The following is a 72,089-nucleotide window of genomic DNA, read 5'->3' on the forward strand; positions in this document are numbered from 1 at the left end:
ATAATTTATTAGTATGGTGTAGGGCCTCCTTTTGCGGCCAATACATTGGATGTTGGATGTGGTTCGTAATTCTTGGTGGTATGCTGGTATGCTGATATTACCCTGGATACCGTGGCTCTTGATACATCACAAAGACTTGCTGTCTTGGTCACAGATGCACCAGCAAGACGTGCACCAACAATTTGTCCTCTTTTGAACTCTGGTATGTCACCCATAATGTTGTGTGCATTTCAATATTTTGAGCAAAACTGTGCTCTTACCCTGCTAATTGAACCTTCACACTCTGCTCTTACTGGTGCAATGTGCAATCAATGAAGACTGGCTACCAGACTGGTCCAATTTAGCCATGAAACCTCCCACACTAAAATGACAGGTGTTTCAGTTTCATTGTCCAACCCCTGTATATGTACCATTTAAAGCTTAGTTTCTACATGTGAGTCCAGATGCATTAAACATAGTTTTTTATCAGAATTGGAAAGAAATTTCTTAAACATTTCCTCATATTTGCTTGCAGTAGATATTAATAAACTGGTACTTCCTGTCATTACCTGTCAGTATTTTCATTATCATGACTTAAGTTGCATTCATAGGTTTTTATGTCTTTTGCAAGGAGTATGTTGCCTTGCACAACTATTTGCCCTTGCTAAAATGTTCCCCACCCTAATACTTCCAACTTCCAAAGTGATTTTTTTAGGAGCATGAAACTGTAAATGGAAGAACTGACATATATTTGGAAAAGCTGGCAAAAACCTTTTTAAATACAAAATGAAAATTGGTGTGTGTCACTGACTTCTCCACATTAACTCACAGTTGGTTTGGTAAAGTCATCCTAATCTAAGGTGTCGGGTGATCTCACTATTTTCATACATTTTGTCAAAAGTCCCAGAGTTTGCAGCACCACTACGTAAGGGGAACCACCATCACAGCGGAGGCCTGGGAGCTATCCAACTTTGTCAGGGTGTGCTATAGGGAGAGTTTTGGCCCGAGGCTACATCTCTGTCCTGACAGCTTTTTACAAGCATCATGAGTGCCTGAAACATCATTGTCTGTGCTTATGTCTGCCAAAACTTGAATACAGACACACTGAAACGATTTGTGGCACAGATGTTACTATAGTATTACCTCATTACAAGAGGAGGAGGAAACAGATGGCACAATGAAAAGAAGAAGAGGTATTTAACTATTGAATAACTAGTTTTAATGTATGGCCTTTTCGAGTGCTCAGCACAAATATGTAAACTCAACATATGTGTCAGAAAATCTTTAGCATCCATTCAGAAACATTTTCTAGGAGAGAATATACTCAACTAGCACCTAACCTCTGTTTCTGTGGAAATGATTGTATCGTATGCATCCACATTTTCCACAGAAACCAGTTTTATAAAACCTGGACTGGCCCTTAAATAGGTTCAATCATATGCTTTTGTTTATATCTGAAAGGGTTTTCTTGTTTCTACATTTGACAACTTAGAACTAGAAAGAAAATGTGCTACCCAGTGTTCTAGACGAAGTCCGCAGTCATGATAGTTGTCTGTCTTCTCAATCTTAGATAAAGTATTGTTTTTATTGCAATTGTTAAAAGACCACAATGTTCTGGTGAAATGCATGGGTAACATTTTCAATAGAAGCTGAAGTAAAATCATTAGAGACAAACTATGACCTATTTGGATTTAGAGGGCTCAACAAGTGTCTATCAGTAAAAATATCAGGAAACAGGTGTCTCAGCTGCACCTCATTCAAACATTCACAGTTTAGTCATAAACTGTACCTGCTAGTAATTAAATTAATCTGTTTTAGGTGTGATTATGTGCCACAAACATGAGTCACGGGGCCAAAAGTGAATTTGTTAACCCAGAGCAAAGAGACAACTGCAAGCAATTACAGTTCTGTAAAGGGTGTTCCTGGTGATAACTAGAGCAGGTAGGATTAACAGGCAGTGATCTTAACTCAATCACACACTCCCACATGCTCACACAGAAACACTCATGTGCAGCAGGAAGGCATTAAAAGCATATAAACAGCGCAAAAGCAGGCCACACTCAGTTACCACATGCTATGCAGCGCTAAAGCTGTGCACTTACAACTTGCACATGTAACAATAGATTCAGACTTCACAATTTAAATAGCACAAGCCCAGGCAAATATTGGACCACTTCTAGGATTTGTCTGTTGAAGAAGAATGTGACTAATGATGCAGAAAATAAGTTTGTACAATATCCATCTATTGTATGAATATGGGGTCTGAAAATTGTACCAGACCTACTGATGATAAACAAAAAATAATAATAAAATCCCAGCTGTAATTGATTATGTCTAAACACATGCTGGGACTTCTGTTTGACATCAGACAGAAGTAAGTCACTTTCATATTTCAGAAAGATATGTCGAAGAACCTGACAGGAAAATAGCAAAAAATTACCAACAATATAGTATGTAAAATGTAGATGATTTAAAATGGACATATCACACAAAATTCACGTTTCTAGCCTTTAAATACACATGTTGTGTAGTTGGAGTCTGTAGGAGTGCAAAAAGTTGAAAAGTTTAGACTCTCCAGGTGTGCAGAGATATCATTATATTCTGTTGGGTCATATTTTTCAGTCCGTTCAGTTTTCTCTATCATCTCTGATGTTTTTCTATCTGTTATGTCTCAGTATTTGCTGCGGAACAGCTAAATAAGGTCATGGACTTCCGGCTGATCAATTTTGCGTAACCTCCATATTTATTTCTCGCTGCAATTTTGTAGTCCAAGCTCAAGTATGCCGATGCTGCAAGTGAATAAGTTCAATTTGGTTGTTGGGTGTATTAACCAATGCCAACCACACAAATTATTACACCATCCCCCAGAACCTCTTCGAAGTGCCTGGTTAATCTTTATTTTTCATGGAAATGTTCCCACATCAGTGGGTAAATTCCTACTTCCCCCACCTTAAGGACGAGTGCTTTAGCAACCTCCACCAGTAACAAGAAGGATTTGATTAAGCAGTCAGTTTCTTCTGTCTATGGAAACGATGGACACAGCAAAGCGGTAAGCAGCAAATTATGCTAAAATGACAACAAACTTTATTTAAGACATTAATTTATTGTGTGTTGATATGATGTCCTAGCCATTGTTCTGATGCTTATCATGTTGAGTGTATCGGCTTCCGTCCTCCCTGCCGAAGAGGAGACGTCAGGAATTGCAGTGTCACATGTCTTCCCACGTGCCAGTCCAGGCAGCGAAACTACCACCATAGCTACTACTCAGAGTAGCCACATTGTTTCTTTGTTCATGCCCAACACCTTGGCCAGACCAGGCCAACTTTACTACACAAACCAGTGCCATTTGGACATCCCATCCTCATTCTTCAGAACGGTTCACGTAACATTAGTTTAGGGTGAAACAATCTAAATATTGTTAATTTCATGATGGTTTACACTTGTTTGGGTCACATTAGCTGAGCTATTTGCTCAACTAATGTGAACAGGCCTCTCAGCCTTTGGGATAGTTTTTTGTTCTGTGTTGTGTTTAAAGGTTATTTAATGTGTGGTTTTAAACACAGATTGCTAAATATGCATCTTAATTTTCTTTGTATTATGGTATTTTAAGTACATGGGGACTAAAAGGGTTGGCAAAAAGTTTTCCTTTGTTAGCTAAAACCAAACATCCAACTCGTCGCCATCTTGTGAGAGTCCACTGACTTTCCCTGTCACCATTTGAGTAGTTATTACACCATGTGTTGGCTAGTTAAAAAGTTAAGATCAACTGCCAAAAGATTTATTTCCGACCCACCAAATAATAGTTTCTTAAATATTATTTCATTATGATAAAGATGGCAAATAAAACAACATTAAAAATCAATCAAAAGGGTCGATTTCAAATTAAGCAAATCATTCTTTAAAATATAATGTTATTAAAATAATGTTTTATCTACTCTCTGGAGGAGGAGTTCAAGTATCTTTGGGTCTTGTTCACAAATGAGGGAAAAATGGAGCGGGAGATCGATAGACGGATTGGTGCTGCGTCAACAGTGATGGGGGCGCTGTACCGGTCTGTCGTGGTGAAGAGAGAACTGAGTCAAAAAGCGAAGCTCTCGATTCACTGGTCGATCTACGTTCCTACCCTCATCTATGGTCATGAGCTTTGGGTAATGACCGAAAGAACGAGATCACGGATACAAGCGGCCGAAATGAGTCTCCTCTGCAGAGTGTCTGGGTTCTCCCTTAGAGATAGGGTGAGAAGCTCGGTCATTCGGGAGGGACTCAGAGTAGAGCCATTGCTTCTCCACGTCGAGAAGAGCGAGTTGAGGTGGCTCGGGCATCTGGTGCCTCCTGGACTCCTTCCTGGTGAGGTGTTCCGGACACGTCCCTGGGAAGACCCAGCACACGCTGGAGGGATTGTGTTTCTCTGCTGGCCTGGGAACGCCGTGGGATTCCCACGGACAAGCTGGTCGAAGTGGCTGGGGAGAGGGAAGTTGGGGTCTCTCTGCTTAGGCTGCTGCCCCCGCGACCCGACCCCGGATATGCAGAAGACAATGGATGGATGGAATAATTGATGGATGGGTTTTTTCTACTCTTTGGATTTTGCATTGTGATTTGTTGTTTGAAGGCATACCAATTATTGTTCTTAATTAGTTGGAAAACTAATTTAACCTCATTTCCAAGTTCCTTAAAATAAACCTTGGTTCTTAAACACAATTTCACTGTGATCTGTCATTTCATTGAATCAGTTTTATTGGTTCCCTTGTTCCTTTATTTGTACATAGTTTATTAGTTCTTGCTAATCATTTCAGTATAAAAAAAAAAAAAAAAACTAACTGCTTATTTTTCAAATCTAAATACAAACCTAATGATTTTGGAACATTCCAACACATGCATCAGATGCTGAGTGGTATGAACAGATTGCAAGTTGCTGCATTTATAGTCTTCATATATTTATTTTCCCATCTGATCCATTTTTATCTCCAAATATATATATGATCACATTCAGAAATGTGTTACATGGTCTGTGAAGCAACAGCTGTGAGACCACTGGACAACTGAGACACCAATCTCTACATGGACAAACTGACAAGACAGTTTGTTTCAGTGGACATGAAACCAAAACAATAGTTGATTCATTTTCCTGATCATCATTTTAATCTGGCAGCAAACGGCCACCGTGCCACTTTTATTCTGCTTCATGCACTGCTGTCTTGGTGTTTATGGTCATTGTTTATCCTCTAGTAATCAATATGCCTTCACAACTTACCAGCCCATCTAGTAAACTGATGAGCAGCACTTATCTTGAATCTAGAAAAAAAAACACAAAAATGCGATCTCGATTTGAGAGATCATGAAATTTCGAGCTGCTGGTTTTCATGAAGTTGGTTTTGAGTTTGGGGTTTGTTTGGCATTAGACCAAATGGTTGTGTGTGATGAGTATATTTATGGTCATAAGATCTACCACAACATTTCTTATTGTCTAAACTCTAGGAGAATTGTTCCGAGGGCCTTGGTGACTGAGCCATCGTTCGCTACTGATATTCTGCCCTCATTACTTTGATACCTTTAAATAAAATGCAGTGCCACCAGTTCAGTGGAAGAGTTCCCAAAGACTTGTCCAAAACTGGTAGAGGCATCCACTTGCAACAAAAGGTGGTTCTACAAAGTAGATTGAGAGGCAGAGCTGTCATTAGGATCCTGGAATATTGGGAGTGGAACCCATCCCAAGAATATTTACATTTTATTACAACAGCAGCATCACTTTGGAATATTTTAGTGTTAAAATAATATTGAATCTGTTGTACCAGTTGTCTGCATACTGGCTGGGTTTTTCAATAAACAAGTTAAACAAAAAATGTTAACAACTCTTTTACTTATAAAGAAAAAAGAAAAAACATAATTTTTCCCTTCATCTCATCCCAGGCAGAGATGAAGTTGGAGTTCTTTTTTTTTTTACACAAAATAACGGAAACAAAGAGAGTCAAACTGCATAAAGACAGTCTACCGTAGCTGAAACTAGAGGATAGAGGCAGATTTTTTATTAGGATGCCTGCCCACCAGTTTTAGTGTCTATATGAAGCACAATGATCATCTGTTGCACTCTTGAGGTTTTGAAAGTCTTTTTTTATTGTTAGTCACTGGAGTAAAACACTGAATGTATTAGAAACATTTTATGACAACTGAGATGATTTTCAAACAGGTTGTTGGCCATTTTGTCTTACAAAGGTTGCACTTAAATTCAATAAAAATATGCTCACTGAGTGTTAATTTCTGTTCATCTCCCTAAAGTCTCTGTTTAGATCTGCTTAGATCTTATTAAAGTGTGATGCTCCTCAGCCTCTGTTTCTCCCATCTTCAAATAGAAAACAATGAATTAAGAAAACTATTAAACTCCACAATACTTTTCTTAGGTATTGGTCAAATAATACATCCCTAAATTTGATCATCATAATAATTATGTTGACTTCAAAATTTCCCCAAAACTTTCATTCCAAATGAGCTTTTTATCCTTTTTATGATGATTGCTGGCTTAACATGTTTAGCCACATCTCATATTGTCTAGATAGGCCACACCTATTATCATCATCATAACTTCTTTTGTCAGTGGGTCAGACTTTATGGCAATTTTTTTTTAAGAAAAGGATTCAAAGTTGTGTTTTACTTGTTTTTATATGTTGTTCATTTGTCTAGTTTTTATTTTCTTTTGTGCTTCTTCAGCACCTATCTCTAACCTATGAATAACATCATGTAATGTAGATGATCAACTGAAGATGCCAGGTCTTGTGTTGGGTTTTTGCTGAAATTTCTCTTCCATTTCCATTTTAGCTGCTATATGAGAAGAAACGTTGACAGTATTTTTGTAAATAATATGAACATATATATGTATGTCTGTCTAATTAAATTTGTGATTAGAATGTGACCAAATGTAACAAAGTGTGAGATTGTTAATCCTGGACGTCTGTCAACCAAATATTTCTCTGCAGGATTCAGATGAAGACAAAGGAAGAATTTGACATGATTTCTGGACAAATATACTTTGAGAAATACATAGGTGCTAGTTTATACTGTAGCTGCAAACCCATTTAATTAAACTCTTTAATTTGTGAGTTTTGTTGCGACTCTAGAATCACATCATTGGGCCACGAACAATGAATTTCCTCTCACTGTGACGCCACAGTCATTTCAGCTTATAGGCTGTTTCAGTGCCTTGCTGACTTCCTCTTAGCTCATGTGGCTTCCTGGCGAACTGCCAGCTAACCGACCCCCCCATCACCACCAATACTCCCCCCAATGCTTCCAAGCCTAGAAGACCATAACGCTGCCTGTCCCGTGTGAGACAGGAAGCTGGGCCCTCCTGGACAGTGACCTCACCACAGGAAGAGAGGAGGGTGTGTGTATGTGTGTGTAATTGTAGTTTCTTCAGATAAGACCTAAAGCATTTTGCTGCTTCAGCTGCTGCACAAAAAAAAGCTTCGTACACGACGCTTCCTTTTCTCAGAGCACTTTTTAATGTGTACATGTCCAGCATGGCTTGTTAACACACTCAACTAGAATTGAACACAACACAAATGTAAAAAAAATCTCACTTTCTAACAACAACAAAAAAAAAAAACACATCCAAAATATTCATTGGAATGTTATAAACAAAAAAGTAAAAAAAAAAAAAAAAATTCCCTTCATCTCATCCCAGGTAGAGATGAAGCTGAAGTTTTTCTTTACACAAAATAACTGAAACAAAGAGAGCCAAACTGCATAAAGCCAGTCTCTACTGTAGCTGCAACTAGAGAATAGAGGCAGTTTTTTATTAGGACGCCTGCCCACCAGTTTTAGTGTCTGTATGAAGCACAATGATCGCTCATGTTTCACTCTCAAGGTCTGAAAGTCATTTAGTAGCCTTCTTTTCTGTTCCATTCCCATGGAGAGTGGTTCGAGTTAGTTGAGTGGCGATATAAAATGAGTGGTTTCCAAGTGGATGGGCTCAACGAGCAAGCTGAGGGGCTTTTTGGGAAAACAGGAGCATCTGGACAAACTGCAGTCCTTTAAGCCCAATTAATCGTAGGCCAGAAAAGCTTACTAATGTGAAAATGAAATAGAACATAGTGAGGCAACATGTTCTTTAAATCCTTTTCAGTCCATTCTGTAATGATCTGTTCATCCGTGGAAGTGTGGCGACAGGGTGAAGCTGAAAGATGAAAACAAGTAACGTGGAAAGCAGACAAGACAGAGATGCACTGAGAAATTGGCTGGTTACCAGAAATAATCCATTTTTAGCTTCACCGACCATGACCGGTGACTGGCTAGTTGACATCTCCAAAACTAGACCTTTTTTGCGATCAGTGAATGCACCATGTACAAGGTCAAACTAACAACAAACAACACTCTTTAATGGGGAAGTTGCTACCAATGGAGGAAGACTCAAGGACAGCTTTTTTCAGTATTGGTAAAGTGTTTAAAAATAAAGGTGGAGGAAGCATAAAAGGTCAATGAAAACATTTAAAAGAAAACCATTTGAAATGTTGAGACATGTCTGCACTTCATAAGGCTGCTACTGAAAGTTAGACTAGCAGGAAAGCTGAACGCACTACAGAGAAGTTTCTGTACTTGAAATTTTTAAACATTCAACCTCTCTAAGATGTGGAACATGCTGGATTTAGAAATCATGGCAACATTTTGGACATTTTATGGTCTACATTTTGCTAAGGAGCATATATAAGCTGCTCCTTACCGTTACTAATGCTAACAGGACTTAAGGTGTGTCTTGACTATGAGAACTGGAATTTATTTTCCTGGAACTCTCATTTACCCAGGCCTTTTTGTGAGCGTTTCTACTGTAAAACAGGTCTATTCCATCAACAGACGCTAAGCAATAACTCCTCCCACTGCAGGTCACGGAGTGTGGGAAGAATGCTTACATTGTTGACCTAATGGCCCTGATTTTTAACTATAAAACTATAATTGATATACTATGCTCTGTCAAATCGGAAACACTTTATAACTTTTTAGATTCACTACAATCTCTATGGAACAGTATAGCTGTTACCAGTTGGGATTCTACTGATGTGGATTTCCATCTTTTCGCATTTGGATCGATAGGATAGAAAATAGGAGAAACAATGCTGGGTGGTATTAAAAGCCAGTGTTATAGCCATAGATTTCACTGTGTTTACACTGTGAAGCTGTATTCTAATCACTTCAAAATCAGAGAAAGTTTGTATTCAGATATTTAGTATATAAAGCCAGAGAAATGTGTCCTTAAAGCGCATATGTGGCATATGCTGCGGCGCTTCGTTTCTTAAGAAGCTGTTAATGGTTCCTGGAAAAGGTTCCTGTAGTAAAAACAAACCTTTACTTTCCGAATTGCTTATATAAAATGCTAAAGACAACTAAACAAGTCGACACTATAATCATTCTTTGTTTTTTTTCAAAAAAGGGTTTACAGTCACTGTTCTCTCACACACTGTGTGACATCGCCTCTGCTGCTGATTCAAATAACTACTGACTGCTCCCGGCAGAAGAGCTAGAAAAAAATTTATGAATGTTGGCAAACGTTAATGTATTCTTAAAAGGAAATGCAGTTTGTTAAAATCGACAGGTCATAGCTGCGCAAAAATCGGAGATCACACACAAATCTCCGATAGATGCTTCGGTTTTAATGAATTTTAAACAGAATTGTTAATTAAAAGAAAAGAAAAAAAATGACCAAAGAGAAAAGGTAGATGGTCTATGCTGAAAGCCCAACCATCAGGGCTCCGCCAGAAACGCTCTGCATGCAATGTTTACAGAGACACATCCTGAGACACATGAAAGCTCGGCATGTCTTAACCTTGCCTACACTAACATCTGAGGCTGCTGCTTCATCAAAACGAGTGCAGTGAACAGAATCCTTGCTGCTTCCTGGTCTGAGCTTTAAAAACGTAGCAGAGATAACGGGTACAGTATTTGTTTAAGCAAACTCTTTCACAGCTGATCTAAAAACAGGTTGGAACTCAGCCTGGACTAGTTTCCTAATGGGAAGGACGGGTGAGGTTGGGGGAGACAATAATGTGTTTGTCTGAGTATGTATCAAGAAGAAGGAAAGAAAGTGGAGGGAGGGGAAAGAGAGGAAGAGAGCAGCCCTTTGTTGTTGTTATGACCCCCCCCCCCCAGCTTTGAGGGCTGGGCTGGGCAAGCAGAGGAGAGGGGATGGAGAGGGAGAGTGGGAGATTTACTATCAGAAAACAGAGCTCACTGATGGAGAGTAGGGCTGACTTACTAAACACTTCAACTCACACATGCTCACATCAATCACCTCTGACAGATTTTTTTCAATTCTCTCATGCTTGGTGTCCTGAGACAATAGGCAGGACTGAACTCAAGAGACGCTGTTAAAACTGCCTGGACGAAGCAAACTCCGAGACACATCAGCTCTTTCAGCTTTCTGTTAGGTTTAAAAATGGTTGTCTGGAGGTCACGGGGAAGGCAGATTGATGAACTCTTTCTTCTACTCAGTACCTAATACAGTGAGTGTGCAATTTTTGAGCCTGTCCAGACGCTGGTATGTCTGAGCACTCACAGATGTGCCAGCCGGACCAATGGGAGCAGAGGACAGGAGAGGACGGTGCTTTTAAAGCTGATTAGCTGCGTCCGCCAACCCCTCCTTCCGACAACACTCTAATGATAAGATGAGCGATGGACACAAGACACTATTTCCAAGCAACCAGCATTGACTTGCCTTAGATCAATCTCCAGATTCCTGTCAGGTTGAGTATCCTGTTAACTGTTTAGGTATCCCACCTATCCTCACCTAGTGGGAGGCTGGTCAGTGTAGTGGGGCTCACTTTCAACACCCTGACTCTGTATACTATGCTTTCAAAGGTATACATTCCTTTTGATCCTTTCCAAATTTGTTGTGTTACAGCCTAAAACATCGATGTATTAGGCATTTGATGCAATAGACCAACAGAGTAGTGCATATTGTGAAGTGATGGGAAAAGGAAAGATGTTTTCAGCAATCTTTGCAAACAAAAATTTGAAAAGTTTCCCCCTTTACTGATACCCCTAAATAAATTCCAAGTGGCCATCAGAAGTCACTTAATTGCTAAACAGAGTCCACCTCTGTGGTTAGGCGTAAATTTGGAGCACTGTCCCAACTATCTTCTAAAAATGAAAGTGTATGGCACAGCTGTAAACACCATACACGAAGCAGCCAAGAGACCCAGGGTAGTTCTGGAGGAGCAGAGGTCAGAAGCTCAGGTGGGAGCATCTGCTGCCATCGTAACTATTAGTTGTGCACTTCAGAAATATGGCCATTACAGAATAGTGGTGAGAAGTAAGGCTTTGTTGAAATAAAACCATGAGAAGTTCAATTAATGTTTACCTGAAGCCATATAGGGGACACAGCAAACATCTGGAAAAGGGTGCTCTGTGATTGAACTTTTTGGCCAACATGTAAAGCACTGAACATCGCTCACAGCTTTATACTACTTTGATGCTTATCTTCAGCGGGGACAAGGAAGATGGTCAAAGTATAAGGATAGAACTTAATACAGAGCAGAACTAGAAGAAAACACTTTAGAAACAAAATTAAAAAACATTTAAGATCAGGATGTAGGTGTTTATTTTATTTTTTTTGTCAAAACAAATGGGCAAAAATTTTAGTCTCCAGAGGTCTCCAGCTTTACCTGCAGCAAATGTGGTTCTGCTAAGCACTGAGCCAGGAATGCATGCCACACTTTTCAGATGTATACTTGTGAAAATAATGCACTTTCCCTTCACTTCACTGTTCTGCACCACTTTGTGTTGGTTTGTTTCATGAAATCCCAACAAAAGACACTGAAGTTTGTGGTTGAAGTGTGACAAACTGTAATATGCAATTCTCTCTGCAAGAAGTGCCTTTACATAAGCAACTAAAGGCTAAAAGCTTTCTCTCACTGACTGGAAGTTAGTTTTCTCCTTCATCAGGACGTTGTTAAGATTTCAGACAAATTTGGCTGACATACAGATCCTCCCTCTTCTCTTTGTCTTCTTCTTCCCACCCCTCCTTATTCCTGAGATCTACCCTTTGGAAGCTCAGGGAGGCAAAGTCAACGTCCTTCTCTCTGTCCCCTCCCCCCTCCTTTGTTTCAGCTGTAGGACAGTCAGGCACTCCCCAGTCACATCTAAGCAACCTGACCCCCACCCGTTACTCCCCCAAACTCCTTTCTTAGATAAGCCTTTCTTCCTTTCCACTCAAGCTTCACCTAACTCAGTTTGACTTACTTTTAGGTGTTAAATCATGGTAAGAAGAAGGAAAAATGTAGTTCAGAGGACCTCATCTCAAATGTATCCCCTGTACTACAGTGTGACAGTGGAGACACCACCACCAAACTGTAAACCAGATTTCCCAACCAAATCGGTCAGTTTTTAGTAAGTCACTATTCCTTGTAAAACAGAACAAAGCAAAATGTTTTATTTTGTTTACTGTCTCCCTATCAAAGTACTCTAAATATATCTAAAAATCTAGAGAGACTAGAGCTGTGCAGAGAAAAAAAAGCAATTCCACAGTTGATCATGGTTCATTTGTTCAATATCTCAAAGGACCCCTCCATGCAATGGGTGCTTAAAGAAGACTTCATCTTGTCTTTGTTCTTGCAAGATGAAAAAGGAACGTTTTGATATGGGGACTTAGTTTGCGTGAAAGGTCCCGAGGGTTAACGGCATTTTGTGCACACCTGCTGTTTTTGATTAAGAGGATTAGTCTATGCTCACATGAGCCTGAGTGGTCCGAGCCCACCCTGGTGCATCCAGTTACTCCACAGTTCTGACAGCAAGACCGTAGGTCATCATTCTCTATTGGTGCTCAAAAGACAAGCTGTGTTTGGGAGTGTGTGGAACATTAGCTGTACAATGCTACGGTTTAAGGTTAAAGTTCTAACATATAATGAATGTTCCAGCACAAAGAGAAATCCTCAATGTCAAAATAGAAAAGAGACATACTGAGGATCAGCCTGTACTGAAAGCAAAGGGAGCAGGTTCTCTGTAAACACTGTTTACTCTTCAAGATAGGGAGCTCTTTAAATTGTTCCCATATATGGAAATAGGGAAGTTGTATTGTCAAGCTTGCTGAGAGAAAGGTAAAGTAGGAACAGAGAGCACTGCTTGTCTTAATAATACTAATCAGAGTGTATTGCAACTTGAATCTTATTTTCAGAGTCGTGATTTCTAAATTATAAAACTGTACCTAGTAAAGGAATATCTGAAATGTTATGCAACTTCGCAAAGATTAGGTTCTATGTTTCTGCACAGAACCAAATCTAACCTGAATCAGAAGTATGAAAGATAAACAGTAATATAATTTATTCATCAGTATTAGCTAGAGGGGATTCCTGCTAGTGGATTCCAATCCTAAAAGGCCATATGGACATCTGAGTTTTAGCCTTAATAACATGTCCATTACATGTTCTTTATGTCATAAGAGATAATTATCCCCCATGCTAATATGGTTTACAAAGGATGAGGAACTACTTCCACAGTGGAGCTTTTTTTAAGCACTGTGAGGAACTAATGAAATGTGAACCTAAAACAAGCTAACAGAAGTTAGTACACTCTAAGTGGAAAAGCTATTTGGGTGTGTTTAGCTCATGTTGCAAAGATGGCACCGCTGATATGTTTTGTTTATACTGTTGCTATGATCATAAAAAATAGAAGCCTCCTAGTCAGATCCTATAGCTGTTGAAGTGTGCCTGAAGTGGGTTGGGTTTATGTGTAGACATTGCAGTGTCCTTTGAAACATAGCAGAGTACAACTGCAGGTCTTTTTCAAATCTGACCCATCAGCAGCATGAAAATATCAGTGTATTTTATTGAAGACAGATGAGAAATGACCAGCTCCATTAACCTAAACGTTGCGGACACATGCAGGCATAAGGTTCCAAAAACAGCGAATAGTTCGCATGAAGTTCGGTCATATTATAAACACAAGTTGAATTTATTGATGGGCTAGATCTGTACCAGAAACTAAAGAGTTCAAGCTTTGACTGGTTTGCCAAACATTCTCATACACCAATATGGTGAGCTACCTGGTGCTGTTACTAAGTGCCAACTTTACAGCTAATGGGATTAGAGCACACAAAGACTTCGTGTCTGGCTTAAGAGATGTATTAGTGGCCTAGTCAAAGGAAAACTTGGCTGGTTTTTTTTATTTAACAATTGCTACTCAGTCACTACAAGTCAGGTTTGACTTTATACAGCTCGTTGATACGCTAGGCCTGCTTAGTAAACCACACAATAAGGGTCTACTATAAAATGTGGTAGTATTCTGAATATATATCCAAGAGACGGCACAAGTCCAAAGCGCTCGGATAATTTGGTTATCTCAGTCTAGCTGACATTAATATTGACCCACCGTCCGGATCTCAGTAGCTGGGGATATTTCAGAGTTCCACCTCAACATTAAGCTGGTAAATGAACACTTATGAATTAGGACGTGAAAAGAGAATATGATACATATAATGAATCCCAGCGCGGGATGTAATGTTGCATTAATGTTTGTAGATCCATTTTTAACATTACAAATGTTAGGAGACTTTACTGATAAGGAGCTGAATTTAGCCAAGATGCATCAAATATAATGCGGTGTGTTTTCTCATTTTTTTATGATAGATACATTTACATTTAAAAACTTGAATTACATACTGTTATTGTTAATTTCTTTTAAATTATATGTACATCTGGTTCTAGATGTCATATCTATCCATTATTTATTTATCCTATATAAAAGAGCAGCATAGTGACTGTCACTGAAACAATTTCTATGTGTTCCTATACAGAAAACTCCTTTAAAATGAAAATATTCAGAGTAAAAATTCCATAAACCATTTGGGTGCCAATTATAATTGCCTTCTTATTTGTCTAACGTAACCCACTGCTCAACATACTTATCCATTCCTGATGAATGTCGGGCACTTACTGTCCATGTGTGACTCATGTTGTGTTGATATTTTATGCAATACATTACTCTTGTTATTTTTACTACAGGTATTTGAAAAATGGTGAACAATATGCCATGAAGCCTGTAGGTGGCGACAATATTGACATCATTGCATCAAAACTGAGGATAACAACCTAAGCATAGCTAATAATTGTCCAAACAAATTTAGGTCTTGTATTTTTTGACATTATTTACCATTTCATGTCAGCCATGACCTTTCTCAGCACATCTTAGTCTAATGGAACCAAATGGAACCAACGGCGCCACTGCTGTTGTGGTTCCTAGAGCAGAGATAGTGGTTATGCATGAACTAAGCCACTTGTCAAGTCAACACATGTACACAAAATTAGAGGTTCTGAAAATTCCCACCTTGGAAAGCATTTTTGAAAATCCATTTTTCTGACTGAAGAATCTCAAAGATGTCTGATTTCTAAAATATCAGTTAGCATGAACATGGCCAATCCTTTTCTAAAAAAAGGAAAAACATGTTTAATTGGATTTTTTTTAAACAACTCTGTTGATCAGATCCCAACCTTTCTGGAAAGCATAAAACTAATTGTAAGATTGTAAGAAATCCAAGACAACATGGGAAGACATAACTACCTTAATTGTCTAACTCAACGTTTTGTTTAAAGCCTGAAGTTTGATTTCAACATTTCCCAGATCTCCATTGATTCTATGCTAACCATGTCCAGTTAAACCCATCAACTGTATGGCAGACAAGAATCCAAATGTCACGACAGATTTGATCACCAAGCATGTTTAAAGCCTAGTGCTTTGTCTCACCCTTTGTGAGATGACATGAGCAGATGTTAAGATATCCGCAAAGAGAAAGCCCCCGCTGAGATTAAAGGAAGAAGGAGAGGCTAGCAGAGAAGACAGAAAACAGAACAGCTTTCCTAGTTAAGAGTTAATAATAACAACATGACGTCTCACACAGAAGGAACCAAAACAAAACAACATGAAAAAAATGTGCAAAGTTCTCTCTCATAAATAGACTACAGTCAACGCATTGTAGAGCACCATGGGAGATGGGAGGTGGTTAAGGTGGTGTATCAGTGTCTCTAAATGTAAGACATAATTTACGTTTGCTTGTAGTTTTTATCAGTACTGGATCAGCATGGATCTACCGCCACATTTACTAAGAGCTGCAAGAACCACTGAGCACAGATGGATCACTAGAAAGAGGTCTGGGCCAGAGGAGGGGAGTAATTTAATGTCCAGGGCCTCCTCAAGCCAAGGGTCAGACCCAGTCCTGAAGGGAGCGCTTGCAGTGCACCAGCAGCCGTGGAGTCCCTTTGCTCTGCAATGTGTTAATAATGGCGTAGATCAATCCCAGAATGCACATCACCAGGACCAGAGGGATGGTCACCATCAAAATGTTCATGGTTCGTTCTTCACTGTCATCCACCTTTAGCACCACGTCTACATCATTGGTGTCTTCTTCCCGACCCTCAATGTAGTCTTCATCCTTGTCCTTGTCTGAGCCTTTGCCTTCGTGATCTGTCCCATCCCGTCCTTTGCCCTTGTCAGCATCACGTCCTTCGTCTGGGTTGAATGGTGGACGGTTCAGGTCTGGGTATTTACGCCCAGAGTCTGTGTCCCTGTCGGGATCTAGGTCCACACTACAGCCCATGAAGTCTCTTAGGATGGACTTAGGATAGCCTGGTTCACTCTTCATACGTTGGTTATCAAACTTCCAGTACTTGGAGCCCTTATAGAAGAAGGTGTATGCTGAAACATTCAAACACATCAGAATGTGTCACTATTAAAACAAGATGTGTTCATCTTTTTCAGTTTTTGCACATACAATACAGCAAATAAACTGGACATATCAGCTGAAGGTGGCTTTGTAGCAGGCTCATCTCTACTGAAGACTTGACCACACCCTGATCCTTTGTTTCAGAAATGTCTCTATCTGCTACAGGCACTTCCACACACACACACACACCCATTCAGTAAAATCCTCTCATTCTGTCTCAGCTCACCCCCATCATCACTCAGGAAGGCCCCCTTGGGAGACGAAGGCACTGAGGAATCCCAGACATCGATCGACTTTGGGTAGCCCCTGTCAGCTGACCGCGACGTCTCATCGAAGCGCCAGTACCTAAACGCAACAGTGAAAAGGAGGTTTTTACATTGGTTATTATCTCTTTACACAATGAAATAGTAGGCCTAATACTAACAGCGTTTTAGCACTCAAACAGTTCACAGTGAACAGAAACCCTGTCAGTATCAGCTGAAATGCAATTAGCTCAAACTGCACATGGTGGGAGTAAAGGAAGAGAGAAGCACAGTGACTTGGATACATTACAGGTCCTTCTCAAAAAATTAGCATATTGTGATAAAGTTCATTATTTTCTATAATGTCATGATGAAAATTTAACATTCATATATTTTAGATTCATTGCACACTAACTGAAATATTTCAGGTCTTTTATTGTCTTAATACGGATGATTTTGGCATACAGCTCATGAAAACCCAAAATTCCTATCTCACAAAATTAGCATATCATTAAAAGGGTCTCTAAACGAGCTATGAACCTAATCATCTGAATCAACAAGTTAACTCTAAACACCTGCAAAAGATTCCTGAGGCCTTTAAATCTCCCAGCCTGGTTCATCACTCAAAACCCCAATCATGGGTAAGACTGCCGACCTGACTGCTGTCCAGAAGGCCACTATTGACACCCTCAAGCAAGAGGGTAAGACACAGAAAGAAATTTCTGAACAAATAGGCTGTTCCCAGAGTGCTGTATCAAGGCACCTCAGTGGGAAGTCTGTGGGAAGGAAAAAGTGTGGCAGAAAACGCTGCACAACGAGAAGAGGTGACCGGACCCTGAGGAAGATTGTGGAGAAGGGCCGATTCCAGACCTTGGAGGACCTGCGGAAGCAGTGGACTGAGTCTGGAGTTGAAACATCCAGAGCCACCGTGCACAGGCGTGTGCAGGAAATTGGCTACAGGTGCCGCATTCCCCAGACCTGGGCTACAGAGAAGCAGCACTGGACTGTTGCTCAGTGGTCCAAAGTACTTTTTTCAGATGAAAGCAAATTCTGCATGTCATTCAGAAATCAAGGTGCCAGAGTCTGGAGGAAGACTGGGGAGAAGGAAATGCCAAAATGCCAGAAGTCCAGTGTCAAGTACCCACAGTCAGTGATGGTCTGGGGTGCCGTGTCAGCTGCTGGTGTTGGTCCACTGTGTTTTATCAAGGGCAGGGTCAATGCAGCTAGCTATCAGGAGATTTTGGAGCACTTCATGCTTCCATCTGCTGAAAAGCTTTATGGAGATGAAGATTTCATTTTTCAGCACGACCTGGCACCTGCTCACAGTGCCAAAACCACTGGTAAATGGTTTACTGACCATGGTATCACTGTGCTCAATTGGCCTGCCAACTCTCCTGACCTGAACCCCATAGAGAATCTGTGGGATATTGTGAAGAGAACGTTGAGAGACTCAAGACCCAACACTCTGGATGAGCTAAAGGCCGCTATCGAAGCATCCTGGGCCTCCATAAGACCTCAGCAGTGCCACAAGCTGATTGCCTCCATGCCACGCCGCATTGAAGCAGTCATTTCTGCAAAAGGTTTCCTGACCAAGTATTGAGTGCATAACTGTACATGATTATTTGAAGGTTGACGTTTTTTGTATTAAAAACACTTTTCTTTTATTGGTCGGATGAAATATGCTAATTTTGTGAGATAGGAATTTTGGGTTTTCATGAGCTGTATGCCAAAATCATCCGTATTAAGACAATAAAAGACCTGAAATATTTCAGTTAGTGTGCAATGAATCTAAAATATATGAATGTTAAATTTTCATCATTACATTATGGAAAATAATGAACTTTATCACAATATGCTAATTTTTTGAGAAGGACCTGTATGTCAGCACCATGGATGGTGATGCATTTTATAGAAATGCAGCACTCTTTACCTGTCTCCTTGAAAGAAGTAGGTGTAGCCAGATGGTTCCCACCATATAGCTGTGTCTATCCGGTCATATGGAATGTCGCGCCCATAATCAACCAGCTCGAGAGGGTAGCCCGGTTCCAGGTTTGCCTCCCTGAAGAGCCAAAATCTGTTTGCTAACGAGGACAAGGCGAGACGAGAGACATCAGGTTAGTTTTGTTTTTCAATGCCAAACATAACTTCATGAGCAATAGTAAACACACAAACGCACTGTACTCTGACAGATGCATTTAGTTACTTTGACATGAAAGGCAAACTCATGAGCGGATGCTGGCATTCATGTTCGGAAAGGCTTAGAAATGCATGTTCTCATGCCTTTTAACTGTATTTAATCCAAGACAAGAACCATTACAGAAACTGTGCTTTATGCAGGTTTGTACAATATAAAAATGTAATAATGTCAGAAAGCAATAAGACAGCAGCAGCAAGTATGGCATCATGAAATAAAGAAGTTTGGGTTTGGCTAGAAATTATACTCTAGCAGCAGCTGATTTTTATACAGACTAAAGCTGATTTCTCACTGAAGGAATGATTTTACTGCGTTGAGAGCAAAGTGAATCCAAAATCAAATTCTGTTTATGTGTACAAACTAGGCAATAAAGCTGATTTTGAGTCTAATTCTGATAATCTTTAGGAGTCAACTGGTTTCTGTACATGGGTATGATGTGGAAATAAAAAGGGATGAAATAGCAATGGATGGGTATGAAATGGGGGTAAAATTGCGTACTTTTGCTGCAATTACAAAGGGGATTTACACAGTTCAGTTAGCCCAGCAAGAATAAAATGAATGGTTCTGTAATCCATAAAGGTTTAAAACAATAACTGAGATTGACACTGATAGCTGACATTATTGACAATTAATTTAAATGCTGATTAATGAACAAATGTTCCCAAATGCAACAAAATGTCTGCTCCCCATGTCACCCCACGATGTAGAGCAGCAAATGGCATTTACATCATTCTTGGCCCATTTTACATAAACACCAGCATAAGAGGAAAATAACCGTAGGAAAGTAACACTGACTGATCCGATGGGCTCATTTCTAACGAACAGACATCCCCTCTTTGTATTGAGGCCTGACTCTCTTCTCCCCTCCCTTTTCCCTTGTCCCCTTCCTTTGTTAATGGCTCATAGCCAAGTGTCACGCTGAGAGGCCTGCCAATGACATCATTCTCCTCATTATCAACAGCTGTCCCAAAGCCTGCAGCTCTTCAGAGTGAAGCAGAACTGAAGGTTGATTTCTTCCTTTTTCATTCAACTACTTCAATTCTTCATTCCAAAGGTGGACAGAGCTCCAGAGCTTGTTTAATTGCTGACATGAAGGTTTAAAATGACCAGGACGTTTTCTAATAGTTTGAAATGTAACAGGGAAACCAAACGTTTTATCGGCTTTTCAGAGAAGGGGAATGAAAGATGTGTAGTTTATTCCATACACTCAGAATGCATCTTAAATATGAAATATATATTAAATATGGAGATCAGGTCACAGTCTTGCTAATGATCTCCCTTAGAAAGGGCACTGCAGTACTTTTTCAACAAGTCTGGGTATCACATTTTCTGACTGTAGTGAGCTGTCATTATTATCAGGACACTCCAGTTGGCTTAAAAGGGAATGTTCAAAAAAAGATATCAGATGAGTTACAGTTGGGTGGACAAAAATACCATGTTGATGTCCGAGGTGAATGGGCAGACTGGTTTGAGATGATAGAAAGGCTAAACAAATCCCTTGTTACCATGAAGCTATGCAGGGGAACCATTTCTGAGAGTGTAACATGCCAAACCTCGGATCAGATACGATGTTGCCTGGTCCAGTGAGTCTGCAACATTCAGATGGGGTAAACATGATGAAATCATTGCCTTGTATAAGCGGTTCAGGCTGCTGGGAGGAGGTGTAGTGGTCTGGCTCCTTGTTTTTAGGCATTCTTAACTACTGGATTTATAATGGATCTTTCAATGGTTAATGGATGCATCTTGCTAATTGTTAAATGTCTGGCTTGTAAAACACTTTAGTCCACCATTGCTGTTTTAAAGGGGCTATATAAATAAAGATGATCTTGACCCTGACTCTAACTGAGCATCATTTATACCACAGCTGACCATGTCCATCCGTTTTATGGCCACAGTGTGCCCATCATCTGAGAGCTACTTCCAGCAGGATAATGCATAATGTGACAAGGGTCAAATCATTTCAAACTGGTTTCGTGAACATGAAAAAGAGTTCACTGTACACCAATGACCTCCGACATTACCAGATCCAACGCCTAAAGAGCAGCTGTGGCATGTGGTGGAATGGGAGCCTCTCATCATGGGATATGATGTGCAGCAACCTCTTAATGTGGTCATGTCAAAATGGACCAAAAACCCTGAGCATGATAACATGATTACATGATAACAATGCCATGAGGCCATGGCTGCAGAGAGCAGCATGAGAGCCCTGAGTAGCACGCATCATTTTGTTTGTGCAAACGTCCCTCTTACCTTTAAAGAAGACGAACCTGCCGTCGTGTCTCTCGTAAGCAGCATCGATGTCCCCAGGCAGACCCCTCCAGAAGTGGCCGATGGGCATGGGGTAGTTATCAAGGACCCTGTTCCTGCGCACCCTCCAGAACCACCGACCCTGCAGGGTTTAACATTAGGAAAAGGGTTCATATGGGGATGAGTTCTGTCATTATTCTGTCATCCTAGAAAACGTTTCTCCTGTTGCACGTCCCTTTAATTACATCTAATCCAAAGTAAAGTCCAACCAGAAATTACAAATGCTATTTTCTTTGGTTAAAAAAAACAATAGACTTTGTTAAAAGGGTGCAAATGGATACAGATGAATAAGTATGATTTCTTTTTAACTGGTCAACAAGCTCTTGTAGCAGAGTTCACACAGCACTGTCATGAAACTCTGTGGTTATTATGCCTATTTAAATGAGTGTTAAAGGATAACAAGACCAGAACGGACAATAAAACAGCAACAGCTGAACACTGATAGGCTAATAACTGTTTGATGGCTTCATCACAGCTCATCACTCCTTTCTTTGCTTGTCAGGCTGCTACATTACATTTTTCATAAAGTACTCTAATTTTCACTGTCAGGTAAACAGCACATAGTGGTCCATTTTATCCAATCACTTGGTGATACTTTGGCTAATGAGCATTAAGATGTGTAATAAACTACTAATTCGAGTAGACCTACTTTCACCAGCAGCTCATTTATGAGTGGTGAGGCAGTGGAAGCCCTTCTTGATCTGGATAATGTAACAGTAAAACACTTGGCGATGCTTCTTTCTGGCAAGCACACCTTGTTTCGTCCTTCACGCCGGACACGCAGGCTGGCTGCATGGCGGGGCTCGGCTCAGAATGGAGCATAACAGACTGGAGATGTGAAGGAGGGAGACGGAGAGAGACCAGGAGCAAACCCTGATTGGAAGCGCTTCAGTTTATGGGTTGAACAGAGTCTTTGAACTCAAGTGGCCTTATTAGTCCCTTAACAAAACGGATCACTATCCTGATTATATGGTAGAAAAAAGGTTTATTTGTTGCTGTGCACTGCTGGACAGCTGGCTGAAAGACAGTTACTACACTTTCCTCTCTCCTGCATATTCATATCTTTTGATGTATTTTCAGTCATTAAAAACGGGGAGTCATGATGTGAAAAGTAAAGCAGCACAACCTGTGACTTTAGTTAAGGCACCATGGTTTAAAAACTACAGTAGGCGAGCTACAACCATCATTTATTAAGCACCTGACTGTAGGCTGGCTACCCCAGCAGACAGCCCAACTAATTAACCAGCTAATATCAGCTTGTTAAACGCATGCTGTTCCACAAACAGCAAAAGCAGGTAGTATTCTGTGCAGTAAGCACCTAAAAACTACCACTACATTTAACATGAGAGTATTCTATGTTTTTTAGGGCTATGTATATATAACTATTATATTTGAAAAGTTCAGATTACTTTCAACAAATTGAAAAATGTAATTAATACAAACCTAAAAATAGAAAAACCAGCCGAAGGACAAATGAAGGATTAGGTACAAAGAAGCACAGTTAGATAAAAATGATTTTTTTTTAAATTAAGTAAAAACTGATTTTGTCTATAACTGAATTATTTATGATTTAAAAGACACAAAACTCAGTACTATTGATTAGATTCTTGTCTTGGCTCATTCTGATCAGGCTTTTGTATGATAAGAAGAAGCTGGGACTCCTTTTTATATGTTCATCTGACACTGATTAACAACCTCCAGATAAGCTTCAAGAATGGATGAAATCCAGGGAACAGGAGTTAACTGGCAAAGATGAAACCCTAAAGCGCATCTCTAGCTCTTTGACTATATGCAGCACATGTCCAGGCAACCAGATATCAGGTCCTGTGTTTGCTGTTCTATGTCAAACACACCTACTCTCAGATAAGAGATACACAGAAACTGATCTCTGTGTTGGGAGGAACAGGGACCTGCTCTCCTGCCAAGATACTACAATGTTAGTTGTTTCCTGGGATCCAGCTGAAGGTGTGTTTGGGAGTTCATCGCTGTTAGATATGTTGAGCCTCTGATACTGCTACTGCAACACTGGACAACTCCTCTGAACTCTACCTCTGACACACATCATTACTCATGCTGGGCTGCTGCTCTCAGACCATCACCAAATAAGTCCTGCACACATGAAAACACTCCTAAGTGTTGCTGAAATTTCAGTAAACTCAGCCCTGAAACAAATCCCACAGACCTCTTGCATCACTGACCAGTAAATGTTACATCCTAGCTTACTGAAAACACAGCTGATGCATAACGACAAACAACCATAAGCCTAGATTGCATGATATCAGAAAATTGCTTAGTGAGAAATATTAAAACCTAATTGGGAGCAAATGTAGTCAACAGCAAAATGATCGGATTGTATGTCAGCAGTTATACAAAGCTAATAGTTAAGTGATGCCTTTTAATAGTTCTGTGTGTTTCCAAAGGCTCCTAAAGCAAACACCTGAACACCACCCAACCCTATTAACAAGGCTGTAGCTCATAAAAGAGCAACAGCCCTGGTGGTTTACAATCCAAAAAGCCCTGATTGAAAACAGACCATGTCTTGACCACGCACACACCCTTTCTCTTAAATCAAAGCTCAAATGATGCAGAGGACTGAATCTCCCAGCTGTGATTGGTATAAAGAAAGAAACCTTAAGAGGGTCCATCTGTCCTGTCTGATGTTGGGGCCAAACATCTTTAAAGCATTTACCTTAAAAACAAACATCTCTCCGCGCAACATAGCAACAGTGTCGAAGTTCCCTTCACAGATATTAGGCCCATAGTGATCGGGTCTGTCAGTGGTTCTGGGGCGGTCAGGGTGTCGAGGGGGAGTCTGAGGTGGTCTGGGTTCTGGACGACGTGCCGGCACAGTGGGCAGAGCCGGAGTGGGAGCGCTGTCTGGCTGACCTTTGGAGAGTCACAGAGTGGGTTCAGCTGAATGAGCAAGATAAACTGGACACAATGATGAGCATCAACACGGTGATAAACATTTTTACAGTTTTTTTATTCTATGTAAATGTAAATGTTGAAATTGATAAAACCACAAACACTTAACAGTATTTCCAAGTAAGAAACTGCCTAATTTAATTCAATGAAAGTGGCATAGTTGTAAATTAACCTATTACTCTGAGCTAAATGTATTCATTTTTGGATGCATTTTATCAATCATTACTAACTATAACTTTGTTACTAACTAGAAAATGTGTTTAAACTATAGGGCTAAGGAAAATATAGCATTTTGTCTGCCAGAAAACTAATATTGCAAAATTAACCTCACTATACTTTTCACATGGTCAAAGATGGTGGTAGCGGTATGATCCTGTATGATCTTTTTCTTCAGCAAGGACAGGAAATCTGGTCAGAGCTCATCTAAATATGGAGGGATGTAAAATGCAGAGTAATCCTTGGAGGTTGCAAAAAAATCGAGACTAGGATTGAGGTTCACCTTCCAGCTGGACGACGACCATGGACATATAGCCAGAGCTACCGTGGAATGGTTTAGATTAAAGAAATCTCATATGTTAGATTGACCTAGTCAAAGTCCAGCAAGAAATGAAATTGAGAATTTGTGGCAAGAGTTGTTAAACGATTTAGATATTCCCTCCAAATTGACCCAAGATGGGAAATATAGCAAATGCATGACGTCAAAGAAGTACTGTAAAAGACCTGCAGCTGTAATTTTAGCAAAACTTTTTAAACACCATGCATCATTATATGTCCCCATCATACTTTCAACTGGTCTGTTATATAATATCTGACATTTGTGGTTGTAATGTGACAAAATGTAGAGAGGTTTGAGGAAGATCGATACTTTTGTAAGGCACTGTGCATCTGCTACAGTTTATCTGAAGAAATATTTGCACTGTTAAAGGTAAAACCCTGACGTAACAATAACAGAAGCCTGTAAATCCTTACTTTCAACACTTCAGCAGGGAACCTGCATAGGTTTACATGAGTTAAACTCTGTAAGGTTTAAACTAACTAAACAATGGGATGGAGGGGTCAGATGATAACAGAACAAATCTCTCACCGTAGATCTGTTGTATGCCTTGTCGATCATCGTCAGGCAGCTTGAAGTTCTCAGTCTCCATCCACTGATAGAAAGGTGCCATGATGGCCAGGGGGTTACTGGAGTGCTCTAAACCCAGGGCGTGTCCCAGCTCATGGACTGCCACCAGGAAGAGATCATTACCTGGATGAATACAGAACATGTCACACAGTCATTATACTGTAATCACTAAGCTCAGGATGTCTGAAAAAAGCCTAAAACAGCCTCTTTGGGTTTACTAACATATGCTTCACCTTTACTGCCACAGCTTTTTGGGACTAAAAGAGGAAAGCCAGTATATGTCTGTGTGGAACACAAGTCATGTGTAAGAACTACAGTTTCTTGTTCTCTCCCTTCTTATGATTGAAACAAAACCTCCTCTCTGTGACAGAAATGATAGAGTCATGCTAATAACAGCTGATATGAATCTGCACACATTCCTGTCACTTTGAACAGGTCAAAGAAATAGTTGTCCCCTGCTTGAGTCAACTCAAACACAATGGTGACCAACGCATTATATTTCATCTCAGCACAAGAAGACATCTCATCTTTGAAACGTTAAACAGGTTTATTTCCTCCAACATGTTCCTGTAGGTCCCTATCTAAAGGGAAGCCAAAACATAGCCGGGTATTTCCCCTCGGTCAATACCTCTTTGTCCTTCACCCGGAGCCATGAACCTGAATGAACTTTGAACTTGCCAAGTGTTAGGTCTGACCCATAACGAGCGGCACTGATTGGAGAGATTTGTGCCAGTGACATCATGCATTAGAGAAAATGATAGTGATTTTCCTGCTGTGTGTGCACAAGAGAAGGAAATACTGTGTGCTTGTCTATCTGTTCACTTCTTCTGAGAAACACACACAAGGATACGAAGTTCCTCCTTCCCCCACCTTGTGTACTCTGAGTCACATGCATGTCCTTATGGAATGCTAAGATACAGCAAACACTTCAGGGAGGAAAACAGCAACGGACAAGATAGAGTGCAAGAGATAGCTGGAGATGAATGAAGAGAGAGTGAGCTCTGAGGAGAGATAAAGACGCCTTTGTGAGGTAACTGTGACAACCCTTCAGCTGGACAGAGAAAGCAAGAAGAAAACGTCTAACATCTCAGCCATTGAAGCTATATCTGCCCTATGTTTAGCGTTTGGCAAGTTAGCTATTTCCATCCATTTCTTCACAGTGTTCACAATTCCACAAAAAGAAATAGACTGGACAAAATGGCCTCCATGTGACAGCACCAAGGTTAAACTCACTGTTGATCAAGTAAAACACAAAAGCCTTGATGATGTTTTGTTGTTATCCATGACCTTTGGGGAAATATTCTGTGGAGTGACGACACATCAGAGGAACATTTTAGAAGGTGGACATGTCCCTGTTACATGTGGCATAAAACTAACATGGCATGGTGATGGTCTGGGCTCCATTAGCAGCTGGACAATGTGCCATATTTGAACCATGAATTCTGCTCTGAACTAAAAATCCTGAAGGACAATGTCCAGCCATCGATTCTTGACCTTAAGCTCAAGGGTGTTGAGTTATGTAGCAGGCCAATAATTCATGACACACCAGCAAGTCCAACTTGAAATAGCTTAAAAACAACAGACCGATTAGAGATGATATGACCTTAAACAGACCAGTTCACCTTTGAAAGCCCTCCAATGTGGCTGAATTAAAACAATTTCACAAAGAGAACCGGGCCAATCTTCCTTTAGAGGGATGTAGAAGACTGTTAGCAGATCTGCAAACACTGGAAGTTTTTACTAACAAGAAAACGTTTCCAACGTTGGGCACAGTTGGTTAGGAGAATGTTTTTCTCTTAAACAATCAAAGTATTAATTGAACTTTTTATTTTGCATTTGTCTGATACTAAAAGCAGTTTCATGACCTGAAACATTAAAGTGTGGGAAAAAAAAAGGAAATCTGTAAGATGGCTACTTTTTTACAGCACTGTATTTACTCCTAAATGTTGTATCAGGATGTGTCTAAATTTTAGTTCAGGTTATTTCGTGTTTAGAAAGCAGAAGAAATCTTTATATGTTTTACACCAAACATCAATTCAGAGCTACCAGGACCAAAGGCCACCAACAACAAATAGCAGTGCCTGATATTTTCTGGGACAATAGTGCAGTTTCACTGCTGCTGAAAGCACCATCTGATTCTTCTCTTGTGCTCAGACACGGGCACTTCTACTGCTCTCTCCTTTCCCTCCTCCTCTTCCTCCTTTAACGGTGTGATTCCAATAATAAGTACATTAACATCCACAACCTGCTGTCTATGAATAGTAGGATGCCAGACTGCTGTCTGACGTGATAGTGATGTAGCAACAAGGCATGAAGCCTGGCATCTTCCGTTGTGACAGGACTTACTGTTATACCGTGCTCACACACTGTGACATGTTCAAGTCCTGTAGGATTTTTGAGATAGTACAGCATGTGCCAGGCTTAAAGCAAGCAGGCAAGTCATGAATTTGATCAACAAGTCCAAACTGGTGAAATAAGTGGCCAAGGTGTGCAGTTTGTTTAAAATCGTTTCTCTGCTGTAGCTAAAGTTTAACCTAAATGTTCATAGCTGACGTTTCCTGCTTAATTGCTTCAGTTAAAACCAGCCTCGTTAAGACCAGAGCTCCAAAATCCCCCTCTCATAAAGGCTCTCTTCTGAACACTTGGAGCACAACCGTGCCCTTCTCCCTCGCCATATTCACCTGAGCAACCAAAACAGACACACTAAGTCTGCTCTGCCTTTTTTTACCAGTAACTTACATTGGTTTCATTTGAAGATAAATTCCTCAAAGCACCCAGCAGCGTCTCTTCTATGTAGTGTGTTTAAGGTTTTTATCAACAAAGAAAGACAAGGATGATCACAGCTGAACAGCATCATTGTTCACTGAAACTGAGGCGAAGGAAATGGTGACAAAACAAACCTTCCAATGAGATTAACTTTTTTTCCTTTTTTATCAGCTGTCTTTTAAAGCCTTTATGACTAGAGAGGGAGCAGATGAAAGGTAACTAAGACATCCATTCAACTGGACAGGAAGAAAGACTTAACTCTAAGTGTTAGAAATGAAGCAAATGAAGCTATTGCTGACTGAGTGTGGACACATTTTATCAATCGGTTTTTATTTTGAATCCCTGAAGGTGTGTTTGCCTTTGAGCTCCATCTCACACCTTATTCATGAGAAAAGGAGGCTCCCAGAGCTCAAAGACTGAAGCAGCACCTAGACCACCAAAACCATCTTTCCAAACTTGCTGTTCCTTTTGCCAAATCTTTCCTGTTGTACAAAAGGAGTGATTTTCTGAGACCCCCCAACAGTGTCTCATCTGTGTAATGTGTGCTTGAGATTTTTGGCTAAAAAGGAAGAGTTGTTCAGTTCAAACATGCAGGGCTGATCAGTCACACAAGGTTTACACCTCCATTCTTTTATTTAATAACACTGTTATATATCAATATCACTATTCACTTCCCAAAACGAACTGGGAGCTCACTTTGCAGCAAGAACACTTAAACAGGTAAATGCTGATGTCTTCCCTCTGCAGTTAAAAAAGACATATAGCGTTAACAGAACCTATTACCATTTAAAACAACAACTCGCCATATGTTGAATTACTATATCACAACAACACTCAGTCAATAGTAGCTAAATTAGGAAAAGGAAAAATAAGCTTTGTATTCCCAGTAAAACTGTCAGTTTGGTACTGGATCTAATTCAGCAAAGCAGAAGCCTTCTGAGCTGAAAGAATGATAAATCCAAAAAACAACCCTCAGGCTCGTAGTTTTCATCAATAACCCTCCTGGAAGGCAGCAAACATTTCATAATTAAATTGAGACTGTTTGTGTGTCAACAGCAGACAGTAATTTGGTTGTACTTTGCTTTAAAGCTGTTTAAGTAGTGTGGCCCAACAAGGGGACCATCTACAGATCTCCCCGAGTGGAACGCTCTCCTACTTACTGTGGCATTCCACCATCTCTGTGATCTGCTCTGAAACACATCCCACACAGATACTTAGCTGTGTGTGTCTGCAATGCAAATGCAGATAACCAGATGGGGAGCTGACTGTAACCGAAAACGTACTCCTTTGCTCTGATGGGTTAATTGAAACACAGAAAGTAGGTTGAAATGGCTTGGCCTCTGTGTCAGGACATGTGATCGGCTTTAGAGATCATGTTAATGAAAGAGTGAAAGCACAAGTAGGTGAGGTAAGGGTTAGGCTTTGATTAAAGTCCTTCACATAACAAAAGAATCTGGATCTTTTGTGTATGTGTGTGTGTATGTGTGTGTGTGCGTAATGGTTCAACACCCATGATTTTTACTAAAGTTAATTGGCGATACAAGTCCAGAAGAAGAGTTGCAGATGAGTCACAGTCATGTCAAGATCAAAGATAGGCACAGTATTAAATAATGTGGCTCGCTGAACCATCTTGTTTAAGTTAGGTGTAAATCAGTCTCAGTGACAGCTGTTTGAAATATATCAGCAATTAAAAAAGAACTTCCTCCATACTTTTCAAATCTTTTAGCTATGTTTGGTTTTATGTTAATGAAACCCTGAAATCCTTAAAGTCCATGATTAATTACCTTGTATGTTGTGGTTCCCTATGGTCCAAGGTTCATCAGCATCAAAATGTGTGTCCCCACCCATCCCAGGTCCAGGGAAGTAGGCGTGAGCCAGGAAACCCCCCTCTCCATCAAAAGGTGAGCTGTCTCCGTGAAAACCCGAGGCGAAGAAGATCATGATGTCGGGCTCCTTACGCCGTCCATATTTGATTTCCTGGTAGGGGATTTCATCAAAGGTCAGTGGGGTCACCGCCTCCCAGACCTTAAAGGCCCGTCGGATGGCCTCATATGAGTTATACTCTCCTATTTTGGGAGTGTAGTTCTGAATGCTGAAGAGTCACAAAGAGGAAGAAAGAATGATTTAGTCAGATTAAAGAAGTTCTGAACATAGAGGTGAACATTTGTTCATTTTACTCCGACCTAACTGACAAACAGATTGCTTTAAAGCAGCTAGCACTGTACATTTGTTTTATTTTCCCTTCCTGTTACCTGTAAGTGAGATGGCTCTTGCTCCATTTATGTCCAGTGAGTGCATAACGCTTCCGGCGCACGTTGGTTTTGATCTGCCCTCCAAACTTGTCAGGCACACCACAGCGGGGTCTCCTCATGGCACTGAATGGGTTCAAAGAGATCAGAAACAGGAAGGAGAACTTTTCAAATATGGAGCTCCCAAGTGAGAAGATAAAAGGGAGCATGATGTCATAAGTCCCCACCTTTGTAGGTGTACTTTGTAAACTTCCAACATATAGCCGAGTTAACCCTTTGTTAATAACCTAACTTTACAACCAAATGGATTGACTGTGTTTACACCCTATGTTTTATTGATTAGTAAGTCTGTGTGTATAGAATCCTAGGTGCTAAGACCTGCTGACCTGATGGTGTGAGCATCCATCTGACCAGTCACCTCCAGTCCATAGAAGCGCTGCATGTCACTGATGGCGTCAGACAGGATCTGAGCTGATCGCATAGTGGACATCTGTCGGTTGGCCTGGGGCAGGTACCCATACATCCTCAGCCATGACTAGACATAAAGAAATGCAAAATGGTAATTACTATCTGGCCCTTTGATGTGATCCAGACATTTTACTCTGAACATATTTCATCAAACTGTTTTACAAATACAAGGGATCACAATATGCACATTACAATGCAAGGTCTGCAAAAGTGTTCATACCTTTTGAACTTTTTCACATTTCCACAAACCTCAATGTATTTTATTGGAGTTTCATATCATAGACAAACACAAAGTAACTCCTCACTGTGAACTGGAAGGAAAATGATATGTAGTATTTAAAATGCTTCACATATACAAATCTGAGAGGTGTGGCCAGGGTGTTCATTTAGCCTCATTTACCCTGATACTACACAAAGCCAAAACATACAGCCATAGGAACAATTGCATGTTTTAGATCAAACATAAGAATGTGTTGGAATGGCCCAGTCAAAGTCTAGATCTGAGCAGCACCTCCCTTTTTAACCTTATTGGGATTTTGCTAAGAAACACTGACAAATATTTCAGTGTACACATATGGTCAATAAATACTACAAATGTCTTGCAGTTGTTGCAGGAAAAGGTGTTGACTTAGTAGTTAAATGCAAAGCGCACTTTATGATTTTTACTGGGAAAAACAGATTGAGACTGGGTTGTATCTGATCTTCTGATTGTAAAGGAGAGAAGAACGCAGTGAGGCCCACTGCTTCCGACTGTACTGTGGGAACAAGGGGCTGGGGGGGCGGTGCTGCTACTGACAGACATGAGGCAGAAGCTGCGATATTTGACCCAATCATAGATGACGCAAAGTCTACCCCACCTGTTCTGCAGAAACCCAATATGGCGGGGGCATGCACTTACCCTGAAGCAGAAAGCCCAAGCCCAGAGGATAACTGGGACAGAAGATACTCTTACACACACACCCAGTGGTGGTGAAAAAAAGGTGAGTCTCTGTGCAACTCTCATAATCACACCCATCTTTCACAAGACAAAACAGCAATGAAGGTCTGTATTTACTTGCTCATTCATTTCAAGCCATAAACCAAACTCAGCCCTTTCAGCATAGTTGCCTTGATCACATTTGTGTGTTGCCCCGCGTGACTCTGGACCAAAAACTCACTCAGTTTATTTGACAAGCAACACGTCCAAGGAAAACCTTTCATTTCATTTCCCCTGTTTCCCCTCTTCAGTTCCTCCAGTCTCTATTGAAATTCAATATGTTGGCTGTTATGAAAAGGTCAAAGAGTAAGTTGTGCAGAGGAAGTGGTATTATCAAACTCAATCCCTGGGGATCAAATTCAAAATATCTGTCAAGTCAGTAACATCAAACCTCAGCTTCACAGCCCCTTCAGAACATCACAGCTAGGCTATACCTTGCCTGCATGTGTCCTTCCATTACACCAACCCTTACACAGAAGCTGCGGTTAACGCCGTTCAATTCGTCATGTCTGATTGATCAGTCACTGCTGATAACCCCGCTGAGTCTAACGGGTTTTTTAGCCAATAAAAATAGCCAATGACCACTAAGCTTTTCTCTTTTCTCCAGCAAGTTGAGACTACAAAATCAACAGGAAGGTCATGCACAAAGCATAAATATAATAGGTGCTCAAAAAACAAACAATAAAAGCCTGTGATCAAACTACATACGTGTTACCAAAACTAATTTAAATGCTAAAATGTCTCATCATTCTAATCCAGTATAATTAGAAAAGAACTGGTTTTAGCTCTCACAGATGGGTTCTGTAAATGTGTGTGGAGAGCGACCAGCTCAAGAACTCTTGCCTTCAATCTGATCTTTTTTCATTGGCCTTACAGTGTTTTATAAAGGAATCGCAGATCATGTGTAGAACCATTTTTTAAAAGGAATATCTACTCTATTACAGCCTGAAACACACAATAACACAATGCAAGGCAACATTTTTGTCTCTTTTGGAACATGACAGCCTTGGTGAGGGAGTACATAAGGCTTTCCTTACATACTGCTTAAAGGATGGAACGCTCCCTGACCCTAACCTAACCTCTGACCACCAAAATCAGTTCTGCCTTGAATCAGTGGAGACATTAAAGAAAAAGAAAAACACAGAAAGTCCCTGAGGTAGTTATGGGATAAGAAGTTCAAAAGAATGGGATGCATGGATGGTTCTAATCCATGTCGATGAACCAGATCAACCACTGCTGTAGAGGAACCTAATGAAAATCCAGCTAATTAAAATTCAGAAGCAACTACCTTCAAGGTGTTGTGTGTGGTAGTTCTTGGTTAAATGAAGCGTAACAGTTCAGGGCCTCAGGCATCAAAGTGTTTAACTTGAGGCACCTCCAAGGGTCACCCATTCATACATTTTTGTATAGAAACACAGCCATGTGCTTTGTTGTACCAACTGCTTCATCCCCAATTCATATTCTCACAAGTTTTATTTCCTCGGTGAACATAAATGATTGCAGTTCATGAATAATTGATTCTGTTCTGTGTAAAAAAATCGTATTTTTATTGCAAAGTGAGAACATTTTCTTGTTCCTCACTTTTCCAAATTCCGTTCTTGGGACAGGGGGTTAGGTTTAGGACAAGGGTATGAATTGAGTTATAGTTACGGTTAGGTATAAACTGGTTAGGGTTAGTCTTAGGGTCAGGGTTAGGCAATAAAAATCAAGGAAAATGAATGGAAGTCAATGGAAGTAACTGAAAAGCCCTCATAAAGATTGTAAAACACGGAAATATGTGTGTGTGTGTGTGTGTGTGTGTGTGTGTGTGTGTGTTTGTGTGTGTGTGTGTTTGTGTAGCAAGGGCTGAACTGGAACTGACCCTGACCCACATCTGACTCAAGATAAGGACGTTTAAAACATGCTGATGTACAGTCAACAGAAACCTGCATCATGTATTGAAACTCAGAAAAAAAGTTGCCACAATTCCTCAGTCAACCTTTATTTCTGCTAATTCAGGACTGGATGACATTCATTTTCTTTACTCCCTCATACAAAAGGAAGCTACTATAAACCAAGACACAAAGCACATCCTGGACAAGTTGACCAGACAACACTAATTCTAATGCCTGAATTAGAATGGGAATTAACGTGTTTTTTATGATTTACACACTGAGAGAGGAGTACCCAGAAATAATCAGTGCATAGGACAGTAGCCATAAAGGTGACATGAAGGACAGAAGGCAGTAAGCTTATTGTCAACCCCTGAATCAATGCAAGTTGTGGAAGGAAGACTTTATGATTGTCTACTTCAAACCATCGTCATGGTTATATCTGATACAGTTTCTGGACAGTATTATATTAATTACAGCTTCTCATTTCCATCATTTTAAATAACATATTAATTTATATGCTGTCATTGAATTTAGACAAAGAATGACCTAAACACGCTATCTAAATCTTTCTGTTGCTTTTTGCCAAACTAACTGTTAGTTGGGTCATTCTGAAGCTGTAGTTACTTTGAGCACCTGCTACTATGAAAACAGAACATTTCTCCAAACTCATTCTCAGTTTGGTAAAGAATGTAGTGGAAAAGACATCCTATCTGAAATGTATTATATTTCATTTGCTATTACTGTTCTTACTTCAGGAGAAATGAAGGAGAGTGATTAATGGTAATATCTCAAACATCAGAAATCGTAAGAAAACCTAGAGAATATTTTTATATTGCACACAAGTATCACCAAGTGGCCGTCTTGTGGCAGGCGTAGCAGTTCCACGTGTCTTTTGACATTTGGTGGAGCCCCCAGCATCTGATGCTGATTTGTCCTATCAACGCTGTGTTGTCAGACACAAGGACAGTTAGAAAGATGTATGGAGGACTCGGAATTGCACCTCCTTCATCTAAAACAGTACAGCACTTCAATCTGGCCGCTTACTCTCCATCATCAGCTGGGCAGAATACAAAACTACCTGAAAAAAGAGAACAGCCTTGCGACTGCACCCATGTGTGTAAGCCCAGCCTTGTCTATTAAATGGTCTTTCAAAGAGTCCTTGAGTTTATCTGCAAAACAGGCCCAGCAATATACAAGGAGTTGTAAAACCTGCCAGTGTGGGACTGTGCACAAATGTGTGTGTGTGTGTGTGTGTCCACCACAATGTCAGCCAAGACACTAACAGAGCTTTTTGGTCTGCTGCCATGTCTCAGCTATGCAAGTCCTACTGAGAGGATGGATGGGAGTAGTGAGAAACAGAGACAGGTAGTGAACAGGAGGACAATTTCATTTATTCAATTTTTAGATTTTTCCTAAAATTCATACCAAGGGTAAGAGCAAAGTCATTTTTTGTGTTTGGGAGAAATATCTACTTGCCTGAAGTTAACAATAAAAACAAATGAATCAGGTCATTTTCTTGCCAGCCACATCTGAAAATCCCTCATTCAGTGAGCCTTTTGTAGGTAATTGTTGTAGTTCTTCTTTTGCTGCTTGAGATAAATCTATGAACTAATCACCCAACTCGAACTAGAAACCGCGCTGCATTTACTGCTTCCTAGAAGTGAGATGCTTAAACAATTTTGCAAAACCTTTATTTTCTGTTTTTAAACTTACAGAAATGTCCTGTTTTTTAATTTATTTTTCAAATGTAAGACTTTCATTAACCCAGTTATCTGACATGTTTCAGTGTTTTCATAGAATGTTTTCAAGCATGCAGCATCAGATGAACAACTGAAATGAAACTATGCTTTAAGAAACCAAGTGATGCACTGAAGGTTGAAGGTCTGGTGAGAATGCAGCCTGAGCTGGAGGAAAAGAAGAATCTTCATAAATCCTTCAGTTAGCAGCACCAAACACAATAAATGGTAAAACCCTGGCTGAAGGTTTTTACTCCTAAACCAGACAACATGGTTACACATATTTTCATGTTGTTGACAGAAAACAAAGCAAGACTTTTTGCTTGTGTCAGGGTGCTGTTTGAGTCTATCATTTGTTCATATATTGTTATCTAGCAAGCTGAACCCCTCGATCATGTCAATGTTTTTTTTTATTTTAAGATATAGCATTCTGAGGGGTAAAATCCTCTGAAACGCTTTGTTCTGTAAGGACATTGCTTAAGTTGTTTCTGTGATAAGAAAAGTTCTGATGAGTGTGACAAAACTTTGATCCAATGTGCACTATATGTTTGCTGACAGTTCAAAAGAGTTGCTAAACAATCTGAATAAAAAGTAAAAAAAAAAAAGACATATTTGTAAAACATCTTAGACCATTTATTTCCCAAGACGATCTCCACCATCTCATTATGGTGGTAAATGCTTACATTGGATTTATTCATGTTAAAAACCTTGTACATCTGTAATGCCAGTGCCAATCTGGAATTGGTTATAGTGTAGTTAAAGCAGGGTACAAAGAACTGTCCAAACACCAGACATTCATGTCTAAAAGATGGAAAATTCTTGTTTTAATTTAGCTCATAAACAAATGTCAAAATCTGGATGATTTCCATACTTAGCTGAGATAAAAATACTGAAAACACTGGGTTTTATAGTTGATGGCTGATGTACACACACAAACACACACTTTGTGTGTGCTTGATAGCTTACAGTAGCATGACCAAGCTTATGAGGCCCACCCAACCGAAGGTGACATGTCTCCTTTAAAACATGCTCATTGCTACAGTAATGTCAGCATCGTGGGACACGGGATCGCCAATCATATGGGAGTAGTAGGGCACTGGCTGGGATGTAAGGAGTGGGCATGTTGTAGATACCGGAAACAAAGAGGTTACAGACTGAGAAAGATGGCTAGTGCAGCAATAAGTCACCAATTCCATCGTCATCACTCTGCTTCTGCTGAAACCTGTATGTTCACATTCACTTTATTCAAACTTCTCTTATCACAGCTATGTTTCTGTCTCTGAGTGCTTGCATTTTCCCCTTCCTCTCACAGCTCTTCCTCATCAGACAACAGGCTTCATTGTATTTCCTCAGATGCCTCAGAGTCCCAGGCCTGGCCTGCCTGTTAAGAACAGCTGTCACATTCAACTGTCACATGATCCACAGCTGAGAAGGTCCGCCACCATCCCTATCCTTATTAACCCTCCATCCTATTTCTATGATTTATTTATAATACTCTTACTGCTCTAACAGCAATGTTTCGTCTTCTTAAAATCAAATTTCACAGATTCTGGTTACACACTCTAATAATCCCTCTCTGTTCGTTTAGTTCTTTTAACCTCCCACTTCATCCTTTTTGTCCAGACAGAGTAGGAGTTGGGATTTCAGGCCAAAAATCAGTATGTGGAGCGACGCTGATGAATAAAATGTAAGCAGTTTATATTTTTTGGCTGAAATTGCAAACTACTCACCTTTTTCGTTTATTTTAAATATACAGTCTGCTTTGAAAAAAATCAGGTTTGCAATTTATTTAAATTCAGAGGCTGCTAATGTTCATCCAGGTACTCTTCCTGGCTTCATTTACACCTTAGTATTCAATAAACGCTTATTTCTCCACCGGAATCACCTGGAAATGGTTTAAAATCTGTTGTTTTAAGTATTAGTGAACAGTGGTGGGTCTTCCTTGAATTTGGGCCTGAGGATGCCAAAACATAAAATGTCATTATGTAGCTTATCAGAACCACTAAGAATACGTGGAAAAAAAAGCAGTTGTTTTGGCTTACACTGTGCACAACACCTCATCGCCCTCTGCCCAGCAACAGAAACTTTTTTGTAAGAGCTGGTGCCACCCACCCAGGTTGTGCCACCCTGGGTGTTGAGCTGTGTCACTCAAATCAAAATCCTCCACTGCTGGTAAATCTCCCCAAATTTCAATGAACTGCTCTCATCACCTAAGTCTGCCTTCCTGGCACATGTCGTCATGACAGCACTGAGTCTTTTACAAGTTTTACTTTTGGCTGAATTGACACGATGGGATCTCTTTTGCGCGGTACAGACAACAAATACTCTGAAATATAACGTGCCTGAAAAAATTGTCTGAAAGGATATTAGTTCTTCACCAGAGTCCATCTCAACAAGCAATAACACTGAGTTATGTTGAAATATAATATTTAACATTGCCTCATGGACTATGTGGACTTCAAAGGTAGACTAGGTGCCTTTCTACCAATATGATGAATTGCTCAAAGTGTATTATTGTGATGGGCAACGTTTTCAATCTTTGTCTTTGAGTTTTCACCAAGCTGTTTTCTCCAGCTCCCTTATCCATATAAGGAGGCCTTAAGCCTAACATTAGATGTTGTGCATTCCATTTCTACTCGGACGTCAGAATTTCCGACCTCCAAGTAAGTAATTTCAACTAGAATGTCCCCGAAAGTTGGAATTACAAGTTGGAAAGTTGGGCCAACACTACCTCTTGTGTGGGTCCCTTCTGGTGTGAATACAAACCGGCCTCAATCCCCCCCAACTACAGAAACATACGTGTCTTCGGACTTAACAAGCCACTGTAGCCGTGAACGTTATACTGAAATTTTACCTGAATTGTGCTGTGTTGCTAACCTTGCTTAGCAACGTTGTGGTCTGCGTGTTTTAGCTCGGTGCAGAGCATCTCCATCTCCGATGGGGTTCACAAAATATAAATAGAACGTCACAAAATCTGTGTAGAATGAGCTGGTATTGATCATCGCAGTTATATTATATTATATATAATTGATATTTCAGCTGTAATAACGGCACACATGCAGAACAGAGCAGCTGCATGCAGGATTTCCACAGTTGCTTTCATCTATTTCCCGCTCTGTGCTTCTGCTCCTGTCATTTCTGTCCAATGGGAGCAATGATCGTCTCCCACGTCACGTGGCTTTGTTTACAACATTGTTAACTTGCAAAAAGTACAATGTGAAAGCAAACTGCACCAAAAAAAAAAAAAAAAGTTATCTTTTGGTCCCGACCAAACAAGCAGACCAAAGAACTTTCCTTCAGAAGAGTTTCTGCCCTTGCCACCATTGTTTTGCTCCTTTTCTTTTAGTATTTACTCATCGCGGTTGGTCTTGAGTCAGTTCTACTCTACACTGTGTGGTTCATATCCCATTGACAACAAGCAAGAGACTGGAAGGGTAAACTAACACCTTCTAATGCTAGCTTCCTATAGAGCTCAAATAAAGAATATGCCCAGCATACAATGATTTAACAGTTAAAGATATTAGTTATTAAAATATGTTTTGTCTAGTGATGCTACCTCCTACCCAATCAGTGACCAAAAGTCCATTGACTTTATAAATTTAGTCCATTGCATTTTCAGCACGTAACAGTTCCAAGTTACCCTTACTAATGGAAAAGCTTGATGAAGGAGCAGAGCTTAACTGAACCTCGCAGAGAAGGGACTAGTGGAAAAAGGGCCTTTCACTGCCACTAAAACCTGAAACTAATATTAAATGTTTTTACTGTCAGTACAGATAAAATTGTCTGAGGTGATGAATTATGTATAACATTTCAGTCAATAAGACTCTTTGGTGACTGTGCCACTCTTTTTTAAAGATGTCAAAAAGGTTCACTACCATTGTTACCACAAGGTGACAGTAATGCACCAAGTTGTTTGCAAGCTACCAACATGATTTTTAAGACACAAAGCCGACCAAAATAACTGAATTACAAACTAGAAACCACCTTTACTCCTAGAACAAGTACCCAAACACCCAAACTGAGGAAGATTCACAAAGAGCCCTGACTAGCAGAATTTGTAACATCCATATAGAGGTTTCTGGAGGCTGAACTTGTACTGAAACTTTTTGAACTTCATTAATATACACTGTATGAATAGAACCGAATTCATACGTTCCAGTTAGCTATGCTGTCCTGTGTGCGGTTAATATTGTCATCTGTACCTGCCTACTAGGATCTGCTGCAACTCTGCAGGTGTGCAGCCTAGGTTTTTGTGATTACACTGACTGCGTGCACCAACAGGGATACTATTGCCAGTGAAAAGGTGGCAGCAAACATAGATAACATAGAGAAAAGGAGAACAAACAAAATCACAAAAAAACACTTTTTTTTTTTAAGAAAGTGTGAGGAGATCTGCTGTTGTATACAGTGCATAAACGACCACATTATCAGGCTGTAGTAAAAAGTATATATCTCCCAGTAGAACACCATGGTTACACTGAGCTAAAAATATGGGCCCCATTAGTGTGGACACAGTCCAAGTAGCGTGCAGCTATGGAGAGGTATATTTGAGGATTTGTGAATAAATTTTGATTTTAAAATTTCATTCTGTTAAATAGGCTAAATTTTTATGCTCCAAAAAACTATCAAAGATGTATAGAAAAGGTTGATCCAAGATGTTAAAGCTGTTTGGATTCCAAAGAATTCCAAGTGTTAAAAAGACATGAAGGGGTCTCCCCAGCTGCCCCACAAACTTTTGCATTTAGCCACAAGCGCTTGGAAATTTCTCATCTGTTCACACAATGCAGATAGCCTTTGTCTTGGGTCTTAGCTAGAGACATTAACACACACTGCTGTGTTGACAGCCAAGCAGAAAACGCTGTAACCCGACTGACAACCTGACCCCCAGGTCACTGAGTGTGTCAGGCAGGCTCACCTCTTAATGGCCGGGAAGTCTGCCAGTCTGTCTTTAGCCCTTTGTCAAACAACACATCAAATCTCCAGCACCAATCACCTTCTTATAGCTATGCTGTCAGCTATTATCTCTGTTGTTTGACTCTCAAAACAAACAAGCGAGATGGATAACTGCGGAACCGACTTCACAACAATGCATGAGGAGCTGTGTCAAGCCCCGACATGATGCTTTAACATCTATAGACACATCTAAATGAACATTTTTGTCAGTGGTGTGGACTGAAAGATAACTGTAGAAGAAAAACAAAACACATACATTGTTGCAATGGAAAAACAAGATGGTTCCCAAAAGAATGACAAAAAGAGACTCCAAAGGCCAGAAACAGAGCCCAAACATGTCTCATAAATAAAAGAAGTAATGCATTGAAAATCCCTGCAATAAAGTTCAAAAACAGGTCAAGAATGTCATCAAAGGATATTGTTGCTGCTTTGGATAAAGTCTTAATGTTTAGGCAGGACAGAAGCTCTTTACTAAAAATGCATCAAGGATGTGCGATAAATGCCTCCTGTGTTTTACAGTTTAAAAGCCCCAGCTCACTTTTAAAGGCTGTATCACAAGTGCCTTGCAAAAGTATTCATGCCCCTTGATTTAACTGATTCTGTCATATTGCAGCGACATCCTATAATGGATATTATTGGAATTTTATGTGAAACACCAACAAATAGGAAGTGGTTTTCATTGGTTTACAAATAAACTGCAAACCTACCAAGACATGGGCATCCACCTAAATGGACAGGCCAGCAAAGACAGCATTAATCAGAGAAGCAGGGAAGTGGCACACAGTAACTCTGTAAGAGCTGCAGAGATACATAGCTCAGGTGGGAGAATCTGTTGACAGGACAACTATAGCTAAGTATTTAACAAATTTTGCCTTTATGTTAGTGACAATAAAAAAGTGATTGGGGGACAAAGCCATAAGAAGTCAATTTTAATGTTTGCCACAAGCCATGTAGGGCACACACCAAACACTTGGCAGAAGGTGCTGAAGATAACACCAAAAGTTAACTTTTTTAGCCAATTTACCAACTGTGTGTGTGTGATAGAAAACTAATACCAAACATCACTATAAACATCTCACATCACCTTAAAGTCTGAGTAGTCAGCTATTCTGTCGTCATTCAAAATAGGCATTTTTGAACTATCACAAGACGAGACGTCTTTTTTCTTTACATACGCATACATGTACACACTGTTCCTTTATCTTTATGTTAGTACGTGTTTAGATATTGAAATTATAAATATATAAACGTTGACAAATGTTTACATATTTAGACTGTCTACACGCTATGAGCACCTGAAACCAGAGTCCAATTAACAAAATGTGAAAACGATGAAGGAACATGAAAACTTTTGCTAAGTATTCTTTATAGCTGTGTGCTCAGTCTGTTATTGGTTATACTGCAGATTTGAGCATATGACGCGGTTATTAGAGACAATAGGCTAATTCTTCTGCCCATATCCAAAGACCTTGGAGAAACCTTATAACAGCCACTTATATCACACCTCAGGTCATTCTCTGGATACATGAGTAAAATAACCTAGTTATCCTGTTACTAAAATGCTATCAGATTACACTTCACTTTTAAAAGTCAGTAATAGCTGGGTCTTACCTCGGCGTTAAAGCCGCTTTCATCTTCCGCTCCACGCGCTCCAACCGCACACAGCCAAAGCGCGAGCAGGGTCTGTCTCCAGAGCAACCAGAAGCAGCTGTCCCGTGAGGAGGCGGCCATGGTCCGGGCGTCTTTCATGGAAAATTAGAGATGCTTCCCTGGGGTTCAGTCCCAACGGTGTCTTAGTTTATGCGGATACGTGTTACTGAAACTCCGCAGCGCTTTCTTCCTTTATGTCGGCGCACAGTCTTCAGGGGTGCACTTATATCCTAAGAAGCTCCATGGTTACATTTCAGTGGCCCGCTGAGATGTTGACTCGTGAGTCCGGACAGCAAAACCTTCAGTGTGTAACTATTCTGCTCTTATGTGTGATAGGAGTTGAGCACGTGAGCGCACCACTCATTTAATCCACATCAAAGTAGGAACACGCGCTTGACTTAAAAAGAGATATTGACGCGTCTTGTAGTTTTCTTTATTGAATTACTGCTGATATAATAACATGGACTTGTATTAATTCCCGACAGCAGAGACTGAAGTTGTCTGGATAAAGTTGAAACAAACAATACAGTTCGCCACGGCAATCAATTCCTTCAGCTTTAGCACTATTTGATCAAATAAAATAAGTTGCGGTTCGCAAATGTGTTTAATAAACGTATTTACGTTTCCCCTTGGCTTTTGAGTTCAGGTTTCCTTTTTCCCGGCTTGAATCCTCCAGGACAGTCGCTCACAGTCCTGTCCTCAGGGTCCGCACTGTCTCCCTGCCGGAGCCGGTGGAGGAGTGCAGCGACGCGTGAGCTTGAAGTAAAATAAATTGATGACGTAGTCTTGATTTTCAAAATAAGTCGAACGGACTGGATTATGAATTCGAAATGAAGCTATCTTAAAAGGCGTCTTTGGAGAATTGGTACAGAAAGCTAATTATACTCCCTAAAGATCCAATGATACTTTTCTTATTTCTTATTTGTTACATTCATTTTTATAAATGAACAACACGTATGAAATTCTTGACTTCGATTTGAATTTTGGAAAAAAAACAAAGCAACCTCCAACACCCAAGTGGAAAAAAGAAATGCGAACATTTTTTATAAATAAATTTTGTCCGTGGTTTGTTAACATTTTTGGTATTATTTTGAAGGCGAAACTAAAGCCTTGAATGTCGGAGGGAAATGGGAGAGCAGTATGAGCTGGACATGAGCCACCACCCACCCCCACCTTACTGTGGTTGTACCACAGAGCTCACACACAATGCAAATAAAGACTGGTAAGAATGGGCAAGACTGTTCGATATGGTAACCGCAGTTATCATTCATTAACCAGCCTGAAACTGTTGGGAGGAGACGTGTTTTTTAAAAGTCTCAGTACCTCTAGAACCTTTTTTAACATTACCCCTTATTACAGGAACAACATATCTCAACAACTAATATCTCCAACCGTCCACTTTCATTGTGGGATGGTGATTTTGATTTAATATTGTGCAGATTTAACAAATGGTTTTCAATTTGTTTTACAAATAACAATCTGAAAATGAGCTTATGGATTCATATCCCTAAACACAATTCAGTGCAATTAATCAATCTAGATTTTAATACAGCTGTTCTGTGAAGGCATCAGGAGTTTGTTGGAGAACAATAATGAACAAACACCACCGTGTACCAAGGAACACATCAGAGAGGTCAGAGGTAACTATGTGGAGAAGCTGAGAGCAAGTTTTGGATATAAAACAACACCCCAAGCTTTGCAGACTGTAGAGGACTGTTCAGTCCATCTGAAAATGTAAAGAGTAAGATACAAATGCACACCTGCCTCAAACTGGCCATATAGATAAACTGACAGGCTTGACAAGAATAGCATTTCAATCTGAAAAGACTCACAAAGAGAGGGATGGCAATTAGAAAAGTTTTAATGATGAGAAATTACATGGTTATTTATTTGGCGCTCAGATCTGGGAGGAAGACATGAATGCTGAGAATGACATGAGCTAAGATGATCATTTGTAAGGCTTAGATTTAAATATGTCTTCCCCCTGATCCGACACTGGTGGTGGATTGGCGGCCAGGGAGCGAGGAAGCCATAATAGATGTGAAGGAAGATGGTGGAGGTGGGGTGGAGGAGGGATGAGCTCAGCTACCAAGTGAAGATGAACACAGTAGAAGCTCCTTTAAAAGCAAGGCGTCGGAAGGTGATTGGATGGAGAATCAGACGGACAGGATGCTGATTGGAAGGCCGGGAGACGCACAGAAGAGTCATTGGAAGGTGGAGGCGGTGAAGGTGACTCTTTCATTCTGAATTTTGTCAAAACTCCATTATTCACAGAGGCACCCAAAAAATGCCCATGGTGACTCTGGAGCAGCTGCAGAAATCTGTAATGTAGAAGTTCTTTTTGCAGGAGAACTGTGAGTCTGGCCATTATGCAATAAATGGTAAATGGACTGAACTTATATAGCTAGTCATACCAACCACTCAAAGCGCTTTACACTAGAGCCACATTCACCCAATCGCACACACATTCACACACTGATATGCAGATCTGTTGGCAACTTGAGATTAAGTGCCTTGCCCAGGGGCACATGTGGCAGGAGGAAGCTAGAATAGAACCCACAACTTTCAGATTGCAAGACAAGTACGCTTTCCACTGAGCTGCAGTTGACGAGAATGGCAGTAGGAAAGCTATAGTTGAAAGAAATCCCTTTTCCAATCTGCCACAACCAATATGGGGCACAGCACAAATCAAGAACTCAGATCCGGTGCGACAACTGAACTTACATATAAAATGATATGTGTAAAAAAATAACTAATACTTCACATCACCCTGAACACAACATCCCCACAGTGCCACGCGATGGTGGACATGATAGGAAGAGGTATAGAGCTAAATACAGGGCAATCATGGAAGAAAACCTGTTAGAAGCTGTAAGAGACTTGAGGCTGTGGGTAAAAGTTCACCTCCCATCAATAGGCAGACATAAACATGCAGCAAGAATTACAGTGGAATTATTTATGGTCTAAACCTAAATGGAATATAGAATTCAATTAAATGCAATTCATCATTATGTATAAAGCACAAATTCACAACACACTTTACAAAGTCAATTCAATTCATTCATATAGATTTCATGTCAAGTATTTTCAATTCAATTAATCCTAACTATCAAACAGTCAAACACTCATTATTCAAATTGGTTAAAGTTTTTCTATCTAAGGAAACCCAGCAGATTGCATCCATTCAGTGACTTGCAGCATTCCCTCCTCCTGGATGAGCATGTAGAGACAGTGGACAGTCACTGGCGTTGACTTTGCAGCAATCCCTCATACTGAGCATGCATGTAGCGACAGTGGAGAGGAAAAACTCCCTTTTAACAGGAAGAAACCTCCAGCAGAACCAGGCTCAGAATGAGCGGCCATCTGCCACGACCGACTGGGGGTTTGAGAGAACAGAGCAGAGGCACACAAAGAATACAGAAGCACTGATCCAGGAGTACTTTCTATGGGAAAGAAAAGAAAAACATTAATGGTTAAAGCTCTTTTGGTGGCTTCATCTAGCCGATAAAGACAGCTAAGCAGATAAACTGTGAGCCAGTTTTCAAGTCTAAAGGATGAAAGCGAGCATAGTTAGTCACAGTAGAAGCTCAGCCAGTAGCTATGTCTAGGAAAGACAGGGTTAACACTGAAAGACAGGGGCAAGTGTATCAGAATCTGTGACAATACTTTAAAACTGTTGTTCCCAAATACTCTTTATCCAACCTAATTGAACTTGAGCTTCTTTCAAGATAGAATGGCGGGATGTGCAAAAGGATGATGTGGTAATTTATAGCATTTTACTTCCACCTCACGAGTATACATTACTCTGTATCTATCACATACAATTCACAATATAATACATGGAGATTCATGATTGTAACATGACAGAATGTGAAAAAGGTCAAGGAGTGTGATACTTCGTTTCCAGATCAACAAACATTTGAGTAAATGGTTGAACTTAGCAGGCGATAATTTTAGTTCTTAATCAAGTTTGTAAAAACAGCTTAGACTTAGACAAATCTGACACTTTGGTGTTACAAATTTGATTGCTCTCAGGTCAGCAGGTAGGCTTCATGTGGGCTGGAAGGACATTTACTTTCAGTGACTACCTATCTTTATAAAGGACATACTTCTCAATGCATTTTAGAGCAAGGCTGAAATGACAGGACAAAGTGTTACTGGTTCTTAAACACCAACTAGAGTTCTTTTGAGGTGAAGAGTTATTGTTGGCTGATTTAAACTGTACTCAATGTTCAGAAGTAAAAAAAAACTTTCCTTAGTTGAGGACCTTTTGTTTCTTTAATTCTGTTGCCTCATTTACAAATAAAGGTGCAAGTGCTAGTTTTGCATAAACTGAACTTAATACAAAGTTTTTATCCGACAGAGCCAGTTATGTTTCTTATGTACTTCTGCCCTCTACTGTTGACTGGTGAAAGTTTCATTTTCACCGTAATGTCGGGTCTATTTTACCGACGTATTCTGACTCTGTATAAAAACCTATGGTTAATCAATAATAAATAAAGCTCTATATGAAACATTGCACTTTCCAGTTTGTATGAACCATCTCTGATGTTGAATACATTATCTGGAATTTGATCCATAGATACAGAACAGAATACTGATGGACATTTGTCTCTTTGAATGCTTCTTCTCTTTCCACACAACATATGGTTTACATGTTTTTTATCCACGTCCTGCGCAACCAGTTAAATCCCATCTATTTTAGACACAACATTTTCTACTTGTTGTCAGATCAGATTTGTTCCATCTTCCTTTCCAGTGAAACAATGACTCATCAATATTCAGAGGTAGGTTATGTTTGTCTTTATGTTAAACCTTTGTAATTTAATTTAATTCAATTAAGTTCAGTTTATTTATATAGCACCAATTCACAACACATGTCGTCTCAAGGCACTTCACAAAAGTCAGGTACATACATTCCAATTAGTCGTAACCATTGAACAGTGCAGTCAGATTCAGTTATTTATTCAAATTGGATAAAAAGTTTTTCTGTCTAAGGAAACCCAGCAGATTGCATCCAGTCAGTGACTTGCAGCATTCCCTCTTCCTGGATGAGCATGTAGAGACAGTGAACAGTCACTGGCATTGACTTTGCAGCAATCCCTCATACTGAGCATGCATGTAGCGACAGTGGAGAGGAAAAACTCCCTTTTAACAGGAAGAAACCTCCAGCAGAACCAGGCTCAGTGTGGGCGGCCATCTGCCACGACCGACTGGGGGTTTGAGAGAACAGAGCAGAGACACAAAGAGAACAAAGAAGCACTGATCCAGGAGTACTTTCTATGGGAAGGAAAAGTAAATGTTAATGGATGTAGCTCCTTTAGTCGTTTCATCTAGAAAGAAAGAACAGATAAACTCTGACCCAGTTTTCAAGGTTAGAGTCTGAAAGTGAGCACATATAATTAGTTACAGTAAAAGCTCAGTCAATTTCCATGTCTAGGAGAGAGAAAGGGTTAAACACTGAAAGACAGAGCTATGTGGATCATTGGTAGAGGGTGAGCATTAAGTTGTTGCCAGCAGAAGCTTGGACAATGCCCGTCTCCAGAAAGGTGTCACAGGTAGACACAGAGCCAGGCCAGGTGTAGCTTCTAGGAAGAGAAAAGAGAGAGAACAAAGTTAAAAGCTGAAATAACAGCAAATAATGCAAAATTGGAGAATGTAGCGAAGAGGGTGAAAGTGGTCATTATGTCCTCCAGCAGCCTAAGCCTATAGCAGCATAACTACAGAGATAGTTTCAGTTTATTTATTTATATAGCGTTTATTTACAACAATGTCGTCTCAAGGCACCCCACGGCGCGGGGCCGCCGGGGAGGCCAGACCAAACCACCGAGTGCCAGAGCCCGGCCACCCCAGAATGGGGCACTAAGTAAAATAAAAAACTGATAAAGTTTGTCCATCTAGAGCCCACTGATGGCCATTGTTATACTAAAAACTACAAGGATCGGGATACCTCTCTCTGTCAGACTGATTATAACCATTGGAAAAGTGAAGGGGTCATACAGATAGCAGAAATGGAGGGTGTGTTTGCACCTCAACCATAACTGAGCCGGTTTAGGCCAAACCTGACTCCCCCTTTCTCCATCCAACAGGGAGGGAGGAAGGCGGAGGTAAAAAATAAGGAAGATAGCTTAATCCACTCTAACTGTACACTTTATCAAAAAGGTCCTGTATTTGGTCCCATCCATCTTCCCATCAATTTTGACCATCTTCCCTGTCCCTGCTGACGAAAAGCAGGCCCAAACCATGATGCTGCCACCACCATGTTTGACAGTGGGGATGGTGTGTTCAGGGTGATGAGCTGTGTTGCTTTTACGCCAAACATATTGTTTTACATTGTGGCCAAACAGTTCAATTTTGGTTTCATCTGACCAGAGCACCTTCTTCCACATGTTTGGTGTGTCTCCCAGGTGGCTTGTGGCAAACTTGAAACAATACTTTTTATGGATATCTTTGAGAAATGGCTTTCTTCTTGCCACTCTTCCATAAAGGCCAGATTTGTGCAGTGTAGGACTGATTGTTGTCCTATGGACAGACTCTCTCACCTCAGTTGTAGATCTCTGCAGTTCATCCAGAGTGATCATGGGCCTCTTGGCTGCATTTCTGATCAGTCTTCTCCTTGTTTGAGATGAAAGTTTAGAGGGACGGCCGGGTCTTGGTAGATTTGCAGTGGTCTGATACTCCTTCCATTTCAATATCATTGCTTGCACAGTGCTCCTTGGGATGTTTAAAGCTTGGGAAATCTTTTTGTATCCAAATCCGGCTTTAAACTTCTCCACAACAGTATCTCGGACCTGCCTGGTGTGTTCCTTGGTCTTCATGATGCTCTCTGCGCTTTGAATAGAACCCTGAGACTATCACAGAGCAGGTGCATTTATACGGAGACTTGATTACACACAGATGGATTCTATTTATCATCATCAGTCATTTGGGACAACATTGGATCATTCAGAGATCCTCACTGAACTTCTGCAGTGAGTTTGCTGCACTGAAAGTAAAGGGGCCGAATAATATTGCACGCCTCACTTTTCAGTTTTTTATTTGTTAAAACAGTTTGACACATCCAATAAATTGCATTCCACTTCACAATTGTGTCCCAGTTGTTGATTCTTCACAAAAAATTTGAATTTTACATCTTTATGTTTGAAGCCTGAAATGTGGCAAGAGGTTGAAAAGTTCAAGGAGGCCGAATACTTTCGCAAGGCACTGTAAAATAAGAGAAATATGATCTGTTGCAGCAGAACTCTTGCTGCAGCATTTTGAATCAGCTGAAGGCTTTTAACTGCATGTTTTCTTCTTGTGAATATTATTTTCTCTCCAGGATTGAAGGCATTCAAACAGCACTCAAATTTCCTTCATCAATGTCGTTCATCAGAAGTGTCGTTTCTTCTTTCCAATGTTTTAGATGCCCTCTAAAAACATGTTGGTTCTACATTGCCTTTACCTTTTCTTTACTATAAAACTTAATAAAAATGTATTCTCGTCCACCTGTTCCTCTTTTAACCATCCACTTTATTCGATTTCACACTATCACACAATATGAGAATAAAATCTGAGATGTTTTCACCTACAGTGTTACACATCTTCTGTATCTGACAGAAATCTCAGAGGAGATGATTCCAAGAAGATCCACATCAGCCTCACAGTCGGTCTGATCCTGCTCAAGATACACTTCCTCCCCAGCCAGGCAGTGGCAGCAACGTCCTCCACTGAGCTTTGTCTTTATGTAGCTCTTCTTCATTGCTCCCTGTTGGCCTCTTTCACCTGGATGGTCTCTGAGGGTTTCCACCTCTATCTTTTGCTGATCAAAGTCTTTAACATCTATGTGAGGAGATACCTGCTCAAACTCAGTGTGGTGGGATGGGGTGAGTGGCAACATCTGTGTTTTTAAGTCAAGTGTCTGCAGCCTGAAATTAAGGAAGCAATTGTTGTGTTTCAGGTCTTCCTGTGGTCATTGTGGCAGTAATGGTAATCAGAAAAAAGGACACATATGGCCGTACGCCCCTGGACGTCTTTAAACCCAATGAAACTGCAACAGGGCTGGTGCATATCTCCAAAATTCACTGAGCAAGGGGAAAGGTACAGCCTGCACAGGCCATCAGTCCATCACAGACAAAAGATGTACAATACATGCTTGAAAACATATCGATAATGACGTTAATTGTTGTTATTGTCAACAATCTAAAAATATCTAAATGAACTAGATATGTTATTGTGAATATTGGATCTAAAATCGGTCTCAAGGTATATTGCAAATTAGCGTCGTCAACAAGAGCCACTGATTTACGTGATGTGAAAAATGTGGACCCAATCTCGGAATTTGATAAAATAAAATGAATCTAATACAACATGCACTGTCCCACAGAATTCGTTCATATCGGCGAGTCTGGAAAGCTATACACTAGTTTCTGAAGTGTTTAGCCACTGCAGACTCTTATACCTGTCGTCACCTGGTTACCCAGGGATCAACCTGAGAGCTAAAGCGGATAGCTTAACACAAAATAATAACAATTGTGTACTTCAACAGAGATTTCTGTGGCAGATTAAGTAAATAAAAATGAACAGAGGTATTTTTCATTATGCATATGTACGTTTTACTGTTTACAGGTTTTATACTTATTTGAGACATTCTTTGTTTTGCACCTGAACAAAAATGTTTTAAAAAAAATAATAATACAGTGAAATATTTGTAAATATCTTGCAAATAACTCAGTGTTCAGCTGATCCACAGCCCTTTTTAATATTTGTGAAAGGTGGATAACAGGAATGTGGAATTCTTTGGCTATTCTTTGTTCATTTTTGGTTTCATGCACTCCCTAATTACACGCTTTTGGATTAATAAATATTGTTAGTGGGATTCAGACAAACGAAATTGGAAGACACTGAATTTAGAAAAAAATGAAATGGAATTTGAAAAACAAAAAACAAGCTGATTTCATAGGGCCCTACATTAGGCACATGAGGAATAAAAAAACGTTCCGTTGTCAACTTTGTGGATTATTTTGTTGATGCTGCTGTTGCTCAAACAGGACTTTGAGTTACAACTTCTTTACCATTCTGTTAGGGTTTTAAATATAACCAAACACTGCAAAGTCACTGCTGTACATTCCCACGGGGTGTTATTTACTACTTCACAATAAGGAATAAGTTTGTGTTAGTTTTTATTACTCCCATGTTGGTATTTTCTTCTCTATTCTTGTCATAATCTGTCCATTACTCTGTGTTATTTTGTGTTTTTGTGTATTTCTTTTTAGCTCCACCCATGTTAATTAGTCTCCCTCCCTCAGTTGCTCTACCTGCCTTCTAAAAACTCACACCTGCATTCTATGTCATTTCTCCACTTATCTGTCATTATTTAAGGTCACCCGTTGTCATTGCTCCTTGCCTGATCCTCCTTTCCATGTCCTGTTCTCCTTATGCTCTGTTGTAAGTTTTGTCTTAATTGTTATTAAAATCCATTCATCACATCATGCTGCTCCTGTCTGCGCTTTGGTCCAGCTCCAAAACAACAAAACCTAACTGTATCAGTGTTTGTCATTATGTAAAAAAGTATTTACTTGTCCCATCTTATTTATTTATTTATTTATCATCTAAAGCAATCATTCAGCCTTACATATGTGAAATATTTACACAAGCTTTCCATTTTCTACAATTAGACCAACATTATACATTAGTAATTCATATTAATGATACTCCTTTTCATTCTATTTTAGGGTGGTTGCAATGACATCACAAAAATACCCAGTGAAAAACAAAATACAATTTTCACTTGTAAGTCACAACAAATATTATTTTTAATAACGTAAACACATTTTTATTAACTTTATATGAACTTTAGAATTTTAACAAGATAAATGCATTGAATAAATGAACTCATCCCTTTGTTATTTATTATCTTAGACTTCTACTATGCTTTACTATTACTGCAATTTTTTTAAACCGGGTTACACCCTAACCCCACTAAACATCTGGTGTCCTCAACAGACTACCAATGAACTACAAGAACTTTGGAAAAAGGATGAACCTTACACACAAGCACTATGACCTTTAATCTTTACCTATAGTAATAACAACCCCTCTATGAATAATGGTGATAGGCTGATCATTAGCTTTTCCTGGCTCATCATAGGTTAATCGAACTCTTGGTTTAATCTGTCTCTTAGGCTGTAATTTAGGAGTGTTGTGCAGTTGATAATGGTGTGTTTTTGGTTTTGGAGTTTTGACAGACTGGACTGTTCTGGGATCCAGATCACGTTCTGTGGCAGAATCATCTCGTTTCATGTCGGCCCCACTCCTCTTGCATTTCCACCCTCGGATTTGTCTCAGTCTCACTGTCCTCAATAGATTCTCTATCCTCTGGTTGCAGTTCCTCATTTTCACTGCTCTCATTACAATCATTTTCATCACTAACATTGTCCTGGTCATTCACACCAGCCTCATGCGAAGTTGCTGGAGATCAGAAAGCATCTCTCAATTCTTCTTGCGCTCGTGCTCCAGTGTTGTAACAGTAAGAATCCTGTGATAGATGAGGTCCAGACATAATTATAGCCTGCTTTGGTGTCTTGCTTGTTGTTGTTTTCTCATTGAACAGTTCTGGTCCTCTGCAGGGATTCGCAATCTCACATGTTGACCAATAGGAACGATGTGATCTCTGTGGATTGTCTTCAGACGACCACGTCCATTCTCTTTCCTCAGTTGCTAGACAGGACGATTAGGCATTTTTCCAACAACTTGATAAGGTACTGGACTCCATCTTGTTTGCAACTTATGCTTCCCTTTAAGTCCCCAGTTTTTCAGTAAGACTCTCTCCAACTCTCCTGTCATAAGTCGTTTTGTTCTTTTGATGGACTTTGTCCACTGTCTCGGATGCTAGTTTGTAGGCTTGATGGTGATCTTCTTTGAGCTTAGACACATAGCAAGAGTGATTCACACCAGTGTTGTCAGTTGTTGTCCCAAAGCACAAGTCTACTGACAATCTGGCTTCATAACCAAACATTAAAAAATAGGGCGAGATACCAGTTGCATCACATTCTGTACTGTTATAAGCATGGACCAAATAAGGGACATGTTGGCTCCACTGACGTTTCTTCTCGGCGCTCAGATTACCCAACATCAAAAGCAATGTTTGATTGAACCGCTCTGGTTGAGGTTTTCCTTGCAGATGATTTGGGGTAGTCTGTGATTTTCTTATCCCCATAGTCCTCAATAAGTCTTTAATCAGGCGAATCAAGCAGTCTTGTCCCTGGTCAGTATGGATACGAGTCGGTAGACCATGGTGAACGAAAAACGTATCCACTAAGGTTTTAGCCACTGTTCGAGATGTCTGATTCTTGGTCGGGAATGCCTGGGCATTCGCATCACTAACTGACGTTTAGTGATGCGATAAAGCAGATCGTCTTTCATTAGGGTTAATTTGTCTCTCTCTCTTTTTATAAGTGACAGCTTTGGACTGGTGCTAGGCCATTGTTTCAGTTTGACTGCCTGGATGGCTGAACCAATGACTGGATCATCCTTCTGTGCCTGAGCGAGATCAGCTTTTTAAACATGTTCCAGAGACTGCAACTTCATTTTCAGGGGGAATGCATAGATGTCTCGGATACATTCTGGGGAAGCTCCAGTTTGGTCTATAAACCTGGTTGGACACTGAGTTTTCTAATACTTTTACTCTTTTGCAGATGGATTTAATAGGTGCCTCAGGTATAGTCTCCCATTTGGTGTCAGCATCAAAGTTTCTTCAAAGGATGTCTGCATCTATGTTTTGCTTGCCTGGTCTACAATGAACATCAAAGTTGTATGTAGACAAAGCAGCTAACCATCTGTGTCCCACAGCATTGAGCTTTGCCGTAGACAGGACATTAGTCAAGGGGTTATTATCAGTACGTACTGTAAAGTGTGCCCCATACAGATAGTCATGAAAGCGATCCACCACAGCCCATTTTAATGACAGAAACTCAAGCTGATGAATAGGATATCTTTTCTCAGATTGACGTAGCTTCCTGCTGGCGAATGCAACCGGCCTTAGATCCCCTTCTTGTAGTTGGCATAGTACAGCCCCCAGTCCCTTGAAGCTAGAATCCACATGGAGCTCGTAGGGCTTTGCAGGATCAGCAAAGGCTAGTACCGGTACATGAGTTAGGCAATAGATGATCTGATCAAAGGCTTGTCTGCATGAGTCATCCCACTGCTCTCCAAAGGGTTCTGACTCTTTCAGATAGGACTTGTTGAGATCTGGTCTCTTTCTCTTGCTCTTTTGTGTCAGAGCATAGCCTTTAGTCAGTTCGGTGAGGGGTCTCACAATTTCGGCATAGTTAGCAATGAATCTCCTATAGTATCTGCAGAAACCTAAAAAGGATCTCAGAGACTTTAGGTCACGTGGCTGAGGCCAAGTGGTAATAGCCTCAATCTTCTGCGGGTCAGGAGAGAGACGTTGGGCAGACACAATATGCCCGAGGTACTTCACCTGCGGCTGACAATATTGACATTTGTCCAGAGAGACCTTTAATCCTGCTTCTCCAAGAAGATCCAGAACTTTAATGAGCCGCTCTTCGTGCTCCTCCAGTGACTTTCGGAAGACAATGAAGTCATCCAAGCATACCAGGACTTGGAGGAGATTCATATCTCCAACTGTCTTTTCCATTAGTCGTTGAAAAGTTGGTCCTTCCACTCTTTAGGCACGGGAGAGTAACCAAAGTCGATCTGGTTGCTGTTAAAAGTTGCAGCCTCCTGTTTTGGGCTTGGCATAGAGATGACACTTTCAGTGCGATAAATATGACCCATGATGGTTCCAACAGGAATGATGGTTTCCCTGACAGATTGGTTTTCCACCAAAATCCTGAAGTTGTTAACTTGGACAGCATTGGAAGGCTCTACCATAGGATGCAGCAGGACATCACCCGGAAAGTAGCTAACGGGGAGGGTTCAACCATCAAGATCTCTTTGCCAACTGTCCACTGGTAATGAACTTTGCAGGTTATTTGTAAGTCTTTTTCTGGAGGTAAGGACAATGGACTTGAACCCTGCCAAATAACACAGCCTACCTGGTCTTCTTGAGAGCCCAGGGAAATAGAGTGAGTGAATATGGGTTGCGTTTCACTGTGGACTTGGATGCCCAGGAGTTTTGGCTATGTCCTGCCCTTCATTTTTGCATTTCTGTACCAAATTACGGACATGGCTTGTGTTAATACCAACAATGACAGGAATCTGCTCTTCTTTTGGGCTTGGACAGATAAGGGCAAGAACTGGTACAGTATGTCTGGTGACAATAACTTCAGCAGGATACTCAACATCTACCACAACATAGCCGAGATAGGGGTAACTGACATTGGATTCACTTAAACCCCAAAGGTCAAGAACAGTGACTGGATGAACTGGGACAGAGGACAGATGGGCTTGTTACCAGGACTCAAATATTATGGTGACCTGAGATCCACTGTCAAATAAGGCCTCACAGGGCTGTCCATTCATTTTACGTTTTTTATTGAAGGGTTTTCATTATAAACATAAAAACATCCCAAAGTTGCCAATGGGACAAAAAAAACAAAAAAAAACAAAACAAAACACCCCGTATTAAACAAACCCAGTCCTCACTGTAGTATGCACTGCTGCACAATATCAGACCAACCGCTATAACTAAGCCATCTATTCGTGAACCTGTGTCGAGGGTTGATTGAAGAAAGAAAAGGTTTCCAAATGTGGTAAAATTTATTTTCTGGGCCTCTCATCATGCATCTGATCTTCTCCAATTTAAAGTTTGATAATACATCCTTCATCCAGTGTGTTACTGTGGGTGGGGCAGCAACTGTCCATCTCAAAAGGATCAAGCGGCACGCCAGCAAGGCACGCCAGCAAGGTTGAAAAAGCAATAACTTTGTGTCCCCCAACAGGTAAGTTCAACCCCTCAGGAACATCCCCAAAAAGCAGCATGGTTGGAATCATGGGGATTTTAACTGCAAGAACAGGGCTTCACAAACATCTCCCCAAACGTCTTGTATTTTAAGACAAAACCAAAACATGTGAATCAAAGTAGCTTCCTCAGATTTACATCTATCACAGGTTGGATCTATTTCTAGATAAATCTTAGCCAATTTGGATTTGTGAAGGTGCACCCGGTGAACAACTTTAAATCGAATAAGGGAGTGTCTTGCACACATTGAGGAGTGGATTCTCTTTAAAACTTTACCCCAAATTGCCTTACTGATTGTGATTTGCAAATCTTGCTCCCAAGCTGCTTTTATTGCAGGGATGGGAGGGAATTGCAAATGAAAAATCTGTCTCAAAACGGCAGAAATCTCTCCTTTCTTACTTGGATTGAATGATTTCAGTTCATCAATTGTAGTGTCAGCTGGTTTATCATGGGAACCCTGGGATGGAACCTGAAACATAATGCCTGACTTGTAGGTACCTAACGAAATGAGATGTGGGGAGGTTATATTTGGAGGACAGATGTGCAAAAGAGGCAAATTTATCTTCAACAAAAAGATCTTTAAATACCTCAGGCCCGTTTTAAACCAAATGTTAAAAGTGGCATCTTGCATCGATGGGGTGGAAAAAAACATTTGATATTGTAATGGAAAGGCTCATATTTCGAAAGCCAAAGTATTTCCTAAATTATGAGTAAATTCTAATGGAGCTATTAACTCCAGGATTGACAATTATCTGGTTCATAGGAATGGGTACCGGTGCTCTTATTATTGACAATAGAAAATGAGAGTCACAAGACTGTATCTCCAGTTCGACCCAAATAGGGCCTCTTTTATCGGAGTAATAGTATACCCAGAATGACCACAGATTAGTTGCCCAATAATAGTATCTATGATTTGGAAAAGCCATTCCACCATCTTGTTTTGATTTGTGGAGATGGTCTTTTCGCAAGACTTGGCTTTTTCCCATTGCAAATATATGCCAATATAGTAGACTCAAGTTTTTTAAAATAGGCATTTGGAAGAAACACAGGGAGACACTGGAACAAGTATAAATACCTGGAGAGCACAGACATTTTAACCACATTCACTCTCCCTAGCATAGAAAGTGGGAGGGGGAACCATCTAGCTAAATCTTGTTGAATTTTAAGTAATAGTTTATCAAAGTTGCACCCTAATATTTGCAAGAGCAGTACTATCCAAATTTAATGGCAAAAGCTCACTTTTATGCAAGTTTAATTTGTACCCTGAGATTTTTCCAAATAAAGTGAGAAGATTTAGAATAGAGGGAATAGTTGTCTATTATATGGAAATAAAAAGGAGGAGGTCGTCGGCATAAAGGGATAATTTGTATTCTACACAGCCTCTGGTAATACAATAGATTAAACCACTAGTTCTAATGGCTATAGCCAAGGGCTCAATCGCTTGTATAAAAAGAAGGGGACTAAGAGGCAGCGATGTTAAATGCCAATCATGGCTATTTACAGTCTCTTGAATTTATCCAACTTGTCGTTGACCTCTTTAAACGATGTTTTCAGCTCGGATTTTAGCTCAGACCTGAGCTCGGCTAATGAGGCTATAAGGTCGGCCTTGGTAATGGTGGCTTCGGACTTTTTCACCCATTTTGGAAGGTTTCGGCAGGATAAAGAGGTTAAAGTGTTACAACAAAAAAGTGGCAAACACTTCAGTGCTGGATGTCCAACTAGAATAAGGTCTTGCAGGAAGAATTTGAGGAGCGAGAAGATGACACATCTTTACTCCATGCTCGCCTGTCCATTCACTTTTAAGTGGTACAATACTGGGTGGCCCAAGGAGTCCTTCAGGAATTCCAGCTGGGGCGGAGGAAGTCAGAAGACCCTGCTTGACATTACAGTTGATGTCAGTGGCATTACTGGTTGTGGTACCTGGATTTTCTTTCAGTGATCTGACAGTTTGAATGAGCTTTCTGATTACTTTGTTCTGATTTTCAGGATTTCGACATTTTGCCACAATGCCCTTTCTCTCCACAAAGGTAACAGAATTGCACCTCTCCCGGGAACCTGTTCCAACTGGGGGCCCTTGACTTTGATATGGCCTCTACTGCTACCACCGAAGCCAGTTTTACTGAGGTTTCAGGAGTATCTTTTTGGGCTACCTTATGTTGCAGTCTTTTGACTTGGTTCCTCAAGGAAGCCAGTTCTTGTGTGTTCACTTGACTGCATTGGGACACAGATGACACGCGTTTCTCTTTTTTATCAGGAGATTTAATTATGCAAGTGGCAAACTAAGTCTTAAGCTCCTTAGCTTCAACTTTGAGATTTTGTATTTCTATGTAGTCGGTGGAAGAAGGTTTTGTCTATACGTGGTGGACTGATGTAGTAAGTTTTCTCCTTGATGCCTCATACTCTTCCTCCAGGCGTATCTCACTTAAGAGTTGGAGAAAAGTCGGGGGTGTGGACTTTTTTTCTCTCAGGTGCAGCTGAATTAGCATGAGGTCAGAAGCGGCAGCTGCTCTCAGAAGTTGTTCTAAGCAAGCTTTGTCTTCGCAATGAGTTGCTAGTCCTCCTCTCTGAACAACTTTAGTGAGGGCCCTCTCCAAACGCCTAAGGAAATCAGACAGTTTTTCACTTGGTACTGCTGCATTAATCGGAAGGTAAAATAGAAATCATCACCGACTCAGCACTGAAAAATGCACTTTCCAGTGCCTCTAAGAATTCAACGGGACCTGCCTCGGGGTCTGACTCATGGATAGATTTGGCAATGTCCAGTGCTGGCCCTTTCAAACTTTCCATTAGCCCGCGCCTTTTCTCTTTTTCTGTACAGTCACTTTCTTCTATCATGAGCCATGTCTATTCAAGCCAGTGGTCCCACTGAGGGAAACTGGCAAGTTCCCTGAGAACACCCTCAACCGCCTATAACCACCTTCAGGTTGTGGTTTACGTGTCTTCTCCATCAAATCACCCACTGCTTGCAAAATAGACTCAGTGGAGTTTCTGGGGAAATCAGAATTGTGTTGTGGATGAGCAGAGCTGGAAAGCAAGCTCTGAATATCGTCCATCGTCTTGCCCTCGGTGTGAAGGAGACTCTTCAACTTCAGAGAGAAATCAACAGAAGCTCCCTGTTTACCAAGAGTAACTATCAGCCATCTTTGACCACTGACCTGTTCCAGAACTTCTTTAGGTATATCTTTGGGTACATTTTCTTTACATTCACAGAGCATCATTAGGCAGCTCAAGGAGGTGTAGAACTGGCAACCTCTGACTCTGACTTGCCCTAGACATTTAATAGTCTCCAATGTCTCTTCTATCTTGGCTATTTCCACTTCTTCTGGAACCATAACCAGGAGTGCTTTAGCTGCCTCCAAACCTTCACCCCGACACCACCTTTTCAGCTCTGCAGCTAGCCCAGTGCGCTCTGCCATACTTCAACCAAATATAATGGGAAATGTAAATTAGCTACTTTTAAGTTAGCTCTTACTCTTAGCATGTGCCCTTTATTGCTTCAAAAAAGACCCAAAAGATCCGAGCAGTGCCTCCATTTATGTAGCCCATAATTAAGCAATATTATTAAATAAGTGGGCTCTGGGTTCTTTATTTACAGTGTTGTCTCATACTATTATATTTAACCTCTCTCTATATTACTTTTGGATCACTGAAACATACCCCTTTATTTATTTATTTAAAACCTGTTTGGAGAGGGTAAACAAATGATCTCAGTGCTTTAAAATGTAAACCAGGGTTGATCAGAGAAGTACTCAGAGTTACCTGAGACCCAAAAGATCCGAGCGGTGCCTCCATTTATGTAGCCCATAATTAAGCAATATTATTAAATAAGTGGGCTCTGGGTTCTTTATTTACAGTGTTGTCTCGTACTATTATATTTAACCTCTCTCTATATTACTTTTGGATCACAAACATACCCCTTAACTCAGCATTACCCACTAGGATGAATACTAATGTTCAATAGTGGAGTAAAATACACCGTACACTATATAAAGTAGAACATAGAAACCCTCCTTTAATGAGGCAAAATAATAAAGCGTAAAATAATTAAATGGCAGAAATGTACCAAATGTACAATTAACATACATATACAGTGTAAACCATCAATTATTTGAATCAATGTTGTCCAAAAGAACTAAACCTAAAGCTGGTAAAAATACACCCTACGTTGCAGGCCTGTATTGATGCTCGAAAATGATGTAGAACTCCAATAAACTTGACAATCCAGAGCCTCTTTACTCAAATAGCAGAAAATTAAATTAAACTCAGTACCTCGTGTAATCTTGCGATGACCACCAGATTAAACAAGGCAATAGGTTGTCCATGGTCCTTGCGAACTTCTCAGGGCTTCAAATAGAACAGCAGTACCAAGATGGTGCAGGTGTGAGGTCTCCACGCACTCCGCCGCTGCTTGTTATTCTTTTCCACGTCGCCAGAGGCACTCTGAGCGACACGGCCTCTCAGGGTGACTATCTTCTATCTTCTTCTTCTGGTGTTTAATGGCAGTTGGCAATAATCTGTAGGTGTGTATTACCGCCACCACTGGTATGGAGTGTGGTTCATCATGGATTAATATCTTTCTTATATATCAAATTCTATTAAATAATTTTGTTCTTTTTAGGAATCTTAAAATAATTTGTATGTGTTTGCTTCCTATGTTCTTTTGCGGTAAACTTTTCTTTAATCCTTTCAAATTCTCTCTTCATAACACTTCCTTCCAGCTCATATTTCTGACACACTATAAAAATATGATTCAATTGTTTCATCCATCCCAAGGTGGTCACATTTTCATGTATTATGTTTATGTATTTTAAAAAGTGTATAATTAAGTCCTGTATGTCCTAATCTTAATCTTGTTATTACCCTTTCCTCCTTTCTTCTTCTTCCAGTTCTTTTTTCACCAACTGCCTTTGTTGTCCTATAAAACCATCTTCCTTTTCTTTCTCCATACCACCTTTTCTGCCATTCTGCCATTTTGTTTGATGATGCTATTTGCTTCTGATTTACTTAAATGTACTGTAAAATTGATATGATTTTGTGTTGCCTTCTTAGCCATCTCATTTCCTTTAACTCCAATATGTGCTGGAACCCATAAAAATACTATTGATAAACCCATCATTTGTAGTAGTGAATAAAGTATGCTGTATTTCTAGTAGAATGTCTGGCCTGCTGTCTGAATGGTTATGTTTTAAACGCAATAATACTGAGCTTGAATCTGAGGAAATTATTGTTTTTAATGGTCTTATGTCTTCCATCCATTGTACTGCTAACAGTATTGCTAAAATTTCTCCTGTGTATACTGATAGACCATTTGTGATTCGTTTTCCTATTTTTATTTGAAATTCTGGTACTATGAATGCTATTCCTATTTTATCATTTGTTTTCAATGCATCTGTATAAATCTGATGGTACTGGTAATAATTGTTAACATATTCCTGTACTGTATTTAAATCTAATATACATGTTCTTTTCTTTTTTTCCATAAATGACATATCTACCTTTGCTTCTGGTAAGATTCAGGGTGGTACAACAGCTAGTGGCAGTATTGGACTTATTACTGTATTTTGTATATGAAATTCTTCTGTTATTTTTTTAATGTTCCATCCAAAACCTCTTTAATTTTTTTCCAGCATGGATTCAAGATGTCTCGTGTTGGATGATCCGGGGTATTGCCTTTTAAATGTACTCGTACTCATCATCGTACTCGTCGTCTTCCGCTTTATCCGGGACCGGATGGCGGGGGCAGCAGACTTAGCAGAGACGACCAGACGTCCCTCTCCCCAGACACCACCTCCAGCTCCTCCGGGGGGAGCCCAAGGCGTTCCCAGGACAGCCGTGAAACATAGTCCCTCCAATGTGTCCTGGGCGTCCCTCAGTTGTGAACAAGACCCTGAGATACTTGAACACCTCCACTTGAGGCAGGAACTCCCCTCCAACCTGAAGAAGGCAAGCCACCCTTTTCCGGTCGAGAACCATGGCCTTGGACTTGGAGGAGCTGATCTTCATCCCAGCCGCTTCACACTCGGCTGTGAACCGCCCCAGTGCACCTCATCCGCAAAAAGAAGAGACGAAATCCACTGGTCCCCAAACCAGACCCCCTCCGGCAATGAAGCAGGAGTGAATGAGGAGGCCATTCCTTGTACTCATATGGTGCCCGTAGGCAACATGACCATTGATTAAGATGGGGACGACTGTACAATATTTCAACACACACACACACGCACGCATGCAGGCACGCACACACGCACGCACGCGCGCGCACACACACACACACACACACACATATATACTGCTCAAAAAAATAAATGGAACACTCAAATAACATATCCTAGATCTGAAAGAATGAAATATTCTCATTGAATACTTTGTTCTGTACAAAGTTGAATGTGCTGACAACAAAAAATCATCAATGGAGATAAAATGTATTACCCAATGGAGGCCTGGATTTGGAGTCACACACAAAATTAAAGTGGAAAAACACACTACAGGCTGATCCAACTTTGATGTAATGTCCTTAAAACAAGTCAAACAACTCAGTATTGTGTGTGGCCTCCACGTGCCTGTACGACCTCCCTACAACGCCTGGGCATGCTCCTGATGAGACGGGGAATGGTCTCCTGAGGTATCTCCTCCCAGACCTGGACTAAAGCATCCGCCAACTCCTGGACAGTCTGTGGTGTAACGTGATGTTGGTGGATGGAGCGAGACATGATGTTCCAGATGTGCTCAACCGGATTTAGGTGTGGGGAACGGGCAGGCCAGTCCATAGCTTCAATGTCTTCATCTTGCAGGAACTGGTGACACACTCCAGCCACATGAGGTCTATCATTGTCCTGTATTAGGAGGAATCCAGGGCCAACCGCACCAGCATATGGTCTCACAAGGGGTCTGAGGATCTCATCTCGGTACCTAATGGCAGTCAGGCTACCTCTGGCAAGCACATGGAGGGCCATGTGGCCCTCCAAAGAAATGCCACCCCACACCATTACTGACCCACTGCCAAACCAGTCATGCTGAAGGATGTTGCAGGCATCAGATAGCTCTCCACCGTGTCTCCAGACTCTGTCACGTGTGTCACATGTGCTCAGTGTGAACCTGCTTTCATCTGTGAAAAGCACAGGTGCCAGTGGCGTTTTCGCCGATCCTGGTGTTCTCTGGCAAATGACAAGCGTCCTGCACAGTGTTGGGCTGTGAGCACAACCCCCATTTGTGGACGTCGGGCCCTCATACCATCCTCATGGAGTCGATTTCTAACCGTTTGTGCAGACACATGCACATTTGTGGCCTGCTGGAGGTCATTTTGCAGGGCTCTGGCAGTGCTCCTCCTGTTCCTCCTTGCACAAAGGCGGAGGTAGCGGTCCTGCTGCTGGATTGTTGCCCTCCTACGGCCTCCTCCACCTCTCCTGGTGTACTGGCCTGTCTCCTGGGAGCGCCTCCAGGCTCTGGACACTACGCTGACAGACACAGCAAACCTTCTTGCCACAGCTCGCATTGATGTTCGATCCTGGATGAGCTGCACTACCTGAGCCACTTGTGTGGGTTGTAGACTCCGTCTCATGCTACGAGTGTGAAAGCACCACCAACATTCAAAAGTGACCAAAACATCAGCCAGAAAGCATAGGTACTAAGAAGTGGTCTGTGGTCCCCACCTGCAGAACCACTCCTTTATTGAGTGTGTCTCGCTAATCGCCAAAGATTTCCCCCTGTTGTCTATTCCATTTGCACAACAGCATGAGAAATTGATTGTCAATGAGTGTTGCTTCCTAAGTGGACAGTACAAACTACACTTGTGAACATGGTTAGTGTGACCATTACTAACCACACAATCATGATAGCTATTTTGCTTGTCACATTAGGTAGTTAAATGATGCCCATCATTTAATACTAGTTCATTATCTCCTTCTTATAGTTTGAAGCAAAGCTTTGAAAAGAGATCTGGGCAATTCTTTATACTTCCTATTTATGCAAACAGCACAATATAGGAATAATCTGCACAAAACTTACCCTAATGGCAGATTCAGCACACAGGCTAATGACAATATTTTCAAGACAGACCCAGTTCTTCTCCTCGGACTCCTGGATTTTGATCAGGTGCAGTGGGCCTATGTCTTCTAAAAGTTCCCTTTTGATAAATCGCCGCAGTAAACCCTTAAAGTGACAAGAGAATATGTTAATTAAACTACAACTGTCAACTGAAAGTATTTATTCACATTTAAATTAATAACTCTCACCAGTAATTACAATTATTACCATCAGGAGCTCTGTCCGATCTTTAGCCAAATAAGATAGCACAGGCTTGTCTGTCTGATATTTAGTCAGGAATGGGCTGAAGGTTCTAGCCACTGACAAGAAGAACTGGAGTTTTGGTACCATAAAGTTATTGCTACGTGCTGCACAAATTGTGTCATATGAGGAAGTGTTGGGGCTTGGCATCTTTTTCTTTTCAACAGCATCAAGGTATGTTAAGAGCATGGGCCAAATGTCGACAGCTCTCTCAGCCACGGGAATATTTTCCACCCACCGATGGCTGCAGAAAGATTGGGGAAAGACAGAGGATCCTGTGGTGCTGGTGTAATCTTCTCTATGTGCTGGAACATTGTGGAAAATATAGTGCATGGCCCGCAAGAGCTTGTCTATCTGCCATGTTATGAATCCTGCCTTCATTGCATTGTGGAGGGTATGCAGACCAAAGCTGCCAACACGGATGAGTTGTGCATCCCCTTGAAGCTCTGAATGTTCACTCTGAAGGAGCTCTAGCATCTTCAGGTTGACGTTTGGGCCATCCATACTGACGGACAGCAAGTGTCTCATATTGAGCTGTGCAACACATCCCTGTGAATTATCGCAAAGAATACAATATATTAAAAATAGATTTTGACCTGAGTTTTTGGTTATTCATAGAACTTTGCTTGATTGTAGCAATGTCCGTCAATCAATTGTGTCCTACTCTGTGGTATTCATCTTTCAGAAAATTTAAATCTTTCATGTGTAGATGTTAACATAGACAGATTTGACTGTATGAGCCTAAACACATCTGCAAATCAGTTGTTAAAAATCTTTATGTATAAGCAGAGTCTCAACAGATGCTACTTTTATCTTTTGTACGTCAAATCCTGATACTGTATATACCAAATGTAATGTCATAGTGGACATCAAGGGTTTGAGGCATTTTTGACCAATAAAACATGTTAAACCATTTACGGATCTGTAAGGTCTCCAATATGTCTCCCCCAGACCCATGCGCAGGTCGAGAAATTAATAACAACATGGTCACATGTGACCTACCGGTGGCTCACGTGAGTCTATATAGTCACATGACACCGGGAGCCCAGTCCCTTCCTTCTTCTCGTGCGCAGGTTGATGAATGCAGGTGTTGACTTGTGTTTGTTTGTTCCTTGTTCCTCTTGCTGCTTGCTGCTGGGAGCCTCGTGATCGTTTGTGGTCAGAGCCACGGATGGTTCTGCCCTCAAGAGGCTGCGCAAGCTGCCTTTTCTTCCAGGGTTTCTGGTAAGTTTGTTCGGCTCGCCGGTAGCATTTTCTGCTGGTGCTGAGTCCGTTCATTCCTTTATACGTTGCTATTCCTGATTGTCTGACTCGCCGGTGGCGTTTTCAACTCGTGTTGAGTCCATTTATTTTTCGGCAGTAGTTGCTGCTCGCTTTCGTTTATTCCTGTTTGTCCGACTCGCCGGTGGCATTTCTGCTCGTGTTGAGTTCTACGGCTTGTTGCTGTAACCAGGTCTTGACGGCGTCTTTTCTGTCCGTTCGACCCCAATCTTTGTTGTGCGTCCTGTTCGGCTCCCCCACAGCCTGAGGATGGTCATGACATGTGCCCTCCCGGCCTTGGTGTTGACCATATCAGGGAGGCGCTTTCAGAACATGCCTGCTCTAATTGCAGCGTTCTGCCCCGAGCGGTGCAGTTGGCTCGGCTGTCCTCAGTGGAGCAGCCTGTTGACTGGGCGGTCTCTGTCCAGCAGGATCCGTTGCCGCTTGGACAGGGTGCGGGCTCCACGAAACGGTCGGCTGAGGATGTGCCCTTGGCGTCTGGGAGGAGAGCCAAGCGGCGCGGGCCCCCGGGACTGTCCACTAGAGTGGACCAGCTGAAGGCCCGGATGAAGGCCCTCCTTCAGTCTCTCCGGGCAGATGGTGGCCGCAGCAAGTCTTCCCCTCCTGAACAGGGCGGGTCCTCGCATTGCGAGGATGATGTTATTTCGGTTGCGGCCTCAGGCACCCTCTTTCGAGAGGCCTTTCCGGAATTGGGCTCCTGGACCTCAAGTTCGGGCTCCGGTGCCTCTCTGAGCGGTGCGGGGGAACCAGTGTCTGCAGCTATTAAAACGGCTCTGGGCCGTTTGCAGCTGGACGTTCTCCAGGCCCAGCCTGCTCCATCTAGCGCCTTCTTTAGGTGTCGTGATGCCGAGGCCGCCTTTGTTGTTCCTCCCTACGTACGTACGTCCAGGAGCTGCATGCTTGCTGGACGGACACGAGGGCCTTTTCCCGCCCGACAGCGGATGGCAGGGCCCTGGCTGCCATGCACAAGGTGCCCAAGTTCGAGTTGGGCTGCATACCCCCTGCCCTCTGCCATTGCCTCCCTCATCGTTCCTCCCGATGAGGCGTTGAGCCCTAATGCCCGTTGTCCACGACCGCAATGGCTCATTCCGGGGTTCCCTCCACCATTCTGTCCCTTTCTTGGGGTCCATGAGCATGGATCCTAGACCGAGACCGGCTAGGGCCCAAGGGGACCATGGTGGGACCCAGGATTTGCGCCCAGTTCGGTCTGGTCATTCCGGTCGGCGTTCCCTGTCTGCCCCCCAGAGCAGACCGGGAAAAAAACTCCAGAACATCACCGACGGTCAGGTTTTTTCCCCTGGGTCAGCTCAGTTATTGGGCTGTTCACGCCACGGACTTGTGGGTGTTGTCCACTCTGTCCCGGGGATACCGTCTTCAGTTCTGCCGCCGGCCTCCTATCCCCAGCCGAGCCAAGATGACGGTCATCTGCGACTCGATGAAGGCTCAGGCCCTGGACCAGGAGATCTGCACCTTGCTGGCCAAGGCTGCAATTGTTCCGGTGGACCCCCTGCGGGATCCAGGATTTTTTTATTAAGTTTATTTTCTGGTTCCTAAGAAGACCGGTGGTCTTTGTCCAATATTGGACCTCCGGGGTCTGAACACTTTCCTCAAGGTTATGCCTTTCCACATGTTGACCACCCGGGAGGTCCTGCAAGCGATCTCCCCGGGAGACTGGTTCAAGGTTATCAACCTGAAGGACGCCTATTTTCATGTCCACATTTCTCCGGATCATTGGCGGTTTCTCCGCTTTGCCTTTCACGGGAGGCATTTCCAGTTCCGGGTTCTTGTGGAGATGATCTCTGTGGCTTACTCCTTGCAGGATCGGCCCATGCCAGGCGGCGTGCAATGTCACTCCACTAGGAGCCTCTCCACCTCGTGGGCTGCCATGACCGGGGTGCCTCTGGAGGCCATTTGTGAAGCTGTTTCCTGGACGGCGCCAAGCACCTTTGCCGGATTTTACAGGGTGAACATCGCCACGCCGCATCCCCTGCAAGGCATACTGGAGCACCCGCCAGAAGTTAGTGGTGTTGCTGTGTTCCATGGGATCCCTCAGGACCCTGTAGGTATGCGTCATCCAGTGCTTGAAGCACCGCCTCTGGCGGTCAGTAGGGATGAAATAGAACGAAAGTTAAGACTGTAACTACAGTTCTATGAATCCCGGATAACCGCCAGAGCGCTTGGTCCCCCGGTCTCCGCGTACTCGCGAGAAGATTGTCGGGACTGGGCTCCCGGTGTCATGTGAGTATATAGTATCACGTGAGCCATCGGTAGGTCACAACTGACCATGTTGTTATTAATTTCTCGACCTGCGCATGCACAGGAATGATCATTCAGTGCTTGATGCACCGCCTCTGGCGGTCATCCGGGATTCATAGAACCGTAGTTACAGTCGTAACTTTCGCTCTGAGCGCTGACGTTGGTGTCAGGAGGGTCTGCTGCCTGTCTGCGGCATCCGTCACATTACTGGTATTACTGGTTCGCTGCTGAGGTGTGACGGCAATACTTGTGCTTGTAGCTGACCTTGAGGTTGCAGTGCTTTGTGTAGCAGCAAAAAACGAAATAGGGATCTGCTCCACGTGCGCGCGAATCCGCTGCTGGTGTATGCTCGGCGTGACCTGGAGTGATTGACCGTTCCAGGTCAAATTTATATTTTTTCTGCACACAAAACGCCTCTCGATCATTCCCCATGACCGGGTTAAGCCAGTCTTTAAATGCTGGGTCATCGAGCCAAAGTTGTCAAAACTTACACTTTCCCATAACAAAATGCAAAATCACTTGCTAGTCTCAAGTTATTAGGCGGTTGCAACACAGCGCATGTGCACAGCAGATCCGAGAGCGGAACCAATTGAGTCTATTAACGTCAGCTCAGGTTCTGCTGAGTATCAATCTCCCGAGATGGGCTAGCTGCCACCGGCTCCTCCCCTGCCACACATCAGGTGACTATCTGGAGTCCGTCAGTCGTTATCCAGTCCGGTAATATGGCAAGCCAAGTGTGCCCCAAAACGCCACTTTTACCACGCGTCTGGTTAAAAGGTCATGCAAAAAACGCTGTTTTATAAGTCAGAACACCGTAAAATACCACGAAAATCCCATCATAACGCCGTTTAATGCGGCGCTTTAAGAGCATCCGCAGTACGCGTGACAGCGTTCAATGTCCTGAGAAAACGCTGTTTTTTTCGCCGCTTTGGGACACTTTTTACGCCGTCTAAAACGGCTTTTTTTTTTTTTTATTAAGCAGGGCCCTGCCCACACTCTTCTTATCCAGTAAATTTACACTCCAGCCACCCAATAAGAGAATGAGAACTGCAGACCGCACTAATTCATAACAAATCAACTGTGCGGAAAAGAGATCTGATGTGTTTTTCTAATAAATGTCATATATTCTGCAGCTCTCAGTGTCAGTGTTTGCTTCTGTAATCATCTCAATATTAATTTTAATGTCTTTAAAGTCAAAAGCAGAGAACAAATACACAATAACTGTCTGAAACAAGTGAAGACCGACATGCAATTTTGAAATCCGAGTTGTAGCTGTAATACATTTCTCCTCCACCAGATGGCACTTGCACAGGAGCTAGTCTCCAGAAACTATCTGTGGACATTTGGTGGTTGTAATGTTACAGGAACATAAATCTTGTATTCCGTGTTTGCTGTTATTTTTCTATGAACAATTACTAGAAAGATTCTTAATCTATGAGTTGGCATGAATAAGAATCCTAAAATAGAAATGTTCTATCTCATTATTATTATTTGTTTTTATACAATTCAGAAAATGTCCTAATACAATGATCAATACAACTATCTGGTGTTCAATAACACAACTATTTTTTTAATATTTCTTCCTGATATAATGACCAATTCCCATATCTCATTACTGGAATTATTATGTTAATATTTTCATCAAAGCAAGACTGCCCAAAAGGGCATACACCTGTAGTTCCTTCTGCGTGTCACAATCCTAAATAATTATCCAGGGGTTCTTTATCTTTATTCATACATGTCTCTTAAAGTGCAAATACAATAATACAGTACAGACATCTTTTCATCTACACATTTATTCCCTCAATTGTACATTAAGTAGGTCTATTCTGTATTTGGTGGTTATAATCTGGTTAAATACAGGAACAGAAATGTATGTTGTGTTATTATTTTTCTATAAACAACTCTGGAAATCAAAAAATTTTTGGCTTTGCCTTTTTTATTTTCCAGTGTTTATTTCTATGATTTATTAATGTATTTTGAGAATCTAGCAATATAGTGGGGCAAAAAAGTATTTAGTCAGCCACTGATTGTGCAAGTTCTCCTACTTAGAAAGATGAGAGAGGTCTATAATTTTCATCATAGCTACACTTTAACTATGAGAAACAAAATGAGAAAAAAATCCAGGAAATCACATTGTAGGACTTTTAAATAATTTATTTGTAATGTTATGGTGGAAAATAAGTATTTGGTTACCCACAAACAAGCAAGATGTCTGGCTCTCACAGACCTGTAACTTCTTCTTTAAGAAGTTCTTCTGTCCTCCACCTGTATTAATGGCACCTGTTTGAACTCGGTATCTGTATAAAAGACACCTGTCCACAGCCTCAAACAGTCAGACACCAAACTCAACCATGGCCAAGACCAAAGAGCTGTCGAAGGACACCAGGAAGAAAATTGTAGACCTGCACCAGGCTGGGAAGAGTGAATCTACAATAGGCAAGCAGGTTGGTGTGAATAAATCAACTGTGGGAGCAATTGTAAAGAACAATGGAAGACATACAAGACCATTGAAAATCTCCCTCTATCTGGGGCTCCATGCAGGATCTCATCCTGTGGGGTCAAAATCATCATGAGAACATTGAGCATAAATCCCAGAACTACACGGAGGGATCTGAAGAATGACCTGCAGAGAGCTGGGACCAAAGGAACAAAGGCTACCATCAGTAACACAGTACGCCGAGAGGGACTCAAATCCTGAGTGCCAGGCATGTCCCCCTGCTTAAGTCGGTACATGTCCAGGCCCGTCTGAGGTTTGCCAGAGAGCATATGGATGATCCCGAAGACGACTGGGAAAATATTGTGGTCAGATGAAAGCAAAATAGAACTTTTTGGCACAAACTCAACTTGTCACGTTTGGAGGAAGAAGAATGCTGAGTTGCCTACCTGTAAGAACACTATACCTACTGTGAAGAATGGGGGTGGAAACATCATGCTTTGGGGTTATTTTTCTGCAAAGGGGAGAGGATGACTGATCCGTGTTAAGGGAAGAATGAACACTACCATGTATCGTGAGATTTTAAGCCAAAACCTCCTTCCTTCAGTGAGAGCATTGAAGATGGAACGTCGCTGGGTCTTTCAGAATGACAACAATCCCAAACACACCGCCCGGGCAATGAAGGAGTGGCTCTGTAAGAAGCATTTCAAGGTCCTGGAGTGGCCTAGCCAGTCTCCAGACCTCAACCCCATAGAAAAGTTGTGGAGGGAGTTGAAAGTCCGTGTTGCCCAGCAACAGCCCCAAAACATCACTGTTCTAGAGGAGATCTGCATGGAGGAATGGGCCAAAATACCAGCAACAGTGTGTGAAAACCTTGTGAAGACTTACAGAAAACGTTTGACCTCTGTCTTTGGCAACAAAGGTTATGCTACAAAGTATTGAGATTAACTTTTTTATTGACCAAATACTTATTTTCCACCATAATTTACAAATAAACTCTATATAAATATACAGAAATGTACTTCCTAAAATCTTCATCAGGAGATCAGTGGTTTGTGCAAACGTCCGAGGCTTTAACCCTGGAAGCCCAGGTCCAATGATGCGCCGGCTGCAAACGTTTTTCTTTCTGCTGTCTGTTTGAATGAATTGGCTTCATGAAAGCTGGACTGCAGATAGACTCATTGGGTGGACTCACTAATGCGCTCCTTTAACTTTAAGGATCAAATGCGGTAATCCAGACTGGTATTGTAAACCTTTAAGAGCAACAAGGATCTGCTGTCATAAACAAGAACATTATGTTTTTTTCTGGACAGCGGCAAGCCACGCAGTGCTCTGAAGTGGACTCACAAAAGTGTTTTTTAAGTTAGATGATCAATGCAGTAATCTAGTTTCCTAATGTCAACATAAGTGCAACAGAGTGGTCATAATTTTGCATAGTTCTTCAGCAGAACTATGCTCAAGGTCGGTAGCCATAGAATCGGATGACTGGGAAAGAGTACAGGACATATCGTGTGGTTGTGCCATTGGACATGAGTGCTGCAGAGTTTGGACAGGCACTAAAGGAAAATGTTCCCGGGCTTCCTGAGGCCTATGAGTTGTGCAGAGTGACTGGTCAGGGGCACATTGGGCCATTGCAAGAGCAGACACCGAGAGAAATAAAAAAAAAAAAAAAAAGATTTTCTTGGCCGCCCAAATTTGTACAAGCTACCAAAGGTACCTTAATAGTCATCTACTGCCTTATTGAAGGTTTTAGATTTTTTTTAGATTTTCTTTTGAGTTAGTTTTGTTTCTTTGGTTATT

At 41.2% G+C, this 72,089-nt stretch overlaps 1 protein-coding gene across 2 annotated transcripts; it reads right to left on the minus strand.

The window, feature by feature from the left end:
- Positions 1-7,449: 7,449 nt before the first annotated feature.
- On the minus strand, positions 7,450-42,849 carry mmp15b (matrix metallopeptidase 15b). 2 transcript variants are annotated; one of them, XM_047363246.1, is made up of 12 exons: positions 42,097-42,849; positions 30,865-31,013; positions 30,482-30,604; positions 30,014-30,321; positions 25,425-25,586; positions 24,105-24,301; positions 21,359-21,497; positions 18,845-18,995; positions 16,899-17,017; positions 15,280-16,644; positions 15,106-15,191; positions 7,450-8,146 (listed from the first exon to the last, which is right to left on the minus strand). In XM_047363246.1, exons 1-10 carry the CDS (start codon positions 42,232-42,234, stop codon positions 16,154-16,156), a joined length of 1,977 nt encoding a protein of 658 aa, XP_047219202.1. In that variant the 5' UTR covers positions 42,235-42,849; the 3' UTR covers positions 7,450-8,146; positions 15,106-15,191; positions 15,280-16,153. The 2 variants fall into 2 exon arrangements, with proteins under 2 accessions (XP_047219202.1, XP_047219201.1); XM_047363245.1 differs by lacking the exons at positions 30,865-31,013; positions 42,097-42,849 and having other exon boundaries at positions 15,280-15,378; positions 15,697-16,644; positions 30,482-30,602.
- Positions 42,850-72,089: the final 29,240 nt, after the last annotated feature.

The sequence above is a fragment of the Girardinichthys multiradiatus genome, chromosome 4, assembly GCF_021462225.1.
Source record: "Girardinichthys multiradiatus isolate DD_20200921_A chromosome 4, DD_fGirMul_XY1, whole genome shotgun sequence".
Taxonomy (NCBI): Eukaryota; Metazoa; Chordata; class Actinopteri; order Cyprinodontiformes; family Goodeidae; genus Girardinichthys; species Girardinichthys multiradiatus.

Coding starts and splice junctions, on each gene's coding strand:
- mmp15b (XM_047363246.1), bottom strand. CDS start 42,234: ATGAAAGACGCCCGGACCATGGCCGCCTCCTCACGGGACAGCTGCTTC. Junction 30,322..30,481: donor AAGAGCCATCTCACTTACAG/GTAACAGGAAGG, acceptor GTGACTCTTCAG/CATTCAGAACTACACTCCCA. Junction 18,996..21,358: donor CAGGTTCGTCTTCTTTAAAG/GTAAGAGGGACG, acceptor TGTCCTCGTTAG/CAAACAGATTTTGGCTCTTC.